Consider the following 72,089-nt stretch of genomic DNA (forward strand, 5'->3'; position numbering starts at 1 on the left):
GAAATGTATGAAAATTCTGGAAAAGAAGGTGTAGTCACTCTGAGACTTAAGTGTACTACACAATGTTTGCTCATATGCAATGGCCGATATTTCAACATTTGTTTTATATTATTCATGCACAGAAAAAAGACACATGGTGCTTAAAAATCAAGAAAAATGGAACATCAGATCAAAGATAACTCAGATATGTGACTTTCCACACATGGACTTTAAAATAACTGTCACAGATACTTCAATAAATAAAATTAACCAGTATGAGAAATTCATCAAAAATCTGGAAACTATATAAAAAAATTAGATAGAAATGTTATAGTATAAAACTCGGGAAAAAAGAAATTAAAAACTATATAGAAATAAATGAATCTTAAACCCAAACTCATGAGGCACACTGATTTACTATGAATGGATTTAAGCTCCAAATGCAACAGATAAAACATTAATGCTATCTCAATATAAAACAAAAAAATATCTACCAAAAATATATGTGTAAAAATTTATGTGCCTTAGAATTAGAAACTTCCATTCACAAGATCAAAGGGTACAAATTTCGGTTACATAAGAGAAATAACTTAGTGATCGGTTGAACAGTATGGTGACTATATTTAATAATAATATATGATATATTTCAAAATTGTATGAAAAGTAGATTGAATATTCTCACCCACTCAAAAAACAAAGTCTAAGTATGTGGGGTGATGGATATGTCAACTTGCCTAATGTTATCATTCTAAAATTTATACAAGTATATATTTTATTCTGTATCTCATAAATATATATGACTATAATCTATTTAAAATCATTAAAAGATCATTCATTGAGTAAATGTGAAAAAAAACAGCTTGATAAAGGATTGTTTCTCTATATATAACTAATAAAATACTCATATCCAGAAAATATAAAAACTGCTAATGGATATTTAAAAGAGGACACACTGCATATTAGGAATGTAAATGAACTTAGATATGTCACAAAAATTATATCCCAAATGATATATTGATACCCTAGAAAACAAATGCAAATTAATGGCATAATGAAATAAATTATGGATCTGTAAACATAACTTATAAACTCACATCCAATATGTTTAGAACATCATAAATCATATTTCCTTGTATAAAATCTCATATTTGATAGTAGTATAAAATAGTGTGAATAGTTTATAAAAGTCATTTGAGATTTATTTATTTGTAGAATATGTTGTTAAACAGAAGTCTATGTCGCAAATCTAGTAATATTCATCGCAATATAATCAACATTCAATCACATTCACGTATTTAAAATTCATTTTTTGACATATGCTTATACTTGTGAAACAGTGACCACATCAAAATCTTGAGAATGTTCCTTATACTTAAAAATTGCCTTTACTCCATTTAGAAAGTCTTCCATTCTGCTTCTTCCTATATTCTCTTTCCTGTTATCCACAGGTGATAATTTCTTATCTGTTGCTATACATTTGTTCCCATTTTTGAGTATATTGTATCTATGAAATTAGTATCTACTCTCATTTAGGGGGAAGAAAGGACTATGGCTTCTTTTACTCAACAATTTTTTTTTAATTCATCTATGTCATTTGTTTGTGTATTTCTTTTTTGTTGTTTATAGTACTTGACAGTGTGACTATAACACATTTCGACCATCTATTTATTAGCTAATAAAAATTTGATTTGTTCCAAGGTTTGAGTTATTATAAATAAAGGCATTATTAATACCTTTTCTAATCTATTGAATAAGTATCTAGGAGTAGAAGGAATGGATTTATGGTATAGATATACTTAACATTTAAGAAATTGAAATACTATTTTCTAAATTGTTCATATAAACTCATATTCCTACCAGTTGTGTATGAGAGTTACAGTTGTTATCCACAAAAGTCAATATATTTTGATCTTTTTTTATTTTTGACCACTTTAATAGGTGTGTGGTATGATTTAATTGTAGTTTTAACCTATATTTCTCACTGTAATGAATGAGTAATTTTTATCAGTCTCTTTCTTATTCTCATATCTAGTTTATTGAAATGATTTGTACTTTTTATCCACTTAAATATAGGAATTTTTGTTTCTTGTTCTTCAAATTTAAGAATTCCATGTATAACTTTTATGCAAGTCTTTGCAGATCTATAGTTCAATAATATTTTCTCAGTGTATGACTTGCCTTTCCATTAAAAAATCTTTTGAAAAGTATAATTTTTAATTTTGACAAAGTATTATTTGTCTAATTTTTCCTTTATGTATGCTCCTTTTGTTATTTGCTTAAGAAATCTTTGTCTATTTCAAAGTCAGAAAGATTTCCTTCTCTATTTTCTTCTTGTGATTCTTTATAAATTTGGGGTTTTGTTTGGTTTATTTTTTATATTGTTATTTTTTAAAATTGATGTACATGGATTCAGGTTTACTTTTTTGTGTGATATGGGTATACAAATGTTCTATCACAATGTTTGTAAAAACTAGCATTTCTCTACAGACTTATGTTTAGCAAAATTAGTTGTTCACACACATATAAATTATACATAGGGTCTATTTCTGTTTCTCTTTTTAATTTATCTCTCTTCATACCAAAGCAGAGTACTCATTATCATAAATTTATAAGTATGACTAAAATCAGGTGCAATTAATCTAACATCTTTGCTCATTTTTGAATTTATTTTGACTTTCTAGGATTTTTATGTTTTCATACTAATTTTAGAATCAGCTTCTTGATTATACAAACATTCCAAGAAGAACCTTAATTGAGGATACATTTAACCTATATACAATATTAGAAAGACTTAACATCTTAATATTATTTTCTTCTGACCAAGGAACATAGTATGCCTTTCCATTTATTTAAACATTCTTTAATCTCTTAACAATGCACCTATTTTAAAGCATATTTTTCCTTAATTATCTTATATTTTCCTGCTTTTAAAATGTCATCTTTATATTTAAATTTATAAATTTTCATTGACAATAGGTAAAATACAATTTTAATATTTTATCCTACAACTTTCTAGTTTTACCTGACAAGTTTAGAATTATTTTTACAGATTTATTTCTAAAGACTATTATACTGTTGACAAATATAGACAGTTTTCTTCTTTTCAAATATAGATGCCAATTTTTCTTGTCTAATTGCCTTGGTTCAAACTGTGTCCAGCATTTTTATAATATTTACTATGGGCTTTCTATCTGGTAAATCACCACCCAGCTCAAGTACATTAATATTTACATATACTTTTTTCTTTTAAGAGTTTTATAGTTTTTCCTCTCATTTTGATTTATGACCCAGTTCTAGTTAATCATTGTGTATGGTTTAGAGGGAGTGCTTAAAATTTGTAGTTTTGGATATGGATATCTTTTAATTCTAATCTATATGTGTCTTTCTACTTAACATTTGTTACTAGTTACCAAGATACTTTAAGTTTTGTTTTTTTGTCCAAGTCAACAAAATCCATCTTTCACTTGAAAGATGGAGAGCATTCACAATACATATGATAACAGATAATTTAGAGTTAAAATCTACCTGGTTGCTATTATTTTAAAATCCATTCTTTCTTTCATCTTTCCTTTTTTAAACTAAACTTTATCACTGATTTTATCTCCTCTGTTAGCATAACATTACTAAAATAAATGTTAATTATATTGCATTAAGATAAGAATACTTATTAAGAGTTTCCAAACTGAAGAGGCTAGGGAGGGAGGATAATGCATCAATTCAAATGCTTTATTTCCATTTATAAACAACAGAATATATTTAATAATGAGTTATAGCTATATTTGTTAGAACTTTAAGACCTGAGTAAAATTTCAAAAAATCATTGTACCATATGAGTTCAGTCAATACTATATAGTGAATTGCACTTCTAAATCATCTGGGGTTTGCAGTCTTATAACCATCTGCTTTTTACTACAATACTGGAAATCTTGACTAATACCCAGTATGTCAATATTTAAGTGTTGCCATCTGAAACTTGAACATGGCAAATGCCTTTTCCATGGGGTTTGAGAAAATTAGTTTATGATTAGCAAAATTAGTTGTTCACACACAAAATTAGTTGTTCACACACTTAATGTAATATGAAGAAGCATAGCCTGTAGCTGATGAGTAAAATAAAATCAGAACAAGACAAACTAACAAAAAAGTCTGCATGTGACAAAATATTTTAATTGACTATGGTTAACTTATTACTGAAAAATTCCAAAGGTATATATTTGATGAAAATACATAACAAAATCAATGTAACTAAGAAAGAGATTTTGTGGTTCCAGTGGAATATAAAGAAAAATAATAAAGTCAATTTGAAAAGTTTTAAACAAAATATTGGTACACGTAATAATTAATATAATTTTCAAGAGGGTTATAACTTGGCTAATAAAAACATGTGGCTTTTAAAAACACCTAATATTTTTTAAAGTCAATAAACAGACTTTATAGAGAAAAACATTTTCAGTAATAGCGCAATCCACAGGCATAATAAATCATGTATAAACTAAGACCATAATTAGAATACATGAAGAATACATGAAGCTGCCAGACATGGTGGTTCAGGCTTATTATCCCAGTGGCTCAGGAGGCTGAGGCAGGAGAATTGCAAGTTCAAAGCCAGCCTCAGCAACTTAATATATGGATGATGTCAGATAAAGGGGCCAAAAGACTATGATGAATAAAGAGATCATGGAGAGTGAGGACATTGATGATTCTCATACAGCATAAAATTTCTGATATACTGCATGAATTAGATTTTAGCTATGTAAATTTAACCTCATTAAGTTAAATTCTTCATCTGCATTGAAAATGTCTCTCACAAAATGCATGATAATTATTTTTTTGCAAATGAGGAAAATAAACAGTTAATTGTGGAAACAAACCCATAAAAATTAAGCAAACTTTATTGAGCTTTCAAAGTATTTTCTAAGATTTAAAAGTGAGATATTTTATTTTTTATTTTTTAAAAAAAATTTTAATACCAAGGATTGTACCCAGTAGTGCTTTAACACTAAGCCACATCCTCATCCCTTTTTATTTTGAGGCAGGTCTTGCTAAGTTTCTTATGGTCTTGCTAAATTGCTGAGGCTAACCTGAAACTTGCAATCCTTCTGCCTCAGCCTCCCAATTTGCTGGACTAACAGGAATATATCATTATGCCTGGATAAAATTCAGATTTCATCAACTAAAACAAATATAATTTGCTTCTAAATTTTTGCTGTCATTATTTTTTTAAATATTCTGGAACAGACATGCTTTATTTTAGGACAAATCTTCAAATTTGCATGAGGCCATATCTAATTTAATAATATTACTAAGATGCCATTAATATGCAAAGAATCTGTCATTGTTTTATTAAAATTAATCAATAAATAATCATTCAGAATATTTCACCTTTGGTTTTCTTAAATATCAATATTTTTCATGTTCTTTGAGGCTCGAAAACACTTGAACAGTACAAAGGGCAATGAAGACCAAAAGAAAAAAATAGAAAAAAGAAAAATATTCTTTAACATCTTTTAAAAATAACTACTGCTATTCTCCTGAATAATAGAAATACTTACCCAGTTATCTTTCCCTAAAATTATTACTTCCAAATATAATCTAAAACACATGTTAATTATGAAACCTAACCAAAGTACTAGCTAACTTTGGTCTCATGGAGAAAACTAGGAAGATGTGGTAGTGATAATTGTGCACAATTTGTTATATATCAGACTTTTGTAGCAAATTTGCAGAGCTCATAAATATACATATACACATAATTTTTTTGTGTGTGGGGGAGGGCGGGGTTGCCAGGGTTGGAACCCAGGAGCACTCGACCACTAAGTCACATACCCAGCCCTATTTTGTATTTTATTTACAGAAGGGTCTCACTGAGCTGTTTAGCTCCTGGCTTTTGCACAAGCTGGCTTTGAACTACAATCCTCCTGCCTCAGCCTCTGAAGCTGGTGGGATGACAGGCGTGTACCACTGCACCCTGCACATATATATACATATAATTTATTTCAGTTCTTGAATTGGCAGAAATAAATTTTTATTACAAACCTGAACACATTTTTTCTTAGTGGCATACAAATAACAAAAGTACATAAACTTATATTAGGCTTACTAACCAATTTTACAACAGTCTCTTACTTATAATAGATATTCAATAGATATCCAGATCAATTATAAGATACCTGAAGAACTTTGAGATTATCTTCAAGATAATACATTATAAACATATATTATTATTTTTTTTTATTGTTGGTCGTTCAAAACATTACATAGTTCTTAACATATCATTGACATAGTTTGTCAGAATAATATTGAATTTGGCTTAAATATTATATTCTTTAAAATCTTCAATACTGAGTAGAAACAATGCTAATTAATTCAACCAGTAAAGGTAAATTAGTTTGTTTATTTATCTGGCACTGAGGATTGAACCTAGGGCCTCTCTACTACTGAGCTACACACTTAGCCATTTATTTGTTTGTTTGTTTGTTTTAAATTTTTTTTTGAGGCAGAGTCTCACTAAGCTGCTAAGGATCTCTCTAAGTTGCTGCATCTGACCTTGAATTTGTGATTCTCCCTCCAGTCTCCCAAAATTCAGGAGTTACAAGCATGTGCAATAATGTTTGGCCCTGTATTAGTTTAGTTTACATATTCAAATAGAATAAAACTTGATATGTATACTATACTTAACATTGATAAATCAAACAAAGCACAGGTGTTCTTATTAACCCCAAATATCAAACTACTCATATTTGCCAGACTTACCTAAATTATTTGAACTTGAATTTTTAAAACAAAGTTTAGAAGTTCAATTACTTATTATCTTAAGAAAAGGAAATATTGTTTTTATATAAGGCCTCTTTTTATCTAAGGCTATTAGAATAAGGTTCTTTTATGAGATTTTATAATCTAATTTAGTAAATAACATCTGGAAATAGGAAAATATTACACATGCAATGTGTGAAAAATAATTTTATTGAATTGGAGACCTGAAACATACATATAGGCATTATTACAGACATTATAATTTCAGTTCAAAACCTCATCTCTTCGTGAGAGTAAACACAATGCACAAAAATTGTGTGTTCATATCCAAGGCCTGTTTTCTTTCAAATGGTAATTAATTCTTAATTCATTTGACATCAGACAGACAAATGAAAAAGACTAACAAACCAGATTACTCATCATTATTCGCTCAATAAGGCCAAGATATTTAAAAACATTAATGTGTTTGTGGACATCACCAACCAGTACAATTATAGAAGAGGAAGAGTATATTCAGGGCCTCACAGTTTCAGAGGTCTAAGTCCACACAAGGCTGGCTCCATTTCCCAGGGCTGGAGGCAAGGCTGAATGAACATCATGGAGGAAGAGAGTGACAGAGGAAAGCAGCTCACATCACCATGACCAGTAAGCAGAGAGAGAGAAAGACTCCACTTGCTAGATATAAACACATATCTGAAAGCCATTCCTCAATTCCCATCTCTTTCAGCCACACCTTACCACTTTAGTTAATCCCATCAGGGATCAATTCACTGATTAGGCTAAGGCTATAACCCAATCATTCTTCTCCAAAGCTTCTCACATTGTCTCACAGGTGAGTTTTTTGGGGGACACAACATCTAAACCATAACCTTGCTTTCCAAGGTAACAAGTCAAATACTATAAAAAACAAGCATACCTTCTTAGTCCCTGCTTGATGACAAAGAACACTCAAGGCAGTGACCAAGAAGGCTTTAAAACTCCTTTAAGTAAACTTCAGAAAGCTTCCTTCCTGATCTCTTTTTTCTAAAAGCAGTTACTTTAGCAGACCTACAACAGCAAATGTTTTCTTTGAATTTTGAAATGTATATGCATCTCCTTAAAATCATCTTGACAATTTAGGATCCAGGGAATTTTAAGGATCCCTGAACTATCTCTTTGAAATGAAAACTTCAGAAAGGAGAGCAGCCTCATCTCCCAGTCTACATGGGTGGACTAAAGCCTAACTGTCATGAGCACCAACACAGATGGTGTCATCATAGAAATAAACATAGACAACTCTGGGGTAAACCCCATTAACTTCTAATAGCTCAGATTAAATTTGAAATAATTTGTCATTGATCAATTTCTCCTCTCACCCCTAACCTGAGTGAGCTATGAATTTTGGGTTTCCCTTGGGTGAAGTGTGCTGGCTGAGAAATATTGTGAAAAGTCACATGATACAGAAGTAATTTTGAACATCAGGGGCAGGATGGCTCTGTGACCTTAGGGGTCCTACTTCCACAATGGAAGGAGAGAGAGAGAAGCCTGTGTTTGCTTTATTTATACAAGGGGGCTTCAGAGGATTTTCATGGAATGTTCTTTTGCCAAATAAGTTAGGAGGAGGGCTGTCAAAGCCCAATGGGTAATTCAAGTTCAGAGCTACAGAGCAGCCAGCCTCTCTAGCCAACTAAAGACTGAGGTCACCTTGTGCTTTATATAATCCATTAAATGGAAGAAGCCACAAAATGACTTGCAATGCTAGACCAAAATCTCCTTGACTCAAGGCCAAGTAGAGGATTTTCAAATAGTTCAGGGCTGGCCCCCCACATTCTCCCTTAATTCTTCCTATAGTATTTTTCTACCAGTTCATCCAGTTCATGCCAGTGAGAAAAAATTCTCGCCCCTCACCCTGCAATGATGAGTTCATTCTCTTTTCCCTATTACAATAATTGTCAATAAAATCTACTTTACCTATTTAACTTTGGTGTGACTTTTGCCCAGACGAAAGTAATATTAGCAATCATGAAGCTTACATTACCATATTTCACCACATAATCATCACACATTTTATTTCCAAATTTTTATGCAAAAGAATGAAGTAAAAACATGAACATAGCACCTTTTATTTATTTATTTTTATGTGGTACTGAGGATCGAACCCAGTGCCTCAGACATGCTAGGCAATCACTCTGCCACTGAGCTACAACTCCAGCCCTTAAGCATAGCTCTTTAAAAAAGTGTTCATATTACTGAAAATTTTTGTATTACTAAAATGTCCTTGATGCAAAATTACAATGCATAAGACACTTATGAGTATATGTTAAAATTGAGTAGTCCAAATTGATGCACATCCTTTCTTCATGACATTTTAGTGAACATTTTTTGAACTGAAAAAAAAAAATATATCAGTTGTTATTGATTTGTACATTACAGTCAAAATATCACACTTGAGAAAATTTGCTTGTGTTTTGAAGCATGAACTTATAAAGTCTGTGTCTGAAGATTACGTGTGATTCTTGTTACTTGACCCCTGTTGGAAGCAAAAATAAGTCACAAATTACTTTTAATTATTATGTGAAAACAATTGTCAATAATAATATTGAGTTAGGCTGGAGAGCTATTGATTAGATTCATACAATACTACACAAAAAAATTGGTAGCTAAATTTCTCAAATGTTTAGATCATTTTTTTCATATAATTATACAAATGTTAAATCCATGAATGTGAAAAAAGAGAGGTATCTCCTTGTAGTTCTCTGATTGTATTGTCAAGTTCTATTTATTATATTCTTCCATATTCCCCAGACACACTGTTTTGAATATCTCAATCTATGGTCTCTTTTATGATCTCACTTTCAGGATATCAAGGACCTTGAGATAATTCTTTGTCTCTAATAATTCCAGTTAAAATAATTAGAAGAAAAGAACTGGAATTAGGAACTTCAACAGATATAAAGCTAATGAGATATATAAAGTTCAGAAGCCAAGGTAAATGGCAGTTGATGCAAAGAGAACTCCCTCAGAATTATTTGCAGTACTCCCAGAAAGGAGCAGAGATAACAGCCTATGAAAAATGTAGTAAAGTATTGAAGTTAAAATGATTCACATTATTCCAGTAAGTAGACCCTTGCATAAAATTTTCATGAGTGGATTTAACATTAAATTGTATATATAGTTAAGTGGGGAATGTGGAGTAAGAATGTTTTTACTAGGCAAAGAATATTTGTTTAAATGTGAATTTTAACAATTAGAAAATTTATATTTAGGGAAATATGAATCGAAATAAGATAATAATGATATGAATATCACTTGAACTCTTTGAAAACAGGTAGAAATCTTAATAAAAATTAATAAGTACTGATTTGTAAACTTTAGAAGACATCAAGTTTCTTTGATATGTTGCATTATATAAAATTATATCAAAATATTTACATAAACTTATTTAATCTTTTTCATAATTCTAGGGGCATAGACAGACTTTCAGTGTAATTTTTATCTCCTTCTGTTTTTCAATGTCCTCCTATTGAATAGTGCTGAGAGCATAGCCAAATAGGAATGATGCATGGCATTTTTGGTTGAAAGGTGATGCCAGCAAGCCATTGAGATGATAATGATTATGTTAAGATGTGCATTCAATTGGAGATTAGACCCCTGCTGTCCACCTTGGCCTGCTACTTTGGAGCTCTTGAGGGACTCCCAGAGAGTTCCCATTGGTTAGGGAAGTGCGGTAGGAGGGAATTCCCGAGGAGGGATTTCCTGTTGGTGTAGTGTGTCCTGGGAGAAGGCCGTGTGCATGGCAATCGTGGGAGTTTTGGAAATAAATTTTGTTCCTGCTTGAGTGGCTGGTGAGTGATTTCATGCCCAGCCAGACTGCAGCAGAATAGGACCATACCTGTACTGGGCTTTGTAGCCACAATCCCTGTCCTTTATTCTGACTGAATTCATTCAATCTCATTATATATTTTTCTATAATAATTCATGATCAGCTCTTTCTTCTTCATTTACTCTATCACATCTTAAAATCATGCTTCCTATGAGAAAGGATGCCATACTCTGTTTTTTTTTCTTTTTAACCAGAAAACGTTAATATTTTTTTCTTTTGGCAATTATGTTTTATTTGTATGGCTATAATATGGATACTCAATGTAAAACTATGGCTTTTTAATATTTTTTAAGAAATGTACCCCCATGTGCTACCTCAGCTTTATGCTTTCAAATTTTTATTTTAAGACTAGATAGACTTATTTCTGATTTACTTGTTTTTCAACAAAGTCACATTAAGCCTGTTAAGCCTTACCAAAGTTCATATGTAGGGAGCATTGACCGTAGACACAGTCAATGTAGGACTCATTAAGTTTCTGGCTGTAAGAAACAACAGCCACAGGCAGACAGACAGAACAACACAGGAGCTTGATAACAATGAGCACCAACTTGGAATTGTATATAAATCGCTTGTGTTGCCATATCAGAGAGCTTCACTACAGGGACATGGGTGAGACTGGCAACCTTGCTGTCTCACCCTGAAGGGACTCCATTATTCCCTGATGTCCACCTTTTGGCTGTAGAGAATCACCAGACAACCACAATGTTTGTTCTTTGGCTAAGATAAGTTATGTGGCATCAGAGATATTTTAGGACTCATGTTTGTCCTGGGATTGTATGTTGTGTTTGCTGTATTTAATTAGTGTGGCTTGAGTTAACTGTTTGCATTTGATGATTGGTGTGATCGAATATACACTTGCATTCAAAGCCAATCCACCTCCAATTGATGATTAAAAGCGCCACTTGAGATATCATAAAACACTGACAAATGTTTATTTTCTTTACATCATACTGTTTTGTTAGTATGGGTGTTTGTGTTTCTCTTCTACTTTTTTTTTTTTTTTTTAAATATGACCTTCTATGATGTGACTCCATCATCTGTATCCAGTCATCTGTATCTCTAGGAACTGAAATCTAAAAGAAGCCACTATTGAAGCCAGAATTAGGGAGGAATTAGTAGAGATAGATAAATTAGTAGAGATAGATAAATTGAGTCAGGTAGGATCAAGGAAGCCAATTTGAGTGACTCCAGAAAGTTTGAGAGGGATTGAAATGCTAATGTCTTCACAGACCTTCCTCCACCCTTATCAAGATAACCTGCCCCTGCTCTAACCTGTTGCTAAAGTAATCTGTCCCAGAGATTATCTCTTCCTAACTGGGAGATGCTTCCTTATATTCAAAGAGAATATGCAAATTAATAAGTCAAAACTGTACCTAACTTACTAAACATTATAGGGTAGCCTAGCCTACCTCAAACATTCTGAGAACAATTTCATTAACCAATCGTTAAGATAAAATAATTTAACAGAAAGCTTATTTCAAGTAAAACGTAAATATTGCATCTAATTTTTAAACAGGATACTTAAAGTGAAAAACGGAACAATTAATTGTATATTTTTACATGTAAACCATGATAAAGTTGAAAAAAAATTAAATTAAGCCATTACTAATTGAGGAACATCTGGAATTCTGAAATCCTCAAAAACTGACTCCTTGAAGGGATCATGGTAGAATGATAATACAGTTTTTATAACAACAATGTAAATAACCTTTACTTTTTACTCAAAATTTCCTTTGATATTTCTCACAGTAAGTGTAGGAGATAGAAACTCATATTAGTGTCCATGTTACAGAGATAGAAAAAAATAAATTAAGAAGCTAGATGAAATCACAGAGCTGCTAATTCACAGGAGCATTACTCAACCTAGGAATCATTCCAAAACTTACACTTTGTAGAACAATCTGGACTTAAAGAAATATTCAATGATCATCAAATAACTAATACATTAAAAATTTCCTTTAGACTCAATCTTTAATCTATAATTCCTATTACAAAAATAATATGTAAGTTTCATATATTTTAAAGTTCTTTCCAAATAATAGAAACCTTTAAATAAATGGTAGACATCACAGTTTATGAACATTATTGAATATAGTGAACATCATGTTTTTGCTTCATTTGATCTTTTTGGATTAATGATGATATAATAGAAAGAGTAACTAATGTCCAAGATACCCTTGGTATTCCTCTCAGTTTGACTAAATTTTGAACAATTTTCTTCCTCTGTAGGCAGGGCTATAAGGTCTTTACCTTTCTTTCCCTAGGATGTTTGCTTTCAAAAACTTAGAATTGTAAATTATTTCTCTGCCACTTTGAAATGTATATAAATCTTCCCCTAGCTTCTGGCCAGTTTTTACAACAAAGGAAATATCTTTTCTAAGGACCTGGGAATCATCTCTTTGAAATGTAAGTATTGAAAGGGATAGCACCCAGCCTTCCATTCTCCAGGGGAAGATAGTTGTTTAACTTCATTAGGTGCCAGTTAGCATAAACAGATGGCCTAATGGCAGGGGGGGTGGGGGTGGGGGCGGTGCAAACTCAGGAAGAATTTTAAGTGTTGGACATTTGTACTGATCAATTCCTGTCTGCCAGTATTTTTCTATTAGCTACCCCGGTGCTTTAAAGTTGTTTATTCTCTTTGATTATGGCATTAGAATTTTTTGATGTTTCAACCAAAACATAAAGACAAAATAGTTTTTTTTTTCCAAATTACAAAAATCATTTCTTTAAAATTATCTATAACATTAAAGATTATACATTCATATGTGTTTGCTTGTGTGTGTGTATGAAAAAAATCAACTTGTCTTTGCTCAACTTATCCAGTGCTATTTTTTAATACAAGAAAGTATTTTAATGTGATACTTATCTATCAAATAGTTTTAAAGCAAAGAACCCTTTCTAACTAAACACAGAGATACACCTTGAAAAGAGATGTATCTGGGGTGAGGATTCTTGTTTAGAGTTTGTAGCTTTAATGTAGACATATAAAAATGGCACTGGCCTACTATTGTATTTCAGGGCCCCCTTAAGCAGCAACAAGCTCAAGGTATTTTCTGCATTAATAAAATAAAATATTTAATAAAGCCAAGAAAAGAGGCACAGGAGACCTCAAAAGCTCTTTTGGCCTTTGAAACACATCACTTGCCTGAAATCTATTAGGTTAATATTCTCTCCTAGTAAAAACTATAATTCATCCTCTAAAAGCAAAGAGATTTAACAGGATCTGCAAAATTCCTCTTCATCCTCATTCAGGATCCTAGACCTGATCTGATATAAAATGGTCTCTTTACATGCACAGGGCGATAATGTGAAGGGCATGATATTACAATACTGTCATTTTACCTATCAACCAACAATCAACAAATCTTCAGGGCTAAAAGAAGAGCAGTAACTTGCTCAATTACCTCCTGATTCTGTGCATTGATGTGAAGAAATCTGAGATGAGCATACCACTGACCTTATGAGGCAGCTCTTCCATGAATTGTTAATGATTATCTTCATACAGTGATAGTATCTGTGTCTCATCCATTTCATTTTCCTTAAATGGGAGCTAAAGTTCATGGACTAGCCAAACTCTGTCACCACAGAGGGCTTTCTGAGATGAAGAGTCACATTGTCAAAGTCACACATGAGAGTAGCAGTTAATTTCTCTGTTAAGATTTTATATTTTCACATATCTTTCCTGGTGCTACATGAGAACAAAGACAAAAAAATGACTAAAGACTGAGCCTTTTTGGAAGAATATTTTGCATACTACAAAATCAAAATATAAAAATGATGGCAAAGAAATCATCTCAAGAAGTAACTATGAACATTTATTCATTTTCAAAGCAATTGACAAGTTTTATGAAGTTAAGAATTTTAAAGTGTGCTAACATTTCTTTAAAATAGGTATTGATTTTTATTCAATGAATAACTACTTTAAAAAGTATAGTGAATTGGTTTAGATTTCTATTTTGAAAATGTGGCAAGTTTGATAAATGCGGCAATGACAATACATTAAGTATCTCTAATATGCTAGAAGTTAGGCATATATTATCTAATTTAATCTTCAAAAATCTTATGAGATAGTAATTATTATTATTGTTTTCATGTAAAGAAATGGAGTCATAAAAGACATTTCATTTACCACAGGCTCCCCAGTTAATGAGTATCATAGATATTGTTTGGAACTTGTCCTCCCCAAACTAATGATAGCAGAGCTATCTAATGCCTCGTAGGGAAAAAGTTTTACATAGTTACATTTCTTACATTTGAAATATGAGAATACTGTCATTTCTCCCATCTCTTCCTCTGTGTGAGTTTACAATTAGTGATACTACTTTGTGTCCTTGGCTGTTCTAGAAGCCTACTGATTTGAAATGTTTAATAATGGAATTATATACATCTAGGTCATCTTTAAAATAGTCAACCATATTTATTTGTATATCATATTTTTTATACTAGGGATTGAATCAAAAGGTGCTTTATCACAGCCTTTTTATTTCAAGTCATTGTATTAGGGTCTCCCTATATTGCTAAACCTGGCACCAAATTTGCAATCCTCCTGCCTCAATCTCCTGAGTCACTGAGATTACAGGCATGTACACCTGCATCCAGATTTGTATGAAATCTCTTAACAAACATACAATACAGACATTTTATAGAAATGGAAAAGTATTCACCTTGTGCTTGCTAGTTATCAGAATAGGAGGATGATGTGCCTGTCCCTATCTTTCAATAGACTGAAAGACCTCTTCGAGCCAAACCAGTAATTCAGAGGGAATAGATGGATCTTTTCATGGTGAGTACATATTTGTAAAAAAAAAAATGTTTTTGATGACAGATACAAGAACAGTTTTTCTGTTAATGTGATACTTAGATATAGACATGACCAAAGGATACTGAAAAGGTCAACCATCAAAGCAGTTTATGAGCAAGGAAGGGAAGGGGTCAGTAAGAAAGCTACTGCTACAGAGGTCAGCTCAAAGGAACTGGCAACAAATCATAGAAGATAATAACAAGATTAGATTGGGACTCAAATCACTGTTTTATCTCCTGAATTTTTTGAATTTGAGGTTAAAGAAAAACGAGAAACAGTTAAATTTGTGCCATTACAATCTTTTAAGTTACTTCATTCTGTATTAAATTCCTGAGGAACACACAATGAGAATAACTAAGCTCATGTTGTTTTATGTAAATAAAAAATGTTAGTGTTTACGCAGGGCAAATCTTACTACCTGGCCATTAATTGAGATCTCAATATATGTAGACTTACATTTCAATTTTAGTAAAATGAACTTGAAGACTGATAGACTAGGTTATATGACTTGCTCTGTAAAACACTAGCTACATAAATTTAAATGACTGTGCTGCTTCAATTTGCTTATCTGGGAGATTGGATTACAATGGTATTATTTACAATAGAGCATTGTTATTGTGATGAAATAAGAAAGCACACATGCACACGCACAGCATTTAGAAGAGCACCTTATTCATGTAGAATGTTTGATGATGATGATGATGATGATGATGATGATTTGAATTTTCTTAAGTTATTTTAAATTAGCATGTTGGTACACTGGCATTCTTCTTCCAGTATCTTGGTTAACAGAAGGAAAGAAAGATTTTTCTTTTTTTTTAAAGGAGAAAATGTCATAAATAAGTGTAAGGTATTAATTCAGCATATTTTAAAATTCCACAGTATATGACTCAAAGTTTGACAATTATTTTACTTCTGGTGTTCTAAAAAATATATTTTTAAAATATGAAAATTTTCTTTTTACATTTCTTCATAAATTTTAAATTATTATTTATGCAACATTATTTCAAAATGTGAAGGCATGTAGGAAGTCAGGGTGACATTTCTAAAGCCTAAATTATAGTGTTTAAAGATCACCTAATTCTTTTCAGCTTGACTTTTTATTTCTCCTGACAAATTGATTTAATATACCAATATTTCCTCACTTTTGATACAAATTTAGCAAAGGAAAATAATCTGTGAATGCTGAGAATTTCTTACATCATCACAGAATTTAAAACTTTTGAACTCTTAAAAAGAGTAAAAACCAGATGATAATAGAAACTTAATAAATTGTGATTTAAGTACATGAAATTTTGTCCAACTTCCCCACACTTTGTGTAAATGAGCATAAGATGATAATCTGCTCTCAAATTCTCTTAGGGCAGAGATTTTAGCTCTGTTTTTTTTTCACTACATAATTACTGGCATGTCACCAAATAGGGCTTAACAAATTGGACCATCAAAAAACATTTGTGAAATGAATAAATTTTTACCTAATAGACATGTAAAAACACTATTATTATTATTATTATTATTATTACTGTTTGCAGTGGTGAGGATGGAATCCAGGGCCTCATTAATGCTGAGTTGCTAAGCAAGCACTTTACTACCAAGCTATATCCCACCCCTTAAACTTAAATTCTGGTAATTTTAGATGTTAGTCAAAAATACACCCCCCACAAACACACACATGACTCATAGGAGTATAAATTAACATTGTATCATAGCTAGAAAACCTTGCAGCCTTTGACTAAAACATACTTATTATTCACTACATTAAATAGCAACTTAACTCCACAAGAATATTTATTTGATGCATTGTTTATTAAATGCAAATTAACAGTGGCAATCACAATTTAATGATGACAAATTTTTTTGTTGTTTTGGAATTGCCTTGATCTACCTAATTTTTTTTTTTTTAAGAGAGAGTGAGAGAGGAGAGAGAGTGAGAGAGAGAATTTTTAATATTTATTTTTTAGTTCTCGGCGGACACAACATCTTTGTTGGTATGTGGTGCTGAGGATCGAACCCGGGCCGCACGCCACCGCTTGAGCCACATCCCCAGCCCCTGATCTACCTAATTTTAAGGAATTTAAAAATACTGCAGTAACATTCTTATGTCAGCTGATTTTGTTAGTCATTAATTAGTAAACTCACAATGCCCATTAGTAAGGCTGTGAATTTCTTTGTAGAATCTAGCTTTTTAATCAAAATAATAATAATAATAATAACAACCACAACAATACCATTACACAAGGTGTTTATTGATTCTGTCAATTATGTCCCCTCTTCAAATTCTGCATGATCAATAGAATATAGTGTAACATGATTGTTCTCAAATCGAAGCATGTATTGCCTTCTTAAATAGATAGTTCCAAAAAACCTTTTTAAAAGTTCTTTATAGCAGTGGCACTTAAAAATTGAGTTTGAAACTAGATTCTTTCGTTTTTCTGAGGTTTTCCTGTCTTGCCTTTGAGACCTCATTCCACTATGGAAAGTGTTTTTTTTTAATGATAATCTATAAATACCTTGCACTTTTAGTCTAATACTTTGCAAAGTGAAATGCACTGTGCCATTGTAGTTTGTATTCAATTTTGCTTTTCCAAAAGTAGTTACCCTGGCAGCACAGACTTGAAAATTTAACCATACCTTGAACCTAAAAAAAAAAAAAAAAAAAAAAAAATTCTTCTACAATGTACAAATAAGAAAATAGACTGGATAATTCTATCTTTATTTTGATTTGTTCTAGGAAATCAAGAAAATCAAATATAGAAAATATGGATGTGATTTTATGCATTGTTAGAAAGGGAGAAGGGTGAAATTAAGTCTATATTTGTTATAGGTAATTTTTGAAAAGTTATTTATGTCTGCAAATGTGTTTAAAATATGTTTAGGTTATGAAGTGTTACCTGACATAATTGACAATCTCAAAATTGTTTAGGCAAGTTTTCTTTAATTTACCTATTTCTTTTATTAAAAATAAAACTATGTAAACTCATGGTGTTAGATAGCTAGTCATGCATGCATGGGTGAGCAGAGAAAGGACATTGGAGGGTGACTGAAAACTACAGTGAGTCTTATCTGACATGAAAGTACTTGGAAGATGGGGACCTGGTATGTCAAAATCTCCCCCAGTTATGATCACATCCCATTAAGAAAAACTATTATTTCAAGATCAGGCCACACTCTTCCAGGAGAGGTGGACCTTCTTATCCCTGGAAACAATGTCACATCTCCCAATCACCCTGGCAACCAAAACATCAAGACCCTAACAAAGAAAGCTTGCTGAGGGCTATTCAAAGGGTAGTAAACCAATTCATGGGAAAGAAAATTGATGCAAAAACAGGGGCACTGTATTCTGTTTGAAACTCCAGCTCTGTGAGCACCATCTCATCCTTCCTTGAGGACACCACACAGTTCCTGTGCCGTCAGTTAAAAGTCAGAAAGTAAACCTGTGTGAGACTCTTGGAAAATTCTCTGGGACTCCCAATAAAAATGAAAGGCAAGAGGGGCATGCCATACTTCTCCTTTATGAGAGGATCCATTCTCTCCCTTAACAATGTCCTTTTCCCCTTTTTCCTATCCCTTCTAATAAAGTTAAGCCTGTTACTCTCAGCAATATATCTGAAATGATTGCAAGAACTGGGGTACAACCAGGGTCCTTTGTGACTGCCTCAGCTTCGTGGCAGGTCTACTGCTCTGTTACAATGGGAGAAAAAAAAATATTTGCTCTTTCTTAGTGAAAACAAATATGGAAATATAAGTGGATTTCTTCTAACATATTCATTTTTGTATTTTCTAATACTGTGAAATTTCATGTTAGACTGTGAAAGTGTATGTACATTTTTTGCTTCCTTTAAAAATTTCTATGACTTTCCAAGACTATACAAAAACATTTCTGAATCAAGAAACATGTACTATTAATTTTAGTAACACTTTTACTTTGCCATTAAAGTTATGGTAGGACATATAGCAATGAATACATATCCCAACAATCTTAAAATAAGCATTTGTTTCAGGTATACAGATGGAAACAAATTATTGTCTTTGGAAAGAATCGTTCAGTAAAAATAATGTTTTTATCTATATATCTGAAATAATACATCTGTTCTAAAGTAAATATTTATAAAGAACAACATGAATAACATTATAATAAAAGATACTATATAAATAAATAAAATCAAGATATATTTATTTTTATTCACAACTTTGGTTGTCATAATAACAATGGCTATTAATAAAATATCAGTATGTTGAAAAAAGGACTTTTTAAAATGAACACATTTTTATGAATTTGGATTCCCAAGATTACATTAATTTCAGGGACTTATCAGATTCACTGAATTTAGCTATATAATTTTTATTATTAAGTGAGTTAGCTATGGATTATTTGCATTATATCAGAGTATTTAATTGTTAATGCAAACTTCAGGTATCACACCAGAGGCATTAAAATGTTGGTAATGTTGGTAAATCCCATTGGTTAGTAGTAATTCCTAGATTTATGAAGTAATTCATGAACAAGAATTGTGAACATGAGATGCATCAGAAAAGCCTTTCTGGGGAAAAAAAGCAACATATTGAACAAATATGTGAATAATTCCCTATAATTGCAGACCTTAGTTTTATAACCTGAAAAATTAAAGAATTAGAGAAATTCTGGTCAGTGTTCCATCAATTCTAAAATCATATAAATTAAGAAGATTTTAAAGAATAAACTGGTTATTGAGGATTCTATGCAATTTTATGAACTATAAAAAAAAATGAAAACTCATGATTTTTGTCTGAGGCGATATAATGCTAGTTAATTTTCAATGGTATGATGTCACCAGTTGGCCAGGCTAGCAACTAAAAAACTACACAAACACAGAAATACCTTTTTAGGGGTCAGGGACAGCTCTGAGGCCGCAGGTGTCAGCTCCCATGCTGGAAGACAAGGGGAGCAAGGGAGGCAAGAGGCAAGAGAGCGAACACATCTGGAACTCCCCTATTTATTGGGGAAAAGCCATTCATAAAATATTCCAACCAAATAAGGCAAGGGATTGGGTTTTGAAGGGTGGAGTCTTGCTTGGTGATGTCTTGTGGTCAGCAGGTTGATTGACATCTTGGAAAGCCAAACCCATCTCAGGTGCTGTGTGGGATCACAGGCAGAGCCAGAGAAAAGGCACATTTGAACCACAAAGCCCAAAAAGTGCATAAGGCCAGACCAGTCCCCTCATACACTCAAATGCACATAACTCACACATACAGCGCATGGATGGCTAGTGACAGTATGACTATTTAATTCTTAAATAAATCAGTGAAAAATGTTTGATAAATTACAGTGAATAATGAAAAGTTTCATGTAAAATTATCATAATTAAACATTATAGAAATCTGAATAAATGAATTTTATCAACTTATCAGTAGACTTTCATAAAAAAAAATTTAAAAATGCAAAATAAAAATTGCCTTTTATTCTACTATGTGAAAAATTTCATAGGTGGGAGGATAGAGAAGAACATGCAAGATTTTTGCTCAACTTACAAGAGGTAAGTTGGCAAAACTAAATCCATACTTTTCTATTGGGATAACAAAGAATGTAGAAAACAAGGAATCCTAGAACATTCAATAAATTTAAATTAAATACCCTAAAGCAGCTGAATAAATGTGACTGCAGAAAGAGTGTAAGTGATCAGTAGCTTTCTCCCACTACCTACACATAGCACATTAATTACCAAAGATGGTAAGTTTTAAACTTTCTAAATAATAAATAAAACAAAAAAATGCACTTCAATATCAAATAACCCTTATATACAGTACATATAGTTTTTTTTTTAATTGTAAAGAATGGACTCATAATGGTGACATATACCTATAATCTTACTACCTTAGAGATTGAGACAAAAAGTTACAAGTTCAAGGCCAGCCATGATGATTTAGTGAGAACATGACTCAAAAATAAAATAAAAAAGACTGGAGATGCTGTTCAAAGGTAGAATATCCCTATGTCCCATCTCCAAAAAGAAAAAAAAATACTAAAGAAAGAATTTCTGGAGGAATATGGAAACTCAAAGTGCATAGTTAAATGTAATATCTGAGATAAAAATATATTTGATTATCCTGGTGCAGTGGTGCAGGCCTGAAATTCCAGTGGCTCAGGAGGCTGAAATGGGAGGATCATGAGTTCAAACCAGCCTTAGAAAAAGCAATGTGGTAAGCAACTTAGTGAGACTTGTCTCTAAATAAAATAAAATAAGGTTGAGGATTTGGCTCAGTGGTCAAGTGTTACCTCTGAACATTCTTGCATAAACACAAGAGCTGTTGGAGAATGCCTTATATAAACCATAAAAGATAGGCACAATATCTCATGGGGTATCAAAACAAATAACTAGTACACTTGAAGATTGAAATTTTGGAAAATAGAAATTTTTCTATATCAAGCAGGTAAAGTCAGATAAGATAGGTAGATAGATAGAATGTCTTATTCCATTAAATCTCTAGGCAAAATATTTTAGATTGAGTTATTTATAAATAAAAAGTATTTATTTTAATAGTGGCTAAGTTCCACATCAATACACCAGTAGATGTCATGGGTGCTGAAGTGCTCACTCTCTGCCCTTGCAATGGTATCTGTAAAATGGAAGAATAAAAGGAAGGGATACTGTGCCCTCAAAAGGAGGAAGAAATGGAAGTTTTTCCAACAAATGTCAGTAAGTAGTAAACAAAAAATCCCAAAGGAAGGATTCTGCAATCAGTTGAAGCAGATGCATTGATTTATGTGAACTTCTTAATTTATCTGAGTATTTTCTCAACAAAATATGGGGTGTTAATCTGTAGTATGGTTGGGGAATCACATGGAAATACTTTGCATTATCTATGACAGGTATAATTATATCAATGAGAGCTTATGTTGTAGACCAAAGAGCTATAAACTATAAGCATATCATGAAAGTTAATATTTAGGTGTTTTCTAATTACAGTCTTGCATACACACACACACAGACACACACACTCAAAAATGTGCTCTTAACTTGATTTAGCTTTGCTTGATACTACTTTTTTTCTGTTTCAGCACTAGATGTACTGTGTAATTCAAATTCAGGAAATTTCAATAATTTGATTATTAACATATTTTGATAGTCATTAATTTTAATTTATTTTACTAGCTGCATGTTTTATTTCTATAGTTCTATGTAGCTATCTTTACACATATTGATAAAGATTAATTATTGGAATGAACTAAGTTCATGTAGTTTACCCAGGGAACTACTTCTCCAGAGGAACAGAACTAATAGGATGTACAGAGATAAACTGGTAGATAAATAAAGGGGATGGAATTTTTTATAAAAAAAAAGGTTCACATGATTTTGGAGGTTGAGACATTCCATAATAGGCTTTATGCAAGCTAGAGTACCAGTGAAGTTTGTAGTTTGGCTGAAGACATGTCTGAAAGTCTCAGAACCAGAAGTGTGTTATGGTTTGGGTATAAGTCTTCCTATGTTAGAGATAAGTGATTGGATTATGAAATGTGTAATCTAATCAGTCCATTTTAATCACAGTGGACTAACTAGGGGGTCATACAGGCAGGTAGAGCATGGTTCAAAGAGATGTGTCTCAAAAGAATTGTATTTCCTGTGGTCCCTCCCATTTCCTCTATTTCTTGCTGATACCACCATGAGCTGAGTAAGTTTCTTTCATTCTCTCTTTACCCCATGATATTCTGTCTCACATTGGGCCACAGCTACTGAATTGACTGCCTGTGGAATGACACTTCTGAGATATTGAGCCTCTGATAATTTTCAGTTGTGTGTGTGTGTGTGTGTGTGTGTGTCACACACACACACACACACACACACACACCACAGCAGAATTCTTATTACACATATATAGCACAATTTTTCATGTTGAGTATTTTGGTCACATAAATGGCAAATCTGACTATTAGAGGTATTACAACACCTAACCATTAGGTTCAAACCCTAAGGAGATGCTAAGTAGTTTGTACAGAGATAATAGGAAAGGCTTGAGGACATGTTGGAAGTTCACAAGACCAAAATCACTGAAGGCTTAAAGGTGTATAAGAAAAAAAATGTTTTTGATATTATGGTATAAACTCCAGGTTTATACCCTATATAATCCCTTACCTTCTAATGTGGTCTATGCTGAGAGACTTGCCTCTAACAGAGAAATATGGCAAAAGTGAAGGCATGCCATTGCCAAGATTACAGAAGACTATGATTTCTGTAATGTTCATAGCCTCTGCTTTTCTTTTCCTCAGTTATTGTCTGGGAAGCCTCTCTGAGGCATGTTATTAATTGTCTAGAGGACATGACTATGCAGAAAGTAACTGTTATCTCTGCCCAGTAACTAGGAAATACCAGAAGTCTGTAAACAGCCATGTGGATGAGTTTAGAAGGTGTTTTAGTTAGCTTTTGAATCACTGTGACAACAATACTTAACAAGAACAACTTAAGGGAGGAAAAATTCATTTGGTGCTCATGGTTTCAGAGTTCTTTGTCCATAGACAGCTAACTGCATTGTTCTAGGCCCATGATCATGCAACACATCATGGAGAATGATTCTCAGGTCCTGGTGGAGTAAGGAAGTGGGTGGAGAGGGAGAGAGAGATGCTGCAGAAAGAATCCTTCCAGGTCACACCATTATGATTTACCTCCTCCAGCCATGCCCACCAGCCTACAGATACCAAAGTCAGTCCTTTTAACAAGGATGGATTAATTAGGTCATAACCCTTCCAGGGAATGTCCCCAATAACCTATTGCATTAAGCCATAATCTACCTGCCTAAACTTACCACCCAGTAAGCCCATTAAACTAGAATGGACTTATTAAGTTAGAGCTTTAAAAATCTAATCATTTCACTTCTGAATTTTCCTGCATTAATGGGAGCTTTGTAGGACAACACATATGAAATCTATAACATTTCACCATAACTCCTGAAAGCCAATGGTCATCTAAAAGTGAAAAATACATTTAATCAATCTTCAAGAGTCCTGTAATTTTAACAGCTTCAGCAATGCTTGAAAATCCAGTTCAAATTGAAAGTTGTGGACTCAAATTCATCTGAGACACAAAGCAAACTCTTGGGTCTGAGCACTTGCAAAACTCTAAAACAAGTTATATTTATTCAATAATCAGTGACATGTACATTTCCATTTCAAAAGCCTAAAATAGGGGCCTAGAAAGAAGGGACAGCACAAAAACAAGACCAACACTCAGCTAGGCAAACAAGTATGGTAACTTTGCCCTTAAATCATGTACAGCCTCTAGTACACATGTCCATTTGATATGCTTTCCTAGGGTTTGTCCCACTTCACCTGTTTGGCTTTACAGATTTAAGGGCACATAGTCTCTTTCTTAGTCTCATTTTCTTCAGAGTAAACAGCTTTTCTATCTAGAGAGTCCACAATACTGGCATCTTTTAATTATTTGTGTTTCCATTTCAGCATTGACTTAACCCTACATTGTGGTCTCAGGGGCAGGATACAGGCACTCAGACCCTGATATGCTTTACCTGGTCTCTCAGGCTTTCTTTTAAAATCTCTGTGAAAACCTTCAAGACCCCTTAACTTAAGCATCCTGAATTCTTGCAAAACCAGCCCCATGTGGATGATGCCAATATCTGTTTCCTTCAGGTGCAATAACTCAGTTCCCTGGAATCATTGCTAAAGCACCCTTTGAGTGCCAGCACATCTAGTATGGTAAAACAACTTCATAACCCCTCTTCTGTGATTAGGACACCCCATGATCTCTTTTCAAAAGAATTTTCTCTGTCCTCTGGAGCCTGTTATGGATATTGTTGCAAATTCATGTGATGCCATCAAGCCATTGTTTATATTTTCTTTGTGCAAAGTACTTAGCATCTTTTTAGAATTTGTAATCTCTTCATCGGGCATACTTTTTTTTTGGTCCCACTTTTCTGGCCAAACTTTAAGTTATTAAAACCCTTCAACTCTGCTTTTTGCAATCAGATTTCACAAAAAGCTGCCAGCAATATCCACGCTACTGAATGAATGTCATACTGCCTTGGAATTTTCTCCACCAGGTTAATGAGTTCATAACCTTTAAATTTAGTCCTACAGAAAATTTTAGGACATGGAAAAAATGTAGACAAGTTTTTTGCCAGAATATAAGAAGAGTGGCCTGTAGTCCAATTCTCAGTAGAGTCTATTTTTTTTTTTTTTTTCATTTGAAGGCTCACCAACACATTGTGCAATCCTATTGGCATTCTGGTCTTCTGAGCTCCCACCAGAATCACCTATTAAGCTCCACTTACAGCATCCTAAAGAATTTTTGCACCTGCATCTCTAAACTTATGCAAATTTGTTCCACAAACCATAATCCAATGCTTCTAATCATAATAATGACTGTACTTCTAAGTACCAACCTTGTTTTAATCAGGTTTTGCATTGTTGTAATCAAAGTACCTGACAAGAACAACTTCGAGGAGAGGAAGTATGGTTTAGTTCAGTTTTAGAAGTCTCAGTTAATAAACAGCCAAGTACATTACACTGGGCTTAAGGAGAAGGCAGCACATCTTGGAGGAAGGGTCCAGAGGAGGAAAGCTGCTTAGCATATGACAGGGCAGGAAGGAGAGAGAGAAAAAGAGAAAAGGGGGAGACTACAGAAAGAATCTTTATAGAGCACATTCCAGTTATCCATCTACTCCAGCCACACCCACCTTTGCCTGTGTTTACCACACAGTAAGTCTATTCTAATTATGGACTGATTAGGTTAAAACTCTCAGAATCGAATCATTTTATCTCTGAATATTCCTGCATTAACAGGAGACTGGGGGTATACCCCATATCCAAACTGCAACAGAAGGGAATCTTCTGAGAGGAACCTTAAAATAATTTTAGCTCAGTCAAGATTTTGATTGTCACCTGTGGCAGAACCTAGGTCAGCACTAACCCTTATCCTACTACAGTTGTAATATAATAAGTGCATATTTTTCAGCTGCAATGTTAAGTTTTAATTGATCAGAGAACAATAAATAACTGAAAGTTAGTGGTTACCATAATAAATTCCTAAAAATGTAGACAAAGTGTCTGGCAATCGGCCAGCGCTGGCTTCATTAAAGAAGGTTTGATTCATGAGTAAAATGCTAGGGAGTTTTAAATTAAAGAGACAAGAACTCTAATTACCTTTAAACAGCTCCAGGATGGCTTCTCCTAGCTTCCGCCTCCAGCCACCTAATGCTGTAGCAAGGTTTACTGAAGAGGCTAGAGAGAGAGAGAACATGCCAGGGAGTGGAATTTTATTGGGGAACAAAAAATTCCAGGGAAAATCCCATCCAATGAAGGTTAAAGGGGGACAGCATCCCAAGGTCAGGGGCAATGATTGGGTCTTCGGAGCAGTGGCCAGACATGCCTCTGCAAGGACAAGCCCTCGGACCTGGAGAAGGGTGGGGAAAGCTCTGACACAGCTGTGTCTAAGCACCTCTCACCCAGCCAGGGAGGTAACTCACAAAAGTGTCAAAGGATTTTGAGAAAATTATATAAAGAAACCTAAGTTGGGTGCAGTGAAACATGCCTGTAATTCCAGCAGCTCAGGGTGCTGAGGCAGGAGGATTGGGAGTTCAAAGCCTGCTTCAGCAAAAGTGAGGTGCTAAGCAACTTAGTGATCCCTGCCTCTAAATAAAATACAAACTAGGGCTGGGGATATGGCTTAGGGGTTGAGTACCCCTGAATTCAATCCCTAGTGCCCTTCACACACACACACACACAAAATTCTAAAACACTTTGAAAAACAAAATAAAATCTGCTTTTATGGATATTGTCCAAAAATAAAATAAGAAAATGGCAAGGAAAAGTAAAAATAGATTTACCAGCCATGGTTCTCTAGGGAAACAGAGCCAGATTATTATAGAAATTAGTATATGTAGTCTGCATGCTGGAATATTAGGAAAGTCAGTGGTGTATTTCAGTCTGAGCCTGAAGGCCTGCGATTGGCAGGTATGCTGAGGCAGCTGAGGGGTGGTGGGCATATCATGTAAGTTCTGCTCCCATTTGAAAGGTCCAGGAACCAGAAGTATCAGATTTCAGCAGACAGAAGATGTTCAGTGTCAGACAGAAATACACACGTTGTTCCTTTGGCTTTTTGTTCTATACAAGCTCTTAATGGATTTGATGGTACAAATCCATATTAGGGAGGGCGATCTTAACTAAGTATGTTGATTGAACCAATAATCTCTGCTGAAACTACTACCACAGCTCCACCTAGACATGCTTTGCCAGCTATCTAGGCACTCATTTACCCAATAAAGTTGGTGCACTAAATTATCCATTATAGTAAATAAGGAAAATGTCACGTAAGACGTGAAAACAGGAAATTTTTTTTAATCAAGGGGGAAATGCTTAACAACACTCTTGTCTGTAATTATAGGGAATTTAACATATGCCTGATGTAATTGCTGAACTAGATAAAGGAATTTCCAAACATAGTACTGAATGTGCTACCTGATATTTTTTTTCTTGCTACTTAATATGAAATATCCCTGACTGACTATATTAGAGCTAAAGAATTTTAACTCTGGTACAGAAGCAGAATTCTTCCAGTATCTACCCAACCACTGTTCTTGCTTATAAATATGCAACAAATCAATTTCTTGATATGTTATATTTCTCTAGTATCTGAACTTATTATTATAAATTCCCTCTTATCGAATATTCCATTTCAGTGATCAATTAATTCTAAGTAGTTAGTTGTTATTTGTTTTTTGATACCAATGAAGAAATGCAATTCATGTGACAATGCCTATGATCAGACAATGAACTTAAAAGAATTTTAAATCACAAAACTACATATAAAACATAAAGTAATAAAAAAGAAGTAAAACTATTTTATTTATAACTTCTTTATGTTCATTGTTTGATTTTTGAAAAACAATAGAATTAAAAACAATTATTGAACTAATTAAAGAAGTTTAAAAGAAGTTATGTCAATTCAACTTGCTAACTGACTACTCACTTTTCAGCAATGATCTTAAATTTCCAGTCTCATGTCACTTTCCACTGTGGTTCTAAGCAAATCATTTAATCTCCCTGAGCATCAATATGTCCTAGAAAATGATAACAACTTTCCCATGGTTGTTATTTAATCAACATGGCATTAATGATTATCATTTATAAGAGAACTTGGCAAATAGTAGCAACTGAGTAAAGGTTAATTAACTCTGAATTTGTATAATTGCCATGATATTGAGATGCGGATCTTTTACTTCTTCAAATAAGCCCCAATTTATATAGCTTTCCCACTGTTTCACTGATCTGAATTCCTAAAGCAGAAAACTAATTGATGATAAACATAACAACCTGATTTAAAATTCCAACTTCTATTTTCCACTTTTTTTTTACCCCTTTCAGATGTTTCTTATGTGGCTCTAATTTTATATTACCTTTTTATCATCCTCTAATAGAAGTTTACTTATACATTATGAAGATCTGTTATCTCTCTAACTCTTCTCGAATATAAATGTTTATCCACAAGGGTAGAATCATTTCTATTTTGTTCACTGTTGTAGTGCAAGTACATAAAAACAGGCCTTGCATATAATAAATATATACTCAAAGATGATTGTGAAATGAATAAATATCTCTTCACATTCAGCATTTTGTATGAGCTATTTATTTTTTAATGCATGCTTTCTAAGAATATGTGACATAAAATTATTCAATACTTCTCCATCAATGGGACCTGACCAAGAATCTATTTTTATCCTAAATCCTACCTTTGTGCTTTAACTTGTCCCTGAAAGAAAATATTGGAAATACAGAAGGTCCTGGTTACAATGTGGCAGGAATTGAACACAAGCACAACTTCAGTGACTGACACTGAACTACATGGGGCCTAACAACGGTTTTAAATTGGTTATAGAAATATTCAATCAAAACATTGTTAGCAACTGTATTTCTCTTGTGCAGAATCTACAATTAAAACAATATTTTCCTCTTTGGAATAAAATAAAAAACACTTAAAACAACATAAAATCACTAACTCCTTTTACTGCCTAAATTCCCAGGGTAAATTATTCTTCATTACACCATTTTTGTGTTGTTCTTTTCTTTTGAAAGTTAGAAAACACTGTCTATGCTAGAAGCAGTGCTGAAATCTGCTCTTGGTTACACCACTGCAAATGGAAGTAGCACTGTTCTATCTATCCAATGGGCTAAGAGGCTTGCCTTGACACAAGAACAAAAGCTTTGCACCTGTATCATCCAGCCTTTCTTTGATGGTTAAACTCACTCAAACAACACAGCATTTCCATTTTCAACTGCCATTCATTTCTGTAGTTACTGTTTCTGAAGAGATCTGCCTTCATCACACAAACAAACCCATTCAAACACCAATCTTGAACACCAAGATTTTGGTTCATTCCAAAAACATTGCAATGTTAATATTTAGAAAAATATTCAGTTCTTTTAAGTCCTTGCCCCAATAATTCCAAAGCTTAAATAGTTCTTTGCCTTGGCTGAATTTGAAGATACTTTCAGCAGAAAAAAGTATATCACCAGAATAGTTAATATTAGTTAATTGCCTACCAATATTTGATAATATTCTAAATATTAAAATCTTAATGATAACACTATTAGGAAAAATTATATTCAATGAGATTAAAATATTTTGATGAGATTAAAATATTTGATAGGTCAAACACTTGAGAAATTTTCATGTCATTCATACATGAAATGGTAGGTTAAATCCTGAACACTATAAAAAATTATATATAACATTTTATTATATATGTAACATTTTATTATATATAATTATATATATAACATGTATATATATATATAATTATATGTGCTGCATTATATATTATGTATAAATTTCTGAAGAAATAGAACAGTTCAATTTTTAATTTATAAATATTCATTCATATTTGTTTTCACTACTTTATTGAAAATTCTTATAAGTCATTGCAAATAATATCTCACTATGCAGTTATTCACAGTAGATGTTCAGTTTATAGTATTTGTTTTAATACACCTACTTAAGCAATTCATGCTTGTAACTCTATTGTTGGTGAATATATTTTAAGTTTTTGTTTATTTATTTTTCTACCAATCAGTGATCCTTCTGGAGCCAGCACAAAATCTCTTAGTCTACTGGCAAAATGAATAAATTCTTGGTTCATTAGAGATTGTATATTTTTAAATAAAAATGTTTTAAGACATTAATCTGCACCCCCAAAGAGTTACAGAACTCATTATTCTATTCTGTGTACATGTGTATGTGTTTATGTTTAGTAGAAACTAATCATTGCACAATTATTTATAGTGATTTAAAATATATATTTTTATTATCAAAATATTATATCTACAATGAATCCTAAAGATGAAATGAATGCCTATGATTTCTCTCAAAACCCAGATAAGATGATCAAAAGTATTTTTTTTAAATATTAAATTGTAAAATCAGCAGTTGTAATGAGAAATATCAAACTTATGAGAAAGAATTCAGGAAAATATCAGCTAGTCTTTATTTTAAATTTTGATGAGTCTATCCAAAGGGGGAAAAAAAGGAAAATAGAATTAGTAAAAAGTGTTAGAATTCAGTCAGTACAAAAACACAGAGCAAGGATTAGACACAGGACAGAGGCCAAGAATCACTGGATTTCAGGAACTATAAGGCATCCTTCAAATGTAGGTGTCCCTTATTGGGTGAGTTGTTCTGCTTCACCTTTAGTGAAGAACAAGCTAAGCAAGGTGAAGACTGCCTCAGCTTGCCACTTTCATCAGTAAAGGAGCCAACACAGGGATGAGGACAATTATCCCTGTAACTTCAGGGAAATAAAACATGGGAACAAAAATGGCTCAAAACGTTAGTGAACTTCTGTGATATGCTCACATTCTCAGAAAATCTTTCCCTAGCTAAATGTTTCAGATGAGTGCCCAAGGGATATTTTTGGTCTGTTTACTATGCCATACTTCTTAGTTTTCCAAATAGTCATTGTTAATCTATCATGTTAAAACTTGAGGGAAGCCCTATAACAAATCCCCTTTGCTACACATTAATTTGAACTAATAACAGACTTCTGAAAATAGGTAATTGCTAGTGTGTCTTATTAATTATATGAAATGACCTGCTGAATATCAGAATCAGACAATGAACATAAAATTATCATTCATGCTGGTGTAATACACCCTTCCCCAAAAGAAAAAGCCTTATATCTGCTCACCTCCTTCCTAAAATAATTGAAAGCACATTCTTCAGGTATATTAACTTCAAAAGACTCAGGGCACTGGGTGAAACATTGCCCATTCCTATGCATACCTCATCAATAATGGGATAACTTTGATGTGAAAACATTTTCCCCCAAAATCTAAATAACTGATTATTCCATTTAATATAAAATTAAGTTAACATCTTTATTTTGGTCTTGCAGGCTCATCAGTGTTTTCTATGAATATATAATTGTACCTTATTGCAAAACTGAAAGTGTTATTCTTCTTAATACCAGGAAAACAAGTAGATGAGTCATCATTCATTTAGTAAAGCAATATCATAAGTTTGGGTTATCTTCTTTTGACTTTCCACTTATGTTTCAAAATAGTTACAAGATGTTCAGCTAATATTTCCAGGAATTGTAAAATCTAAATGCAGAAGTGGAGATCAGGCTTCTATTTTTTGCATAGCATTCTTTTTTCAAAGTTTACTACTGTTTCCGTGAAGCATAATGTATGATACCAGCACATTTTCTTTGTCCACATAGACCATGATTTAATCACTCTGCCTGCAGAAATAAATGAGAAAGTTAGTGGCTAACATTTTCTTATGTGGAGTGGAAGACAGTCTTTCCCAGGGTGGAAGAAGAGAGGAAAGATGGCTGCTCTTTAAAAAAAAATGATATATGTCATTGTCTTTGACTACTTTGTATATTAAAGTATTCATCTACAAAGGCATTTTTATATCTGAAAATATACATCTTGGAAGCATTCACATGCAGACATGCTTTAAATATATTTAAAATTCACAAAATAAGCAAACATCATTTAATGATTTCTGTCAATAATAGGGAATGTGCCGTGGTATGGAAAGTAGTGTGCAGAAAGAAGCCTACCATGTGATTAGGAAATACGAGCCAAAAGAAGAGTTTTAAGGGACTCATTTAGGATGGTATTTATAAAAATAAGGCGGGGGAAAGAAAACTTCAACAAGATGGAGAAAGTCATATGATAATAGGAAAATATTTATGATTTCTTCCTTCTTAGAAATAAGGCTATGAATTTCTTTTGTTCTGATAGTTACCTATCCTGCAGCCCCCAGAAGGACCTAGTACCCTTAAAATGTGGAGATAAAATATTAGTTGCTTGATGGTGGACATTAAACATTCAGAGAACTAAACACAAAAAGATATTATGCCATACATTGAGTCATTATAAAAGAAATGTTTAAATTGATACCCACAAGAGCTACTTTTAATACCAAATACATAGGGATTTTCTATACTACCATGAATGTACTACATATATTTTTATTCCTCAACATTATTTTTCAGCCTATTGAAAAATCAACTCTGCCCAACTTTACATAGAATTTGATTGACTCTTTCAGTTTCTACGTTAAGCATCACCAAGACCATCATTAAGCTTGATGGTTCACTAGAATGACTCTCAGGACATACAAAAACTTTTGTTCTCATGGTTATTGTTTATTATAGCAAAAGGATATGTATTAAAATCAAGCAAAAGGAAAAATGCATGTGGTGAAATTTAGGAAAAATCAGGTCCAAGCTTCCTAGTATCCACTCCTAGTAGAATCTCAGTTATACTTAATTTTCTAAGCAAAGATTCATGACAAGACATTTAAAACATCTTCTGTGGTGAGCCGTTTCTGCGGACTGTGGTCGCCATTACAAGATGGCACTGGCTCCGCTGTGGTCTGTAACAAACAACTCCTTATTTGGGAGAGTTGGCGCATGGTTTTTTAACACCCTATGAGAAAGCTCCACGTGGCAGCTTCGCATTGGGGCTTGAGATGCTTTATTAAGGCTGGGAGAGGCATCCGAGAGGAAGAAGAAGAAATATCAAGGACCTGAATAAACGGCTGAAAGAAGATTCCTGTTGTTGCGTCTTCCTTGCGGGCAAGGGGGTCGCGACAAGTGGTGCCGAAACCCGGGAACCAGAACTTTCAGACGTCAGGGGTGGTGCACCGGATAGTCCCAGGTAAGTGGGACCCGCGACCAAAGCGGGGATAGTCCCAGTAAGTGGGATCCGCGACCAAAGCGGGGTCAGCTCCTCTACAAAGAAAGAGAGAGCCTCATATTTTATTGCAGCTGCAATGTGTACTTTCACTTTTGTTTTCTGTGTTTCTTTTGTCGTCTGTGTCTTTTGTTTTCTGTGTTTCTTTTGTTGTTGTGTCATGGGTGCCGCATCTTCAAGTCCGCTTCTCCTGGCCCTAGATGGCCTGTTACGTTCCAAGGGCCTGGAAGTGAAGCATTGTACTTTACAGAGATTTTTACAGAAGATAGATATTGCTGCACCGTGGTTTGCATTTTCAGGCAGCCTTACCATACCTAGTTGGGATAAATTAGGCAAAGATCTTGACTTTGCTTCTGAGCAGGGCATATTAGAGGGCGGGGTGATACCCCTTTGGAGAATAGTCCGTAGTTGCCTCACAGAGGACAGATGTCATGACGCACTTACTAAAGGACAGGAAGTTCTAGAACAATTACATGAGGAGAAATCAGAGACGGCAGGAAGTGAGGTATCTCGGGAGGATGGAAGTGTGCGGAGCGTGAAACAGGGGAAGAGGCGATTGTATCCAGATCTCAGTGCGCTGCGCACACCTCCATGTGAAAGTGGGTCAGAGGAAGAGGAGAATGAGGAGGAGGAGCTTGGGAGGCTGTCTCGCCAGCTAGGGAGTTTAGCTGTAGGAGAAGGGAGCAAAGATAAGCAGGGGCTCAAGAAATGTGATCCTCCGGATCCACCGCCGTATGGTGGGGGTGTTTCGGGGAGAGCTTTCCATGCTCAAACATGGAAGGCTGTTCACGCTGAGATGGGTCTTGCTTATCCAGTTTTTCAGGACGATAATAGGGGAAGATTCCATGAGCCTTTAGATTTTAAAATTGTGAAGACCCTGGCGGAGTCTGTGCGCACTTATGGGGTGGATGCCGCCTTCACACTAACTCAGGTGGAGAGTCTGTCTAGATACTGTATGACTCCCTCTGATTGGGCTAGCCTTGTTCGGGCTTGTGTTTCCCCAGGTAAATATTTGGACTGGAGAACATTTGTGTTAGAGGGCGCAATAGAACAGGCCGCCCAAAACCATGCGGCGGGACATCCTCATTGGGATAAGGACATGCTTTTGGGGCAAGGTAGATTTGCTAATCAACAGACAGGATTCCCTCTTGAGGTATATGATCAAATTAATAACATTTGCATTCGGGCATGGAAGTCACTTCCAAACAGAGGAGAGGTATCTGGTAATTTGACCAAGATTATACAAGGCCCTACAGAACCCTTTTCAGACTTTGTAGCAAGGATGGTGGATGCCGCTGGAAAGATTTTTGGGGATCCTGATAGAGCCATGCCCCTTGTTAAGCAATTGGTCTTTGAGCAATGCACCAAGGAATGTAAAGCAGCAATCGCTCCTTATAAGAACAAAGGCATAGAAGCATGGATGAAGGTGTGTAGAGAGATTGGAGGACCTTTAAAGACCTAGTGAAGTTGTTAGCTCAATATGGACTGCATATTGCACCTGAAAAGGTTCAAACAGGGGATTCTATTAAGTATTTGGGAGCAACAATTGGGTATGGCAAATTACGACCACAAAAAATCACCATACGAACTCAGGATCTCCAAACTCTAAATGATTATCAAAAACTGCTGGGAGATATTAATTGGATACGAGGATATTTACATATTTCTAATGTTATGCTACAGCCTTTGTATGCTACTCTTAGGGGTGATCCAGATCTTACTTCCCCTCGTAGCCTCACTAAAGAGGCTAGAGCGGCCCTTATGACAGTAGAAGAAGCTATACAACATGCTACTTTATGCAGGCTCCAGAGTGATAAACCTTTCCAATTATGTGTGCTTGCCACTATGCGGCAGCCTACTGTTGAGCGTGCTCATCGCACCTTAAAGGAAACTTTACAAAAACAAAAGGGGGGAATAGGAGCTGAACATACTCCTAAAGAACGCCTGTCCTTAGCTCTCTTTACCATTAATTTTTTGAATTTGGATATTCACGGTCGCTCTGCGGCCGATAGACATGTGTCCCCTCAGCCCTCTGTGATTGGCTATGTTAAGTGGAAAGATGTTCTTACGGGCCAATGGAACGGCCCCGACCCCGTGCTGACATGGGCACGAGGATCTGTATGTGTTTTTTCCCAGGATCGCACGGAACCATTGTGGGTCCCTGAACGCCTGACAAGAAGAGTCTTGACGCCAGCTACTCAGCAACAAGAAATACCACAGCAACCCCGTGATGAGGATCTTCATTCTGCTGAGTGCTCTGGCTCTGGTGCTGGTGCCGATGACATGGACGACACCAATGCAGTGGTGGGCAGCGGCACGGGCTTGGCCAATGCCGATGCTGGTTCATGATTTAATGATTCCAGGAATGCCTCCCGTATCATTGGCGAATATTTGGCCGGAAATTGGTCCAGATAAAGCTATGATCATACAAGCTCTTGCAGCTTTAGAAAATGGCATCTCACCTCAAGTCTGGCTTGCGCAGATTAAACAGTAAATCTTTGACATGGTCGTTGCACCCCAAGTTTTATGAACATTGCACTGGGATCGACATGTCTTTCTTTGTTATTCTCTTAGTGTTGGAAAGCCCTTGCACTCTGCCGGCTTTACTGCCATTGCACGCAGATGGGTTTCCACACTAGTGCTTTTCTATCGCCTTAAGACCCGTGCCTTTCTTTTAGGGTGTTGCCAACTTGTTTGTCGTCGTATTTCTATACAGCCACAGTTCAGCCTCAGCCATCCCCCTTCGTCCACCATCATCACGATACAGGATGCGAGGCAAGGCACTGCACTTGAGTGATCCTTGAAGTGGACCTCAAGGAGAGCATGTCCTATTGCATGCGGGTTAGACGCGTCCACGCCCCGTCCCACGAAAAAAGGCGTCGGCTGATATGGCCTCAGATCTGGGGAAGGGCCCTCCTTGGGGCTGAGCCATACTATGCAGCCACTTCTGCACAGTGGGATAGGACCTCTACTCTCGCCTGTATTGTTTTTGGAAAACAAAAGGGGGAACTGTGGTGAGCAGTTTCTGCGGACTGTGGTCGCCATTACAAGATGGCACTGGCTCCGCTGTGGTCTGTAACAAACAACTCCTTATTTGGGAGAGTTGGCGCATGGTTTTTTAACACCCTATGAGAAAGCTCCACGTGGCAGCTTCGCATTGGGGCTTGAGATGCTTTATTAAGGCTGGGAGAGGCATCCGAGAGGAAGAAGAAGAAATATCAAGGACCTGAATAAACGGCTGAAAGAAGATTCCTGTTGTTGCGTCTTCCTTGCGGGCAAGGGGGTCGCGACAATCTTCAACCAAAGATGCTTAATTAACCCTTGGTGCATGGTTTGACCACCTCAAATTAAATGTACCAGAATTTTCATTGACTGGTTTCAATCATTTTCCAATCCTGAAAAGGAGCTCTCCTGATAAACTTTGACATGACCTATTTTAATGAGTCTTTAAATTCACATAGTGTTTTCATAGGGTGGTATTACATATAGGTATCCCTGTAATAACCTACTTTTTAGATTTTCTATCTACCTAACCATATAACCAATCCATTGGCTACCACTCATGGGTCAGTATACATAGAATTACCCATTATGGGATAATTGTTGTTTGCTGCAATTCAGCATACTGAACTGCTTTATTAACTTTTTAAATCACAGTTTTATATTATTAGTTGGTAGTAGCATGTCAGCCATGCAATTGATCTTAGAGGAAAAGAGGTTATCTACTCATGCACATAATTATTATTTCCTTATATCCCTTCACAATGGTGTGTTCTTACTCAAACCTTTTTTATTTGCAACTCAAACCTTTTTTTTTTTATTCTTACTCAAACCTTTTTATTTGCAACTCAAACCTTTTTTTATGCAACTCTTCAGAGCACACTGTTCCTTATTGGAAAGTTTCTGGAGTAATTAAAGACTTTAAGGGTATTTCATTTTACATGATTAAATCTTTCAGTTATGGGGACAGTTTCAATTAATAGCCAATAACCAGCCAATAATTGTTTCTAAAATGTCATCCCGAACACCATAATTGGAAATTTTCTGGTCCAAAACGCCAGTGTGTGCTGTTAGGCATCACTCACAAGCTTTTGGCATAATCATTCATCTGTGTACGTGAAATTTGTAGATATTTCCAAGTAAAATCTAGGAGAGGATCAACTCAAAAATAGTCTGCCATTGTTCACGACCACATTGAAAAATATTTTCTTTCATGTATTTTGGTTAATAGCACCTAGCAATATACATCCTCCAAAATACAAACAAGTCAATCACATTTTGTGCTTATTGCATAGTTATCAGGGTAGGTGATGATTACAGCTTATTTTTAGTTGACTGTGGAATGTCACAAGTAGATATTTCCCAAGTTATTCCTAAAATTTCACCATGTAAAAGGTCACTTTTTTTGTTGAATTTACCAACCAGTATCTGTCAGGAATGTGTACCAACCCTGAATTTAAGTTAGTCCTACCTTGCTTTCCAGATTTTGATATTGTCATTAAAAAATAGGCATAATATATTATACCATTGGGGGCCCATATGAAATTCAAATCTCTTCTAGCCAAATTATGATATTAAGCTGGTGAATTCAAGTAATATTTGGGGTATTATAGAAAATTTTGATATGGTTCATGTAAAAGCAAATTACATTTTTTTTTTCTTTTCCAAGATTGAGATCAAGAAAAAAGTGTTTGCAAGATGGATCAATAAATATCTCTAATATTTTTCTTTGAACTATATTTTCTTAGTTGAAGGTAGAAAGAAATGGGAGAAATTGATTAAAGTATACAAATTTTCAGATATAAGGTGAATACATTTTGGGGATCCACTTTATAGTATGGTTAATAAAAACATAATTGTATGTTGAAATTTGCTAAAAAAAAAACAGATCCTAAGTACTCTTACACACACACACACACACACACACACACACACACTCACAGATAACTATATAAAATGAAGTGATGGATGAATTACCAGTTGAAATTTGGCATAATCACTTTATGACATATACAAATATGATAGAATTATGTCATACATCTTAAATATATATCATTTTATTTGTCAACTATACCTCAATAATTCTGAGAAAAAAAGAAAAAGTAATAAATTCAGTGAACACACAAACTTTCCAGAACCTCTCAATGATATGTATGTTTCCACTTTATTTAAACCTTGATAATTCACTGTAAGTCTCTGAAATGAACATTTCTCTTTCCTCTCTTCTCTGCTATTGTTATGGTTTGAATATGAAGTTTCCCCTAAAAACTCACGTGATACAATATAAGAAGGTTCAGAGGAGGAATGATTGTGTTGTGATCTTAACCCTATCAGTGAACTAATCCCTAATTAACTGAGAGGTAACTAGAGGCAGGTTGGGTGTAACTGGACAAAGTGTTTCGTTGGGGGCATGGTTATGGGGTATATAGTTTTACATCTGGAGAGTGGCATTTTTCTCTCTCTGCTCTCTGATCATGATCTGAGATGTTTCTCTCTGCCACATTCTTTGGCCATAAGTTCAGCCTCACCTCAAGCCTGAAGAATGGAGCAGGCCTTCTATCGACTAAAATCTCTGGAACCTTTGATCCCTAAATAAACCTTTCCTCCTTAACAGTTGTTCTGGTTGGGTCTTTTAGTCACAGCAGTGTAAAAGATGACTAAAATAGATACTTTCAACACTTTGCTTTAATAGCCCAATTCTGATACCAATTCTGGGAAAACACTGTTTCTCTACACTTATAAAACAACACTTCTGACCCCAGATGTGTAGGGTTTTTTTCCACACCCACCAATTCTTTAATACCAGCCTGGTGCCCTACAATTTAATTCAATTTTGACACTAATTGTCCAGAGTAAGTGCTAACTCCACAGTTTAAGTGTCCAGTTTCACAAGACTGTCCTTCGCTTCAGACAGCAATCACAAGTAACCTTTTTTCATCAAGTTACTCACATTCTGCCTGCCTTTCTTTCAAATTGGTACTTCTCACAGGTTATTCCTAAGGTTCAATAAGTTTCCAGAATGGTTCAGAAAAATCGCACTTATTTGTTTTTATTAAGAATTTCATAGAGGTTATAGATAATAGTCAAATGAAAAGGTCAATAAATTAATCCCAATCAATCACAGTTATCACAATCCCAGAATATGGATATGTCCATTGCCTCTGAAGTTCATTAAGTCTTATTGTTCAGGAATTTTTATAGAGCTTTAATCCAATTCCATATACCATTCCTGAAGTTGGATGTGGAGTTTAAAGTTCCAACTCTTTATTCACTTGATAATTCAGGTGACCAGCCTCATCCTTAATCTGCATAGGCACCCAATGCTAAATGGCCTCATTAGTGCAAACTCAGGCACAAATCAAAAGTTTTGTTATTATTTTTTTTAAATTTAAAAGTCATACTGTATATGATATCTGGTACATCAAAAGTCTTGTTATGAATAACAAAAGCACTTATATTATTTAGGAAATTTCAAGAGTTTTCAAAATTTTAACAAAATACAAGTATGATAACAGAAGCTCATATGACCCTTACAATTTAGTAAGACATGAGTGCTTTAGGAGTTCTCTGTGAGAAATTGAAAGTGATGTTGATATATGTATTTCTAATTGCATAGTTTCCATGAACCATAGGTCACACTAGACTATTGCAAGAAGAATTCGTTGAAACTAAAACTTTTTCTTAGCATGCAAGTAACTACAGTTGTAATCATTTTTTTTAAATTCTCCGGTTATCTACTATAATTTCAAATTCAAACCCTGTGTGGATTGGACATTTCTATAGGTTCACACTTAAAAACATCTGATTTATAGAGAACAAAGAATAAGCATATGCCTTCTGTTTTACAATGCTAGGAAGGTAAGTGTTCCCCAGTCAGAGATAATAACCATCCCAATAATACATTCACATATAGGAAACACACCATCTTTAGTTAAATCCTATCCAAATATTAAAAAATTTACCCAAACTTTATTTTATTCCCAATAATCATTGAATCTGCCAAATCCTGCTTATGCAATTTCCATTTTTATTTCATCAACAAGTTTTGGAACTGTAATGTATTTAAGATCCCATTGTAAGAAACCTCAGAAAGATTTCTGTTTCAGTCCCTGGCCATTTTATTCATGTGCTTGTGGCCTTGATCTTCAGCTGAGAATGGGGCCTTCATATAATAGCTTTTTTCCCACCAATTCTCATTCTGATCAATTTGTCAGAACTTCATTCCTGACAATTCAAGGTCAAGTATCTCATTATCCTCTTTGCCTTCTACTGTTTTAAATTCCTCAGCACTAGAGTGAGTAGACTTGCTTGGAGCTCTTCATTATTGGGAAATAAGAGGGTGTTCTTTCAGTTCACCCACATTGATATTCTACTCAAAACCCTTTGTGTGAACCCAATCAAAATCTGGTATATTTATGCATTTCCTTAAGAACTGCCATCTTAACAGGGTGAGTGTTTTGGCTATATTTTTGTCTTTCTGTATATTTTTGTGAATCACTCTAACATTATCAAAAAATCATAAGTGGAAGCTAAAAAAATAATCTGATATTAGACCCCAAATAATTTTGCAGTTCTGAGGTTACAGGGTGTGTCTCTGCAATATAGCCCTCCCAGTTGCACAATTTTTCAACACCGAGGTAAGGTGCATATTAAGTCGATCATTTGAAAGTCAAGATCATCTGAATGTCAGGCCAACATGGCTTACCCAAAAGCATGTCAATAGCTTCTTTTACGAAGCTACAAACATCAGTGTAAATAAACTTTACAGTGACTTTTATGTAATCTACCAGGCTATCTGTCCCCAAAGGTATAATCTATTTTGTCATTCATGTACATTCATCTATATGTTTAATTGTAAGCTGTGAATCCCAAATTAAGCCAAATATGCTCCTATTGCAAACTGAGAAATCATATCCACATTTAGTTAATCTCACAATCTCTTTTATTAAAGGTGATTCAGAAGCTGAGACTATGAAAGTATAGTATAGATGTTGAAAAAAATGAAAGATCTCTGATGTAATACAGTGTGAAAATAATGGTGGATAGAAAAATAGAAGCCCACTGATTGTCAATATATTGTACAATTATATCTCATATAAAATCTCAAACATTTTGTGATTTTATTAATACATATATATGTATATACATACATACATCAAGATAGATACAGATTGTTAAGGATGTAGATGTAGATAAAAATATAGACAAATATTTAGATAATAAATAGGTATCAATACCAAGAAATAGATAATTATAGACATTAATAAAGAGACTGAAATTTCAAATTATTGGGAGTTGATGTACTGAAAGCATAATCTCCAGCATGGAGGTACAAATCATAAGAGGTGGAGTCTGGAGAGGCTTTAGGTCTTATGCTGTGCCCTTGACAGAGATAGTGGAATTCCAGCCCTGTCCAGTTCCCCCCACCTCATTCATGTCCCAGTCATGAATGAGTGGTTCTGCTCAGGCAAGCACTTTCACTGCAGTGTGTTTTTGTCTCACTACAGCCCAAAAGCAGTGAGAACAGTAGATCTTAGACTGAAACCCCCAAAACTGTGAGCCAAAATAAAACTCTTCATTTATTGATTATCTCAGATATTTGTTACAGTGAAGGCATGCTAACTGACCCAGGCTTATATAACTTTCATTTTGTTTGTTGAAAACCACTTCTGAAGCCTATTTGGGAAAAAAAAAATGTTTTTTTCCACTGTGGAAAGGCAGTGTATTTCATATACCTATTCCAATAATACAATTATGGTTTTCAGCTTAAAAAGTCAGAATTTAAAATTCCAACTAAATATATAGTTTATTTCTTACCATGGGGTGGGGAATATGCCTGAAATACCACTTAACTTTTTTGTGTTAAGTATCAAGAACAGCAGAGATACAATAAGACTTTATCATTCATTATAGTTTTCTGGATATAAGATTAAAAGTTGGCTTTCATTTCATTCCTTTTCTGTGTGATTATTTTATTGCAAATTTATCACTTTTCTTAAAACTTATTAAGGTTTTATCTATATTGTATTGTGAGAAAGTAAATCCATTAATATGGCTTCCAAAATGTAGAACTGAGATTATTAAGGAAAACAATTGTTCTGGGAATTGCTGCTATCACATACAGGCTTATGACAATACAGTTTCTAACATACCGACAAAATACTACTGTCAGAATGAAATAATGCAGTAATACCTTGTAGCAAAATTTAATAAAGGCAGATATCCCAAAGAAACCTCATAATTTATGCAATGATCATTTGAATATCATATATGTGCCATATTGTGAATGAGCAGGCTGGTGAAGTACTTTAAAATATTTATATGCACAAAGCCGCAATTTAAGCTCATATATGTTATATACTAACATGTATCTGTTTAATACATTAATTATTATCAAATAAAAATTCATCACACATCATCATTTCTGTACCAATGCATATGTAGATTTTTAAAAAATATTTTAAGTAATTTATTTAGTAATTCATTCATATGATATTGGCAAATGGCTTACAACAAAGTACTCAAAAGCTCAAAGGTATATCCTTTAAATTTTTTCTTCTATATAATTGCAAAAGTGAGCCAATTAAAGTAATAAACTCAGCTATACATGATAGTTCATTGTTTAATCCAAGAGAATCTGTAGGCAGAGAAAAAAGGATCACAAGTTCCAAGGTTAACCTCTGCAGTTTAAGGAGAACTTGTTTCAAAATAAAAGAATAAAAAGGTGTGGGGATAGGACTCAGTGATAGAGTGCCCATGGGTTCAATTACCAATAATATAAATTAATAATAATGCTGCTAATAATAATAAATGACTATTTCTTTAATCCCATAAACTTACAATTTTACATAAAAATGAAATTAAATTAGATACCAATTAATATATAAATAAAAGAGTCAAGAAAATATTTATGGGTGTTTAGTAGGCATGGATTTAAAAAAATATAAAAACATTATAGCAAGGTAAAGAAAATTTTTATACTATATATAACATTTAAATTATAAAAATTATAACATAATGTTCAGAAATTAAGTTTTTCACCTTTGTTTGTAATTCAATAACTCCTTTAGAGTTTTAGTTTTTTGTAGCAGTTATATACTGTGGGAAAGAATGTGAACCATTTACTGTAAGCCAAACAAAGGTAAAGCATTTTTATTTGGGGATTCCATCCATACTATGATCTACAATTATTCGTGAAGAAATGAAAATTTCCTGATAAAACAAATTATAACAAGTAGACACTGAATCATGTATGACACAAAACAACAGGATTATAACAAAACATAGAGAAAGCTGTTCCCTATGTTTACACAGGGAGATAGACTTTGCATTAAAAGATAGTAACATACCAATAATATTATACATTGTTAGATACTCCACAGCAGACTGTGACTCTTGGAATGAAAATAATTTTAGTATGACATTTTATTAATGAAAGTATAGAATAAATTGTAACACTGTAAAACACAACCAAAAAAATTGATTTACTCATATCCAGTAGAAGCTGCAAAAGGACAAAGTAGCAAATAGGAAAAAGAACAAAGTTTGATGTCAATCTATATTGCACAAAAACTTGAGAGTACACGGACATAACATGTCATCAATCAGGTTTTCTAGGCCTGGAAAAAGAAACATTTTAATGGGGAATAGGTCACAGAAAGGCATTTAGTAAAAGTGGAAATTGCTTGAAATATAATATTTTCAGGTTAATTGAAGTTCATGATAGCTGACCTTCAGATTGATGTGATTCAAGGGAACAGTTAATTATACAAATATTTATTGAAAAACAAACAGTGGGACAAGTCCTTCTCACATAACATTACTCAGACATTTCTTTCATCTTCATGTCTATGTTTATTTTTGTTTTGTTTTTATTTTTCAGCACATTTTTTTTTCTTTTCATTGGTCCACTATAGCTGTACATTATGGTAGGATTTGTTGTTGAATACTTGCACATGCACATAATATAATTTGGCCAATATTCCTCTCTAGTGCTTCTCCCATCTCTTCACTCTGCCTACCTGGCAGTGCCCTTCCTTTATGCTTCTGACCTTCCTTTGCTTTTTATGCGATCAACCACTTGCCCTCCACCCACAACTCTCTTTTCCTTTTTCCTCTCTAGCTTCCGTGTATGAAAGAAAGCATATGACTCTTGACCTTAAGCTATTTAGCTTAATATAATGGTGTGAAGTTCCATCCGTTTTCCTGCAAACGAAATAATTTCATTTTTCTTTATGGCTGAATGAAACTCCACTGTGTGTATATGACAGATCTTTTTTATCCATTCATCTATTGATGGATACCTAGACTGATTCCACAGGTTGACTATTGTGAACTGTGCTGCTATAAACATGGGTATGTATGACATCTATGTTTCTGATGCTTCTTTTCTGCTTCTGCCTCCCTCTTCCACTTTTAAAGACTAGTGATTGCATTATGCCATCTGGATAATTCAGAATATTTTTATCCTTTTATTTGCAACTTTAATTCCTGCAATTATAATTTCCCTTTGCTACTTAATGGAAAATAATCACAGCTTCCAGGTATTAGGGTGTATGCATATTTGGGAGGTTATTATTCTGTCTACCATAATAAGATTAAGTATTTCTTTTCTGATTCATTGTTAAAAATTTCCAACTTTCATCAAATAGTCATTATGGTATACATTTAATATAATTATTTAATAGATGACATTTTGTTTATAATCTCATTTTAATTTTTAGTTTTTACTTTTGTCACTCTTCCTATCTCTAAAAATGAATATTTTATTTCATTTTCAATGCCATATTAAATATAACTCTGATTTTGTTTCATTTTATGTAATTATTGAGTTATATTTTATTGACTAATATCTCCTGTGTAGAAGTTGCATTTGAGGTACTAATATACTATCAAGATTTTTGTGTTCAGTTTAATTTTTTTGATTTCTGTTTTAATGGAAAGTTTACTTTTATGTATACCAGCCTGATATTCTGAAGATTTTCTGGAATGAATAGTGAGATATAGTGAAATTCTTTTCTTGAGCAAGATTAACTCTACAATTTAAGTTGTGGTCTAATAATTAACATTGGATCTAACATTTTAACTTTTTAAGTGAACAATACAATATTAACTATAGGCATAATGTTGTACACTAGGTCTAGAATTGATTCTTCATTCATAACTGAAATTTTATACCTCTTGTGCAGCAACTTCCTATTTCAAATCTCCCCATAGTTCCTAAAAACCACCATTCACTTATTTTTCTAAGTTTTCTAAGAATTTGACTGTTTTAGATACCTCTTACTCAGAGTCATGCAGTATGTGTCCTTCTAAGACAGACTGTTTCATATTGAAAACCCTTGTATTCCTAAAGCTCAGTAATATTCTGTAATATGTATATACTAAAATTTTAAAAATCTGTTCATATATTAATGAACAATTAGGTTATTTCCACATCTTAGTTATTGATAATGATGTTACAGTGAGCGTGACATGCAGGTATCTCCTCAAAATACTTATCCAAATAATTTTGAATATATACTTAATAGTAGAAATTATGTAGAAAATGACAGTTTTATATTTAACTTTTCAAAGAAACTCCATACTGTTCCTTGTAGTGATTTCACTATTTTACATTACCATCAACAGTATTCATTTTTTTCACATCCTTTCTAATGTTAGTTACCTTAAAAATAATAGCAGCTCTTTTAACAAGTGTGGGATTATACATCATTGTGCATTTGAATTTCCTTGATGATTAGTGAATCCGAATCTTTTTAGATAAAATGTTGTTCAATTGTGTTCTTAGAAGAAATGTTTATTCAAATTCTTTGCTCATTTTAAATGGATTGTATGTTTACTCATTTATTTATTCATTTAATTTTTATTGATTTGAAGGAATTACTTGTTTATTTAACAGATAACTTATTATGTTAACTTCCCTTCATATATAAGGTTTGCAAATATTTTCTTTTTACACAGATTTCATTTGCTTGTTTATTATTTCTTTTGCTATGCCAAATCTTTTCAATTTGATGTAGCCCTACTTGTATATTTTTGCTATTATTGGCTGTGATTTTACTGTCAATCTAAGAAATCATTTTTAAAAGCAATGCAATTGAGATTTTTCTTTAGTTTTTTCCTTTTAAAGGATTTACAGTTACTGAATTTATATTTAAATATTTAATCCATTTTACGTTGATTTCTATGTATGCTATCAGAAAAAATTTCAGTTTTATTCTTTTGTGTGTGATACTCAGTTTTCACAGAACTGTTGGTTAAGAGTCTATCTTTTCCCCATTGTATAACTCTTGGCAGCCTTATCATAGATCAATTGACTGTATTCATGTGGGTTTATTTCTGGGCTCTCGATTCTATTTCATTCATCTATACGTCTGTTTTTATGCAAGTTTCACACTGTTCTAATTCATGTAACTTTGACATGTATTTGGAAATCAGGAAGTGTGAGGTTCCATATTTGTTCCTTCCCATGATTGCTTTAAATTTTAGGGATCATGTGGAGTTCCATATAAAATTTAGGATTTCTTCCCTTTCTTTATGCCAGAGCAGAGTTACTCACCCCATGGCATTAAGGAAGCAGAGAAAAAAAGATAGAAAGGAAGAGCCAGAGAGAAAGGAGATGAGAGACCCTTCCAGAACATACACATAGACCCACTTCCTCCAACTAAGACCTACCGCCTACAGTTTTCACCATGGCAACTAGTTGAGGACCAAGCTTTCAACACATGAGCTCATGGGGGACATTCCAGATCCAATCCATAAAACTCACCGAGTATTTTAACCTTTCTGATGCTATTATATCTGGTAATTTTGTGTATGTGAATATCCATTTTGAATCATTAGTATATAGAAACTCAAGTGATTTTGAGTGTACAGATGTTGTATGAAACTTTGTCAAATTTACTTATTGATTCTAATGTGTATAAGTTTTAGGGTTTTCTACATATAACATCATATGCAAAAGGATTACTTTAGTTTTTCCTTTTCAATATAGGTAACTTTTCTTTCTTTCTTTTTTTTTTTTACTAAATTTTCTTGCTAAGACTTCCTCTGTTGCATGAAGTGGAAACATATAATTCATTCCTTATTTCTTTTCTTGGAGTAAAAGCTATACATTTTTCACAATGATATTAGTGGTGGGCTTTTCATATTTGAATTTATATTGCTAAAATCAATTTCTTCTATAACTAGTTTGTTCAAGGTTTATCATTGCAGCTTCCTTAATTCTGTCAAATGATTTTTTGCATATGTGAAAATGACCATATGATTTTTTTATATTTCATTCTGATAATATGATGTATTATATTGATTTATTTATGTATATTGGAACATTTTTGAGTCCTGGGGTAAAATACACTTGGTGATGGTATAAGTTCCTTTTGACGTACTATTCAATTTAGTTTGCTAACATTTCATTTGATATTTTTACATCATGATCAAGGAGATAAACTGGTAGTTATCTTCTTATTTTCTTACCTGGCTATGTTTTTGAGACTCAGATATTTAGTTTAGAGGTATTCCACTATTTGATATTTTTTGTAATAGTCTGAGGAGAATACTTATTTAAATATTTAAATATTCTGTAGAGTTTTGCAATGAAGTTAACTGGTCCTAGTCTGTTCTTTGTTGGAAAATTTTAGATTGCTAATTCAATATTGTTACTTGTCATTGGCTTGTTTAGATTTTCTATGTCATCATGTTTCAGTCATATTAAGATGCATGCTTCTAAGAATTTATCCCATGTAATCATTTCTTTCCTTCCTTCCTTCCTTCCTTCCTTCCTTCCTTCCTTCCTTCCTTCCTTCCTTCCTTCCTTCCTTCTTTCTTTCTTTCTTTCTTTCTTTCTTTCTTTCTTTCTTTCTTTCTTTCTTTCTTTCTCAAATCCACAGCTCTGTACATACTAGGTGAGTAATCTACCTCTGAGCTGACCTCCATCCCACTAACTTTTCAATTATTAAACAAACTTTCTCTCCTGTGATTAATCAGGACCAGAAAATATCCTTGCTGTGTGAGGGTGATTTGGAATTGTTCTACTTCAGCCTGCCAGTAATTTCTCTTTCTCTAATAGTCCTCTTGCTTAGCTTAATGGAGTCTCTCCTTCCTTGAAGACCTTTGTTATCAGCTAAAGAGACTCAGACCTAGCCCTGTGCATACATTTGTAGCTACTTTTTTACATACCTACCTTCCTGTGTCCTCTACTTCTCAGCTTCTCTCAAATTCATCTCCATTTCTTTAATTCAGAAAGACTGTTTGCTGTCCTATTTTGCCTCAGTCTTGTGAGAAGAGCCTCCAGCCAGCTTGGGATGTAATCCTGAAACTAAGCTGTCTGTTCCCATTTTTTCAAATTACCATCTTGTTCTATTTGTAGCCTAAAATTAGTAATAGCATTTTTATTTATTTATTTTCTATAATGTCTAATTTTTTACTGGTGAGGGGGAGAGTAAGTTATGCCACTCTGAACAAAAGTTGAAATCACTTCTCATGAAGTTTTTTTTATTTTTTTTTTTTATTTTTTAGTAGTAATGCATTATTTAGCCTTTTGTATCATCTTATGGCCCTTTCTGTGTTTTCTGATATTTTATTCAGTGAAAATTCTCAGCAATATTTCTACTTTTATTCCAGTGATGTATTCACTTAGATGTGTTGCCTGATAATGACAACATGTGCTGCTTGAAAAACATGTTGCTAATGGACTCCAGATATAAAGGTAGAATTCCGTATACAATTTATATGCCATGTGTATAAAAATTAGCTCTGAATTCATTAGTGTTTGATAAATAAAATTCCTAACAGTCTATTTTATAATTGCTGGCTAATGTAAAAACATTAGGCTTTAAAACATACTTGGATTTCATTATTAACTGGCAGATTATGCAAAATCAATTAAATGTAGACAAGGTTTCAAAGTAAAGATAAATTCTATTCTATTCATTTATTTAATAATTATTCTTAAAGTACTCTTTTAATAGCATTCTTCCAGCCATCTCCAAGTTTCAGTTGAACTAATCTAATCTGCTGATTATTCTGAAAACAAGACTGATATTACTTCTTAAGGAATAGAAGTAGTTAATTATCCCACAGCAATAAAGCATAGATTTGGAAATCATTTATCATTTTATTTTTTTCTCAGGAGATCTTGCAGATGCACATAGAACAGTAAGATTTCCACTAAAATATTTATTGATGTAAATGTCAAATAAAAAATTATTAGGAATATAAATGGCTGAATCTCAAGTAACACCATTGATTCCCTAATGAAATATCACTATTTAAAGAGTTTTAAATTAAAATTGCCCCAAGCATATTCCCTAGATCTTTCAGTGGGAATTATCCAACCTCTTTATAGAGTGTTTCCTGGTATAACCTAGAAATATTTTTTTTAAATCCTATAAAATGATATAGAGTTGCAATTTAAATTAGGGCACAGGACTGAATAAATAGACATAGAAAATACAGAAGGACTAAAATCAGTAGAAAGACAGAATAGAATAGAATAGAATAGAATAGAATAGAATTCATAGAATAAAATAAACATAAGAGAGGAATAAAACAATAGTAACTATATAAGCAAGTATACAAATTGTAGAAAAAGCTGTCCTTATGATTTAAAAAAAAACATTAATTACTAGGAGCAGTCTATTAAAAATATTAGAATTAAGTTTCAGAATGCGAAAGATGAAAAGAAACACTGAAGGAAGCTTTAAGGATTGTTAGAACAACTGGATTCTTTAAATATTAAAATAATATTAATAATAAGTAAGAAAACTAAGAATTCATTCAAAACATTCTAGACATTTCTGTATTATTGAAATATTAATGTGTTCTAATTATACTTTTATTTTAATATTGTGCTTATTTTTATCCCTGCCAAATATATTTTTTAAAATAGGTAGTTAGTAGTACTAACTAATCACAAAGTCTTGCAGGATCATTTAACAAGAACTATTTATTTGATTTCCTCACTTGCTTTACATAAAAATCCAGAGTTTCAGGGGGTTCTCTGAAAAAGGTAAACACTTCAGTGTTCTTTAGCAAAATTATGATTTTAAAACATGTCATTAAATATTGTATTCTTTATATATTCTCAGAGAGTACTTCAGCAGTAATGAACTTATAGTCTAAGGCATAACACCATATAGAATGGTGTGCTTCTTTAATATAGATTTCCATTCTAATAAAATATCATATTATGTTACTTTTCATGGTGTTTTGCAAAAAAAAAAAATCTGAAACAGAACACTGGCAGAAATAGGCTGTATTCATCTGTTATATATTTGTGGAAGGGTTCTAATATGTTCCAGAGGGCTGATCCTACAAACTAAAGGAAAATGTATGGTAGGTTTTTATACTTCAAATTGATTTGCCAATGTCTAAGACATGATCATAGTTTGTCAAATTCAAATTGAAAGCACTCTTCCATGACATTTAAAAATAAGGATACCCTGCCAAATTACTACTAATTCATGATTATATTTACTAAAGAATATTGTTATTGTTCTTTATTTCTACAACAGTAAAGTTATTCAGAAAAATGTTAAGAGGAACATCAAATGAAACTATGATTATATTTTCAAACATATATTTAGTGTACACAATCCCGCAATGCACATATCTGAATAACATCCTATTGTTATGTTAGAACCCATGGCCTCCTGCATGATGAGCTTACACTCTACTGTGAAATTGTATTTCCAGTCAACAAATTTAGTTTTAAAAGACATGTAAACAAGGTTTTGTTTTGGTTTGTTTTTATTCTTATTTTTTGAATTCTTTATTTTATTGGAACATGTGACCCAAATTTGAAACAAACAAAATGAAATTAGATTGTCAAAGAAGACAAAATGCAAACAAGTCCTATACTTCAAATGCAAAATTAATAGATGAAGTTAACATTTTGATAATATAAAACAACAAATTAAAAAGTATGGTATGAATGAATTCATTTTTAAAATTAAGAAACATATGATTCAAGAGCATGGTAAAGGATCATACTTAAAAAATTTTCTTTTAAAGTAATGTATGTAATCTGATCACAAGGAAACTTGATAATTTTATAAAAAATAAAGTAAAATTCTGCTGGATAAGGTTGTACATGCAAGTAATTGGTAATCCTAGTGATTCAGGAGACTGAGGCAGGGGGTCTGTAAATTTGAGACCATCCTGAGCAACTTAGCTAGACCCTGTCTCAAAATACAAAGAAGAAGGAGGAAGAGGAAGAGGAGGAGGAGGAGGAGGAGGAGGAGGAGGAGGAGGAGGAGGAGGAGGAGGAAGAGGAGGAGAAGGATGAGGAGGAGAGGAAAAAGAGGAGAAGAACTGGGGATATAGCTCAATATTAAAATGCCCCTGGGTTCAAGTCCCAGTACCAACAACAACAAAAATATCACACACATACAAGGGAATAGAAAACTAAAATTTTAATGTTGTTTTTTAACATACCTACCATGTATAAATGACAAATTAGAACCCATTAATTCTTTTATTTTTAAATTAACAGAAGCATTATCATTGAACCCCACAGTCATTGTATTTATGTATTACAAATACAGACTCTACATTCCTCATATATTTTATATTTATAGTGTTTCTTCAAATTTATTTTGATCTTCTTATTATTTGTAAAGCCCCAAATTAAAGTATATTTATAAGTATGTCTAGACATATTTAAATATCAATCTAGTTTTGAAATATAATTAATTTTTAGAATATTTTTTATGAAATAATACATTTTATTTCATAAAATACTTCATATATGTTTCCCCCTGAGGCTATTAAGATAACTATGTGATGTCCTTGGGGAGAAGTGGCTCTGTGTTTTTATTAACCTGTACCTTATCTTGGTTAGCTAGCACTTGGAGTTAAAGAAATCCTAAGTTAGAAATGTAGTCATGGTAACGGGAGCTATGTAATTTGGGGGTATAATAAACGTGGCGAAGAAGAGGAGCAACCACTTTGTCTTTTTTCCTCTGCACTGTGTCCTTTTTTTTTTTTTTTTTGTTCGCTTCTTTGCAAGTTTCTTCAGAAGGAGATTCATAACAATTGTCCCTCAATGACTTTCTGAAAGCTGGAGAGCCAGAGAAAGGAGAAATCAATCGGTAGCTATTCCATCTAAGGAGCTGACCCACGTGTTAATCTTCTCTGGAAACACCCTCACCCAGTAATGAGCTTTTCTCAGTTTCAAGGCAGATTTCTATCAACTCAAATAGACAACCAAGACTAACTGTCACACTTAAAACTTACTTCTTAATAGATAATAAACATTTCCTTGAAAATACAATAGCCAAACAATAGCCACATTCAAAGTGAAACTTCCTCTCTTAGTTTTCTAACTTTTAAAACACCTTTATCCAAGGCAATCTATTTTGAGAGTTTTTTCTTGGGCTGTAATACATATTATATCAATTTTTGTTATCACTAAACAAATTTTAATCAGAACCATATAAAATATCTTACTCAAGTACAATTGCACATTTAAATTTTTTTTTTTTTTTAGTTGTAGATGGACACAATATCTTCATCTGTTTATTTTTATGTGGTGCTAAGGATCGAACCTTCCATTGCCTCACACATGCAAGGCAGGTGCGCTGCCACGAAGCTACAGCCCTAGCCCCACAATTGCACATTCTATAACCTATCTATATGAAAAGATTCAGAAAATACCCTTAACATATAGTTAAGTATAGTAATTCTTGCTTTGACAAGATATTTCTAGGTACTTAATATTATATGTCAATCCAATTTAGTACAAGTAACAGGTATTTATATATAGTTTACTAAATATCTGAAAGTTACAATTTAATTCAACAACTTTTTTTTATATTGTTGCATTAAGGTAACTCACTTTTTAAAAACATTTTGAAGAGTTTCAGTGCAGTTTTATTTAGTTAAGTATGTTTATGTATTTGTATTTAATATTTTTAACAATTGTAATGTATTTACATACAGAATTAATGGTGAAATTATAAGAAGTTTAATTAATGAATAATAAAATCAAAATCAGTTAAAATATCATGTTAAAATGATTTGTATATGGCAATCATCTAAGAAAGAGGACAAAATATATTTTATAACTTAAAATATAAGTTTATTTCTTTCAAGTAGTTATCTAATTATCAAAAATAGTATACAAATTATTTTTGTATATGTAAATATATGTATTTATATATCAAAACACTCTTCAATCCATACTAAAGGCTTTTGGTGTTTAGCTTCTTTTCTGATTTTCAAAACAATACTATTTTTCCTACTCAAAAATTAACCTTGTTTAAGTTCCAATTTTGCAATGAAAAAAAAAAAAGGAAGCACAAAGTTTTAAATTAGTTTTCTTTTAAGAACTATTGAACATTTGCCAGGCGAGGTATCGCACACATATAATCCCAGTGGCTGAGGAGGCTGAGACATGAGAATCATGAGTTCAATGCCAGAGTCAGAACTTAGCAAGGCACTAAGCAACTCAGTGAGACCTTGTCTCTAAATAAAATATAAAATAGGGCTGGGGATGTGGCTTAGTGGTTGAGTGGCCCTGAATTCAATCCCTGGTACAAAAAAAAAAAAGTCATCAAACAAACAAACAAAAAACTATTGAATATTTAACCCATTGATGATAGGGACAGACAGATGCTAGTTGTGGTAACATGAGGTTAAGTTAAGGGACTAATTCTATAAAATGGGCCCACTTCACATGCAGGTCCAAAATAATATCTATAAAAGCATCCCAAGGTACCCTGCAGGGGAACATTTTAGAGACTCTTTTAACAGATGACATTCCAGAACTCGGGAAGATGATGACAATTCCTCCTGATCATAAAATCTGTAAGAATTTATGGTTAAGAATCCAATTAGAATTGATCAGCATGAGTCAAATTAACCCACAGTTGCCATAGCAGAGGGGACATGAAAGTCTTATGTCACCCTCTTATCAGTCAAGTCAAGAGGTGGACCTGGGTGAGACTCTCTGGAAAATTCTCTGGGATTGATCCCCAATAAAACTTGAGTTCAAGAGAGGCATGCTTTCTCCTAAGAGGAGCCATTCTCTCCCTTGAGAGTGTCCCCTTTTTTTCCTTTTCCTATTCCTCCAAGTTAACTCATTCCTGTTACTCTGAGAAACATATCTGAAAACATTCTGATTAAATTGCAAGAATTGAATTGGAAGGGGTCCTTTGTGCTCCATCAGTTTCACAGAAGGTGCCAGCCCTGTGATATTGAGTGACACCTAGAAGTTGCCCCTAAAGAAGGGGAGTGGGTAAAGTCCTACTTATGGGGTTTTGCTTCGTATATGTTTTTTGTTTTGTTTTCTATCTTGATTCTCAAATCTTTTGTAAGGCCAAAGTTTCTGAAGTTATCACTATGATTTCAAGGTAGTAGAAGTTAATCAAGTGCCAAGTGAAATGGAATACTAGAAAACTGCACCAATTTGTAAAGATAATGCCTGGTCCACTTTTGACCTCTAAAACCTGTACAAAAACTAGTGGTTAACACATAGGGATGTCGACAAACCACCCAGCTACAAGAAAGGAAAATTTTAAAAATCAATCTTCAGGAACACCACAACAATACTGAGAAAAAATATATGGTTTGGAAAGGATGATTCAAGTCAAAATTGTTGCTCTTAAAAGATCTCTTGAACTCAGTCCTTGGGGTCAGCATAAGGATGTACGTATTATGCCAATATAATTTCTTTAAAGACCCTCTTAAAGTCCCACAACACAAAATGATGAAGATGGTAAAAGCAACATGGTTAGTAGTGACAAGGCACAATTTGACTAGCATAGGAGTTTTCAAATCATAACTGAAAATTAAAGATTTTCGGAAAGCTTCCCTCTTTCATTGGATAAACAAAATTGAGAACTCTGTGAAAATTCATCCAAGCTTATGAACAGAATATTTTTTTTTCCTTTTTCTATTTTTTTTCTCTGCCATACTGAGGATTGAACTCATGCCCTTACACAAAGACTCAAGGTGACTCACAAAAGCATAGTTCACCACAAGTATCTTGAGCTATGAATGCATATTAATTAGATCTTGGAAGATCATCCATAATATTGCATATAAGTCTTTAAAAATCACCAGAAAAATGTATTGATCAAATAAGACAATTTAATTAGATTCAATACAACATGGGGACCAACAATTTCAGTCTTAATTGTGTGTCAGAAGGCAAAAGAGAAAGGAGTATATTTATAGGTATTTGGAACCTAGATTTAGAGCCTAGTGGACATTAGTAGAAGAAAATGGGTAAGGGGTGTTTATTTCAAAATATTTTTGGATTGGTGGGAGAATATTAGAGCCAGTGTTGATATGAAAACTGTCTTAAGAAATATATTATTTGGTTCACAGTCTTATGGAAATAAGAATTTTTTGGAGAAAATGTTCTTAGCTTATTTAAGATAAGCAACAAAAATGTATATACATTTCAAAACTATTAAACATGAGGACAAACAATTATTTACTGTTGTCTATTGACAGCACAGGGAATTATATTTTGTAATATTCATAAGGTTATTTTTAACTTTGTTTTTCTTGTGCCTTTTTTGGAATTTAGATCTCCAATGTTCTATTTTGTCTCTTCCATAGTTACAGAAATTTTATTTGATATAGGATTTTTGGATACTGAAAACTACACTTCCTAATGTCTTCAACAGTCAAGTGTAAAAACAGACAGTAGAAAAACCAAAGACCACTGAAGACCAATGACATTGAGAACACAAGGAGGTGATTAATTCAGAACTACAGCAAAGGAGTCAGGCACCATCAGCTGCATTTGTCAGAGGTTCAAAGATTGGAAACTGGAAAAACTTTACAGTACAGAGATGAAAAAAAGCAAATTCCTTAGATATGCTCAAATTAGAGGTCATAGCATGAGGAAGCTGGACTAACTGGAAACACAGGATCTTACATGATTGGATAAGAGAACATATGTGGCTCTGGATCATACTTAGTTGAGAGTGGGGGTAACAATGAGGGAATCCAGCAATTGCAGACTAAATACAGATAATTTTTTTTTACTGATTTATGTAGAGGCTATGATTTTCTTCTAGGTCTGCTTGCTCCAGAGATTGTGGGTCAGTGTTCTGTTGTCATGTATAGCCTGGTCTTTGTTGTATATTTTGTCTCAAAATAAAATGCATTTATTTTGTGGCATCTTCTAGAGACTTTAAGAGAAAGCACGCACGCTCTCTGTCTCTCTCTCTCTCTCTCTCTCTCTCTCTCTCTCTCTCTCTCTCTCTCTCACACACACACACACACACACACACACACACACACATGCATGTACACACACTTTTTTGGTTCTTTACTCTTCCCTAGTTTTAGTTTGGTTACCTGGAATGGGAAATGTATATTAATTCATGAAACTGTAGCCACCAGTGGGAAGACAGAGTAGAGGTTAGGAGTTCATTTCATCCTGAAGGATTCTGGGAGGAAAATTAAAATAATAGTACAAGACCTCTTTTATCCAGATTCTTTTCTTGAGTAATGAAATTTATCTGGATTTTCACTCTAATTTTTAAAATTTTGTTATTTGTAACCTGACTTTTAAAGCCTTACAAATAATTTTCATTAAAATTATTATGGCTAAAAGTAGTGATTTTCTACAGAAAACTATGGACAAATTAATGCCCTCACTAAAACACAAGACAGAATTGTATTATTATTTTTTCATCACATATTTTAAAGCTCATAGCATGTGTGGAACTTGATAAACATTATATTAACTATGAGAATATTTCAAGGCACCTGTTTTAAAGTTTCCAGATCAAGGTTTTGTTTATGTACAATTTTTCTATTGATTAAACATACCCATAAATACTGATGGGCAGAAAGCCTATTGGGAAGTCACAAGAAGAGAAAACACAAGGGCTACAAGCATTTAATTTATTCACAATGTAAGTCTAACCTCTCCCTACTACTTAAGAATATTCAAAATTTAAAACCCTGATATGAACTAGATTGTCCTATAGGAAAATAAATAAAACTAATCTATTTCTCTATGGCATATATTTCATCTTTGTATTACTTTGCAGTTTTTTTAATTGCTGCATTTTCAATTCCTATGGGATTCTCTTGAACTGACATTCTTAGTAACCATTAATGTTTCAATATGCAGTTTATAACTTTTCAAGGAAAATTCAGTATAATATTTGCCAGATGCTTTTCTAAGTTTCTGAATAGCTGAGCCATTTATATTATTTATATTATTTCTGAGGACATTTAAAGAGTTATATATGAAGTGTATATATATACCTAGTGTCATTTTCTAAGTAAATGAAATACAGAATTCCCTAAATTAGCAGAACAGTGAAAAGCACACAGAAAAAGCTTCTGGCTCTTTTTATACTTGTAAAAAGCCGATGTCAAGTGACAATGCCTTTGAGTTTTTTTATCCTAAACAGTCATTTTTCTCTTAGAAAACCGATAATGAACCCAGACATCATTTGAAACTATAATTGTTTACACCTGTGGCTAGAGGGGTATTTATTTTTTGCCTGTTTATATGTGAAGCTCACATAGGTTGTTAAGGAAATGAAATATTTTGCTTTGTGATACAAATAATGGTATATATGAGCCAAAGGGAATATGATAACTCCACAGCTAATTACTAAACTTAGTCTTCTTAAAAATAATTGAAAAGTATGAAAAAATGGAAGATGGTTCTACTGTAGAGATAGAAGCAGATTCCAAATATATATATATATGGTACAGAAATCATAGCATTTCTAAATTTTATCCAAGCACATGCTAATCTGAATGGTGACACAGGGCTGATTTAAAATCAGTAAAGTTTCTGTTTTGTAAATGATAAAATCAATAACAGCAGAATTTGAAAGTATATTCTATCAATCGAAAAAAATCAGAAGAATGCTAAAATGAGGATCAAGAAATAATATATAAAGTATGTTTATTTCTCATTTGATAATTGTGGTCTAACTTGATTTCTGAATAGCTGATGATATAAATAACTGTGAACCTTTTTTAAATTTCGATGAGCTCCAAGGTCTTTCTCCCTGGAGACCTAATGAGATACTATAATAATATATAATTAGGAGTATAAAGAGCATCAATGCAGAGTTATCAAAGGTCACAAAGTTATTACCACATAATAGAAAGATGCTATATTATAAATGTCTTGGGAAATTTGGCTTACTTTACTTCATGTTCAAACTCAGTGATATTGAAGTACCTCAAAGGGTGATATAATATTTTTTTTTCACTGGAATTATTTTATCATTTTAATAAGCAAACAAAATTTGCTGTCTTATTTTCCCAAGATTCTGTATTGTTTTAGAATGAATTGCAGCCTTAAATCATTTGATCTTTAGGTGTAGTTATATATGTAAAGACTTGATAATGAATCTAAAGCCCAGAAATTATAAATAATTTATGCAAATTTACAAAGAAAGTAAATTAAACTGCTGATTCAATAAGTTTTTCCCATTAAGTAAAGCATGCTAATTGACATGGAGAATCATGCAAAAAAACTTATTTCTGGCAGTTTATATCCCAGTATACCCAAATTTATATATTTGTCAATTGACTGATTAAGCAGAGAGCATAAGAAATATATTCAACAGCAAGATATTATGTAAGTTTAAAACCTCTAAAAAAATAAGGAAGATGAATTATTTACTTCACCTAGTTAACCAAATGAAACGAGATTCACTACTTAAGGAAATGCACATGAATAAATTTGAAAAATGACTCTATTACAAAATATATTCTTTAAATAACCACAAAAAACAAAACAAAACAAAAAAACATACTTGATAACAGACTAATGCCAAAGAATAAAAATGCCTCTATGCCTCTATGAATTCAGGAGCACAAGACTTAAGAGATTTACAACTTCTTCTGGATCATTATGAATTACTTTGTAATTTGAGCTGTGTATTTGTGAATGTATAAGTAAATTGGGCTAGAATTACACCATAATTTCAATCTGTAAAAGTTAACAATTATTGTTAATTTGGGGGGAGGAGGTATTCCCATGTATTAGGGCATATAAATTGTATGGTAGCAATCTCCAGAGACTCATCTACTATTTTACTTTATTTGGAATTTATATTTCAGAATATTTTTAGTAGAATTATATCAGAATAGAATGGAAAGTGCAGACTTCTCATATGCCCTCTACAACATATGCATATATTCTCCAGAAATCAATATTATCATATTATTATTGTACAAATTCCATACACTTCACTATTGTCATAGTATATCTTATGGGTTTTTGTATAGTCACATATATCTGCCATTACAGTATCATAAAAAATAATTTTCTTCCTGTTCCATATATTTATCTTCTCCCTCCAAACTCCAGAAAATCACTGATTTTTTACTGTATCCCCTGTCATTTATGAATTTAATGCATTTGCTATTTGTTTGGGGATGCTTAATTCTATTTAATTGGACAATAAAACAAATACCATCAATACTGTATTTCCTTGTTTATAAATTTTAATAAAATTTTATATGTATGGCTAATCTTATTACTATAATTGTTGTGCTAAGGTTATTCTTAATACTGTCCAGTGTTTATTTGTAAATAAACATTAGATATTGTAAAACCTTATTAAAAAGGCAATGCAAGATTTGGACTGATATTATGCATTAAAATCGACTCATTGGAGAGAAATTCTTCCTATAAATATTTTGTTTTCACAATCATCTGGGTATTTTCTAATAATATCTTTCTAGAAGATATAATTTGGCATTTATTTACATCTAATTTATTAGACTTATTTCTAGGTACATAGTATATTTTGTTTCTATCATAAATGTCCTTGTTTTTATTTTTAATTATGTTTGATGCTTACCATTTTTAATATTTGTATAGTATATATAATCATGAAATTACTTTTTAAACATTACTCTTTGAATTAGAAGTCATTCCAAACTCTCCTGATTATTATTGGTATGGGCTTATAGTTTAAGTTGAGGAAGATTGCTACCCTTTAAAATATTTCCTTTACATTGCTATTATGCATGAATTTATAATTATTTACATGTGTTATTTTTTCCCAAACATGTCAAACTGCACCCATTTTCACTGGGTGTGGTGGCTCATAGCTGTAACTCAGGAGGCTGAAGCAGAAAGAACACAAATTCCAAGCCACTCTGGACAACTTACTGTGAACCTATCTCAAAATAAATTAAAATGGCTGGGATGCAGCTCAGTGGTAGAGCATTTTCTCAGTGTGATCATGGCCCTGTGTTCAATCCCCAGTAACACACACACACACACACACACACACACACACACACACACGTCTTTTCAATTGCTTATGCCAAATTACTGTTTTCTAAAAATATATTACTTATACCATAATAAAAATATATTACTTATACCACAATCAACAAAAATTGTTGATTTTTGTTGAAATTGCTGAATAACATTAAGTGAACAAGTTTTGAAATATAATTCACACATGAGAACGTTCTTTATATAAGTTTTATAATTCAGTGCCATGTTCTCTATTTACATAGAGCAATAAGCAACCCAATCTAATCCAAAACATACTTACCCCCTCAGGTAAATCTCATAACCATTGTTCCATTTTTCTCCTTACCACCATCACTGACAACTCATCATCTAGTTTCCATTTCTCTGAAACTGCCTGTTAAGTCATTTCATATAACTTCATATACTACATGGTCTTTGGGTCTGGGCACTTTCACTTAACATAGTATTTTCCAGGTTCATTCATGTCATGACATGTAGTATAGAACTTCATTAATTTTTATGGCTGAATAAGAACAATACCTGACAAGTACTTTTTATGGCTGAATAAGAATAATACCTGACAAGAACATCCTAGAGGAGAAAAAGATTATTTGAGACTCACAGTTTCAGAGGTCTCAGTCCATGGTTTGCCAACACTATCACTCTAAGCCAGAAGTGAGGCAGAACAACATGGCAGAAGGCTGTGGTGGAGGGAAGCTGCTCACTTCATAGCAGCCAGGAAGCAGAGAGAGAAAGAGCAAGTGGGATGCCAGAGGTATTTCCCCAGTGACTTACTTCCTTCAGCCATGCCCCACCTGCATATGCTAATCACCCAGCTAGTCCATTCAAATTATTAACCAACAAATGGGTTATAACCATGATCCTATCCTAACTCTTATAATCCTGTCATTCAACCCCTGAACATTCATGCATTAATATAGGAGCTTTTGGGGAGACATCTCAAATCCAAACTGAGCATGATCAATAATTTAAAATTTAGATATCATGACACATATGAGAAATTATATAGCACAATATAAGGGATAAACATTTGTAAATAAAAATGAAAATGAAATGTATTAAAAATAGATCCTATTGAAAAAAATATATAAACTTGCCAACTGTTATAGTTTTTGGAAATAGGAGGCATTCTTTTTTAAACCTCTTTCTTTTATGACTTTTTAGAATTATATCAGACTTTCTATCAAATGCTGAGCTATATAAACATTAAGAAAGTATAAGTGAAGAGTAGGTTTATTTTCCTTACCAAGGTAGTTACAGCATTCAAGACTCTGTCACCTGTTATGTCCACCTCCCCATTTTCTCTTGAAAAATAAACAAACAAAAGAAAAACACTATTAAAACCCTTCTTAGCCACCTCATATATTTAAACATAAATCTAGACTTCAGCCATGGAAGTATCTCATAATTACTCAAAGTGCATAAAGTTCTAGTTTATTACAGCTAAATGTAATAAATCTGCTGTTAGATAAGCTTGCACACAGAGAATAGCATTATTATTTGGAGAAAGATTATTATTTATGTTAGTTTCTCATTTCTGTGACAAAAAAAAATACTTGAAAAAAATAACTTAGAGGAGGAAAAGTTAATTTTGGCTCAGTGTTTCAGAGGTTCAGTTCATGGTGGGCAGACTCCATTGTTTGGAGCCTAAAGTGAGGAGACACATCATGGTAGAAGGTCATGTTGAAGGAAAGCTGCCCTCCTCTTACAGATTAGGAAGCATAGAAGGTGGGAGAGAAAGGGGGAAAGTGGCCACAGGAAAGATGCACCCTTCCAGGGCATGCCCCTGTGAGCCCCCTCCTCCAGCAATACTCCATCTGCTTACAGTTACCACCCAGTGCATTCAAACTAGGATGGACTGATTGGGTTACAGTTAGTTCTCTTCACCTACAAACATTCCTGCATTAACATAGACTTTTGGGTGGTGACACTTCATATCCAAATCATGACATCTATACATATAATGCTATTCAAAATTCAGCTTATTTTACTGCTAACTCTTGGGTACAGTCACCAATGTTATTCTAAGTACATTAGGTATGTAAGTGAATACAAATGAAATAAAATAACGTAGAAAGTAAAGTGTAGGATTCAAAGAAAAAAAAAATCTACTCTAAGTTTCAGTTTCTCCTCCGGAAATTGTTTATATTGGATCAGATTTCTCCAAAGTGTCTTCTAACAATTATTAAGATATGTTTCAATGTATTTGGAGGAGGGGGTGGAAGGAGTCTCTCTATACTACTGTACACAATTAATTGCTCTATTTAAACTAGATGGACCCTTTTGTTATCATCTCAACTTTTCAGCATAAAGGAAAAAAACTTTCTAAGGCTTGTGTCTGTGATCACAACATACTATTAAGAAAGAATATAGTTCCCTCTTCATTATAAAAGTTATAAAGTTATAGTTGTACCTAAAACATGGCCTTTCTCATTGTTGAATCACCAAAGGACTATATAGAATAAATATCCCAGTGCCTTTTTATTATCAGGTTTGAAAAAGACATTGTGCTCAGATAGATGTGCTTCAAATACACATTTTACAAGCATGTTTTTTTATCAATTACTAGGTGCAAATCATGCCATTTTATGTGCTTAAGAGATACAGAAAATTAAAACATAAAATAACTGAAAACAACAAATTACAAAAAAAACACCTTACAAAGGTGATGAAATTGACTGAATATATACATTCCTACCAAATTTTTATGTTCAATCCTAACCCTCAAGTTGGTGGCATTTGAAAATATAACTTTTAAGAGGTGATTGAATGGGATTAGCACCTTAATCAAAGAAACCCAGTAGAGATCCTCTGCCTCTTTTTGCAATTTGAGATTACAGTAAGAGGATAGCCAGAAATTGGGAATTCACTAGTCACTTAATTTGCTGGCACCTTGAATTTAGTCTTTCCAGACTCCACAATTATTAGAAATACATTTCTATATGCACCAGTTTATAGTATTTTTATAGCAACCTGAACTAAGACAAATAATATTTTAATCAACTCTGAATTTAATATATGACTGATTTCATTCATTTCCCCTCCTATCAATTCCTTAGTGTTTATCTCTCTAAAGCACAGGGGAAAAAGTTATTTGCCTTTTCAAACAACAGCAAAACTTCAAATGGTAAAGTTCTTAGCACACATTTAATTTTCTCTCCACTCTGCTCTTTATACATTCAACTGATAATAATCCATGTCTCACTCCCAATTCACTCTCAGCCTCCTGAGATCAGCTTCTTCTTTTTGAGTGCAGTTCAAATGAACCAGTTTACAAGAAAGATGCCCTAATTTCTACAGTTGCACATAACTGGTCTTCCTTCTTTTCTTCTGCTATAGAATACCTATTTTTTCAGCTGATACTCATTTCATTTTTACTTTCCTTTTACCAATTTATTTTTATATCTACCCTCTCCCACCAGATGGATATGAAGCAAACTAAATTCCTTGGCAGCTTTTCACTGGTTATTTTTATGTGTTTGTTTCTACCTGTGTGTCGGGGGGAAGTACTCAATAAGAAATGTAGTATTGAAAGATTTACTCATTGAAGAAGTAGATTGGGACAACTCAATGAGAGAGGAAGTGGTGCAAAGTTAAATTTTCTTATTTTTAATCATATTACAAAGAGTATCTTTCAAATTGTATATATAGATTGAGTCAAGTCATGTTTATCATGTATATGTTTTAAGATGGTAATAATCATTCAAAACCTTGTATGACCACAAAAACAATGATTAAGTATAAGAAAATGCAGCTTCTGTATCATTATAATAATACAAACCCATGAATCTGGAAGCAAGGAATTAAGGATGTTATGCAACAACACAAAGTTTCCAAATAAAAAAATACACATGATATCAGCATGAAATAGTAAAAGCTGGTTAGAGTCATGCTGTTTATGCCCTCAAGCTATGTCTTATAAATCTTCATTTGAGCCTAGTGGATAGTAGAATGATGGAGAATCAGAATTCCTGTCTAACAAGATTTGACTGGCACAATTAAAGTAAAACAAAATTTTGTCCCTTTACTTAGGGGAAATCCAGAGGGGAAATTAATCCTGATAAAGGAGAGAACTCATGTTGATAGGCTTACCCAGCTACAATGCTCTAATAGTAAGAGATAAATCATTTGGACCATAACATCAGGGCTCATAATTAAATACATATTTGGCTTAAATTTCTACATGAATGTTGAAAAATCTAGAGGGAATAGGGCTGTAAGTAAATATGAAAATCTCAGTTCTACTATAAAAATTATCAAAGCCCTGTTTATAGGATTGAACAACAAAGAAATCTGATGAATCTTCCTTCTTCAGACCTCTGTGCTCCTGACAGCATGCATGATCAAAGATTTAGGAGTGAGTTTCCTGGCACAGCATCAGGAACCACAGGAAATGTTAGTCATGGGAAAATCTCATACACTGAGCAAGAAACTTTGGAGAAGTAGCATTAGCAGGTGTGAATTCAGAGTTAGAAAAGGATTGAAATCCCAGGAGAATGCAGGAGTTTTGAGTAAGTGAAGGCAAATGTTGAGTGGAGAAACCCACTACTTCTATAAAATTCCCAACTGATAATTCAAAAGAGTGATATTAACTTCTCAGTATTCTTTTAACCCTAGAATGAATTATAAGACATCAAAATTTAACTTGAATATGTGTTTGTATTTTGTAAAAAATTCAATAATTCAGGTTTACAAATATATATATATATATATATATATATATATATATATATATATATATATATAATGAATATCATGATAAATTAAAATGCAGTGCCTCAAAGATTCATGGTCCAAACACTTTCTACAAAGTCCTAGGCACAAGGGCTAGCTGTACCAACTTCAAACATCCATACTCACATTAATCACTACATTTTTATTTCTGACATTTTTTAAAAAGTATTGTCCAAAGTATATTGTACAGAGCTTCAGATTTATCCTCCCCCAAAGTACCCTGAAGATAAAGGTAGTATCAGCTGCTATAAAGTTAAGAATACAGAAGACCAAAGAAAATTTGGTCACTCATAGGCTGTTCACTTTCTTTAAGAAAATAAAGAAGCAGGTAGAGTAGTCCTGTATAGTTATGAACTCCCTGAGATTTTTCCTGGGGTCTTGGGAGATGATATATAAAACTTTGAGATTTCCTATGATTTTCTTTATTATTCATAGTGGACCTATCAAGCCACAAATGAATTTATGCAAACGGAGTGACACACCTACAGAGCTTGCAGATGGCAGCTGACCATGCCAGAAACATCAATCTTGTGATTAAAAGATTAGGGATTTGGATGCCATTAGCCCAATTTATAGGAATGGAACAGGAAATGGAGATTGAGTTCAGCCATGTGTCAAATGAGCCAAGCATGCCTACATGATGAACTTCCATTAAAACTCTACATATCTGATGATCCCTGAACTTCCTTTCTTGATAAATATGGATTGATGTGCAGAGGTGGGGGCTGGTGCATGTGTGACACATTCTGAGGACAGCAGCTTCACAAACTTCACTCTATGTATCTATTTATTCATTTGGCTAGCCTTGATCTGTATGCTTTACAATAAACCTCCAATCACAAGAATGATGTTTCCCTTGTTTCTGTGAGTCCATCTAGCAAATTTTCAAAATAAAAAAGTGGATTCTCAAAAATGTGCAGCCAGCTGGTCAGAGTAAAGGTGATCTATGAAGCCTGGAGCTGACAGCTGGTGTGTGAAGTCAAGACAGTCTTGTGAGAACTTTCTCTTTAACCTGAAGTCTGCTGAATCTGGGTAATTACTGTCAGAAATGCATAGCAGCCAGTGTCCAGCCTTTGAATGGTCAGCAATGCTCCTGTCACCATGAATTCACACCCTGTGTAGTTCTTCTCCACATTACACTATTGTTCTATGTGATGAAGTAACAGGATAATAAGATGTGGCAGAAGTGTGGGTCTCTCTCTCTCTCTCTCTCTCTCTCTCTCTCTCTCTCCTCTCTCACCATTGCCATGCTGTGGGTGCCAGCTGGGATATTGTATATTTTTGTGAGCAGCCCTATTTTGAGTGAGCAAGAAAGTGGATTCTCCTATCCAGTCAAGCCTTTAGGTGATCCCAGTCAGTTATGAGTTATTGACTGAAACCTCAAGGGAAATACTGAGCCAAAATAATTTAGCTAAATTGGTCTTGAATTTATGCCACTGGGAAACTACATGAGGTAATAAATGCTTGCTGTTTAAAACCTCTAATCTTTGGAGTCAGTTATTATGCAGTAAGAGACAATTGAGAGACAGGCCTATGCCCTTTCAGGTTTATCACTTGGTAGTGTTTCTGAAACTTTTCAAAGGAGGAATGTGTGAAGGTACCAAGGAAAGACTTGAGTTCTGCTGGCATATGGACTTTTGAGCATGAAAAAAAAAAAATGACAGCACAATAAAAGAAATGGTCCACCTCACGTACCAAATCGATCTGTTATTCTTCAGAATGAATTTAAAATCAATCGCATTATGCTATAGGAATATGTTGTTGTAATTTCTCTAAAGAATACAATGCAGATTACAATATTTATTTTCATTGTAACATGAAAAAAACTAAAAGTTAAAATGAAGCTGGGGTGGAGGCTCAAGTCTATAATCCTAGGACTTGGAGACTGAGGAAGGACAATAGCAAGTTCAAGGTCATCTTGGGCAACCTAATGAACACCATGGTGTATCCTAAAGATCTTTGTTACCTTAAATTAACTAAATATTAACATATGAGTAACATACATTAAATTGAAAATTATTATTTATTTTGTATCTTTTTTTCAAAATTTTAAGTAGTATCAATTCAAAGTCATTTGATTGAATTCAGTGACATTTTTATTATTTGGTACTAAGGATTAGACCTAGAGGCACTTTACCACTGAGCCTCATCCCCAGTCCTTTTTATTTTTGATTTTGAGACAGAGTCTTGCTAAGTTGCTTAGGTTCTTGCTAAATTGCTGAGGCTTGAACTTGCAATCATCCTGCCTCAGCCCTTGAATCACTGGGATTATACATATGTTCCATTTACCCCATTGAATGCAGTCCCTTCTGATGCAATTAAGTAAGTACTTAGTTTTTAGGTCATTGCTTTAGCTGTCCTATCACACACCATTATAAAAACAAGCACATCAGCAATTATTTATCTAAGGGATGACAATATGATCCCCTTATTTATACCATGATGACGTTCTGGTGGAAAAATTCTCCAAATTCTCGGGTGTAAATGATTGACATTTCTGTAGTTATTTGTGCATAAGATTTGTTTAAAGAACTATGCAATATCCTAAGAGCCAAATCTATTTACAAACATTCTGAGATATTGAGATAGATATAAGAATGAATGATTCACAGAGAGTCTTAGTATATAATTGAGGTATACATAGTTATAAAATTGAAATTATTATATACACACTAATGCATTCATGGAAAACAAGGTTATGTGGGACTCACAGGAGCATCAGGAATTGAAATATTTATTAAGACTTTGTAGACATAGCATAAAAGACATAAACATTTAAAGACGGAATTTTTTCCACTTTTTCTTACTTTTAATAAAATAATATTAGAATTGGTAATTATCACTATAAGTATCATAAAACTTAGCTTAAAAGATATATACTAGTGAATCACCTGATGTAATAGTTTCAAAAAGATTATAGTATATGACAATCATTATGAGAAAAATAGAAATTGATTTAGATAATATAAAACAAAACTAAATAGACTTCTGCTTCCTGGAAATGAATAGAAGTATATTTCCCTGTTCTGCCTGCTAAATGCAATTAAAAATCATAAAAATTATACACAAAGCAAAAATAAGTTTTGAGGGTGGAGAAAAGACCAACTGGCTATATACCACAAGGTACCAGAAATAATATTATAAAGAGTTAGCCAGACTTTTGTTTTGTTTTGTTTTGCTTTATGTAATTTTATTATTTTTTGAACAAGCTGACAATGAGAAAAGACCTAGATGCACAGACAAAAATGACTACAACAAAACTGTTTCCTTGAGCAATAAGACCAAGGATTGCCCAATATTCTTATGCAAAGAAAAACTTAAAATTAACTGCTCTACTGTAGCCATATAACACACACATAGACACACACACAGACACACACATACAACAACAACAACAACAACAATAACAACAGAAGCCTGTGGCTCTTAACCCCTGCCTAATAAGCAATGGTGACATAAGAAGACCTCTTATAATAAGAACTCTTATAGTAAGTTTGAGACAAGGCATTCAAAATGCGATGTATCAGAGAAGAGCAGTAGATAGATGGAATTTTCACTTTCACTGGAAGCAAAAATGTCTCTGTTCTATGGTTACACTAAAACTACTTGGGTATCCTGGACTTCCAGCCTTTTACAGTAATGAGGTGCCCCTTCCACTCTATGCTAGGGTGCTATCACAGAAACCTATAAAAGAACTTGGATTTTCACTATTTCCAGAAATTATGAGACCATTCGTACTACACTGTTAGTGAGGAACAATTGAAAAATCATAATTTTTATACTATTTCAGCAGTGGTGATATGCCTCCTCTTGTGCAGTAGGAAATCTCACATTCTACCTGTTTCATTAATGAGATAGGAATATGTTGTTGTAATTTCTCTAGAGAGTGGTCAGAAAAATCCAGCTCAAAGACAAATTTAAAGAAGAGACCCTGATATAGTACATTCAAGATATTTTCTTCAACTTAAAAATATTCATAGTGGCAAGAATTAGGAATTCTTCAAGTTGAATCGGAAGTATGTAATGAATAGATGTCAACATTGAAATAATATTTGACAGACATTTGAAAACAGACATTAAAAAATTTTTATGAGCTCTTATGATCATGCTTGAAATAAAAGAAGATATACAACTCTTCAGAAAATATAGAAGATATAAATAAAAACAAGAGGAAATGTTACAATTGAAAAAATACAATGACTACAGTGATGAAGTTAGAAGACAGATCAATTTGTTGAATAGCAAAATGATAAGAACAGAGGAAGCAAACAGTGAATTGAGAGATATTGTCTTGAGCCGAGCCGTCGTCCTTGGGTTGCATGTGGGTCACCGTGCATGCAAGCCACATGTGTAGAGACATATGGTGTCTGAAAATGACCAGTGGACATTTCCTCTAGTCAATTGCCCAGGGACAATGTGAATCTCTTTCCTGCTGTGTGGTAATGCACATAGCACCTGAGATGGGTGTGACCTACCAAAATGTCAATCAATCTGCTGGCTGCCGAAATCACTAAGTAAAACCCCACCCTTGAAACCTTATCCTTGCCTTTGATATATGTCCTTAAATAAATCACCAGAGCCATCTTTGTCTAGTTCCAGAACCCATGTGGACTAGATCTATCAGGGGATTCATTTCCTATAAATATATTTCTGAGTATCTATGCTTTGTTATTTGCTAATTATCTGAGATTGCAAGTTTTAGGGTGGCTTGGATTCCTGGGCAGAAAGAAGGACACCTTATTGAGAGACTGGCCATCATTCCCTGTCCCTGAAAAGATGTGTTCAAATAAATCGAAACAAAAGAGACAAAACTTTACCCTGCGTGGGGGGTCGGGAGGAGTCTCAGAGGACTGTTGTGCTATTTTTTTTTTAATCTGACATTTATGAAAGAGTCATTGAAGGAGAGAAGAATGAGGGAAATCTGAAAAAAGTATTTTAAAAATTAGCTGAAACTTTTTCAGTTAGGCAAGAAACAAATCACAGATGCAAAAACTTAAGCAAATCCCAGACAGCTAAATTCAAATAAATTAGTCCCAGGACACATTTTGGTCAGACTTCTAAAAGCTAAAGTCAAAACAATCTTGGAAACAGAAAAAATATCTTGCCTGTAAGGGAAAACAAGTTGAATGACTGTAGATTTATCATCAGAAACAATCAAGATCAGAAAGAAATGGCATTATGTTCTTTAAGTTTGAAAAAAAAACACCAATTGAGAATCTTATATAAAGTGAAATATCCTCCAGTAATAATAAGGAAATAAAGACATTATCAGATGAATGGGGAAGTAAAATATTTGTCAATATTAAGTTTATCTTCAAGACTGATAGAAATTTTGTTAACAGAAAAAACATGAAATAAAGAATCTTGGAGCATCAGGAACAATAAAGAATTTAATAAGGAAAATAATCATAATTAAAATAGATTCTCCTCCTTATACATCTTCTGCTTTATGTTTGGTAGTTGCTATGGTTTCAATCTAAAAATGCCCTCCCCAAAGAGATCATATGTTAAGCAGTGTTCATAAGTGAAAAAATCCATAGATTATGAGAATTATAATTTATCAGAGGATTAATCAACTTGATGGATTAATAATTTGATTGGACTACTGGGTGGTAAATTTAATCTAATAGTGGCCTCATGAAGTAGGTTACTGTGAGGCATATCTTGTCCCTGGCTCTTCAAACTTTCTGTCTCTGCTTTCAGATTGTCACATGTTGAACATGTTTCCTCTGTGATGTCCTTTGCCACGATGTTCTGCCTCAACTTTGGCCAAAGCAATGAGATTGACATATTTATCTCACATTTTCTTTATCCACTCATCTGTTGAAGGTCACCTAGTTTGGTTCAATAGCTTGGTTTTTGTGAATTGAACTGCTGTAAGTATTGATGTAGTTGCATCACTGTGGTATGCTGATTTTAAGTCATTTGAGTGGGATAACTGGGTCAAGTGGTGGTTTTATTCCAAGTTTTCTGAGAAATATCCATATTGCTTTTCAGAGTGTTTGCACCAATTTGCAGTTCCACCAGCAATGTTTGAGTGAACATATTTCCCTACATTCTCACCAACATTTATTGTTGCTTATGTTCTATATAATTGTCATTCTGACTGGAGTGAGATGAAATCTCAGTGTATTTTTTATTTGCATTTCTCTAATTGCTACAGTGGTTGAATCTAATTTGACTATTCTTATTTCTCCTTTTGTGAAGTGTGTGTTCGATTCCTTTGCCCATTTATTGATTCTTTTTTTTTTTATTTGTTTGTTTTGGTGTTAAACTTTTTTCAAATTCTTTGTATATCCTGCAGATTAATGCTCTGGGGTGCATGTGGCAAAGATTTTCTCCCATTCTGTAGGTTCTCTGTTCATGTTCTTGATTGTTTTCTTTGTTGTGAAGGTTTTTAATTTGATGTCATCTCATTTATTGATTATTGATTTTACTTATGTTTTTTTTTTTTTTTTTTTTTTTTTTTTTTTTTTTTTTTTTTATTGGTTGTTCACAACATTACAAAGCTCTTGACATAACCCACTTCATACAT

This window comes from Spermophilus citellus (assembly GCF_964194105.1).
Source record: "Spermophilus citellus genome assembly, chromosome: 4".
Lineage (NCBI taxonomy): Eukaryota > Metazoa > Chordata > Mammalia > Rodentia > Sciuridae > Spermophilus > Spermophilus citellus.